The 71,285-nt window shown below is 33.4% G+C and overlaps 7 protein-coding genes and 1 non-coding gene across 13 annotated transcripts; 4 read left to right on the top strand and 4 right to left on the bottom strand.

Moving 5' to 3' along the window:
- Positions 1-3,984: 3,984 nt before the first annotated feature.
- Positions 3,985-10,611, bottom strand: LOC105327496 (homeobox protein SIX6). The gene is made up of 2 exons (XM_011428000.4): positions 9,682-10,611; positions 3,985-4,362 (listed from the first exon to the last, which is right to left on the bottom strand). Exons 1-2 carry the CDS (start codon positions 10,251-10,253, stop codon positions 4,137-4,139), a joined length of 798 nt encoding a protein of 265 aa, XP_011426302.1. The 5' UTR covers positions 10,254-10,611; the 3' UTR covers positions 3,985-4,136.
- Positions 10,612-17,982: 7,371 nt separating this feature from the next.
- On the top strand, positions 17,983-32,934 carry LOC105327492 (poly [ADP-ribose] polymerase 1). The gene is made up of 27 exons (XM_066089229.1): positions 17,983-18,170; positions 18,612-18,632; positions 19,906-20,029; positions 20,337-20,461; positions 20,629-20,768; positions 23,008-23,082; positions 23,381-23,465; positions 23,700-23,816; positions 24,696-24,778; positions 24,941-25,060; positions 25,596-25,685; positions 25,822-25,970; positions 27,660-27,805; positions 27,953-28,022; positions 28,563-28,640; positions 28,737-28,869; positions 29,087-29,285; positions 29,431-29,559; positions 29,653-29,736; positions 29,916-30,038; positions 30,160-30,282; positions 30,446-30,544; positions 30,888-31,040; positions 31,570-31,697; positions 31,790-31,851; positions 31,984-32,101; positions 32,357-32,934. The coding sequence occupies exons 1-27, from the start codon at positions 18,051-18,053 to the stop codon at positions 32,427-32,429; spliced, it is 2,967 nt and encodes a 988-aa protein (XP_065945301.1). The 5' UTR covers positions 17,983-18,050; the 3' UTR covers positions 32,430-32,934.
- Positions 28,048-28,176, top strand: LOC117689549 (small Cajal body-specific RNA 8). Its single transcript, XR_004601827.2, has one exon. It is a non-coding gene; the product is annotated as a small Cajal body-specific RNA 8 (non-coding RNA).
- A 56-nt stretch (positions 32,935-32,990) lies between the features above and the next one.
- Positions 32,991-45,960, bottom strand: LOC105327493 (solute carrier organic anion transporter family member 4A1). 3 transcript variants are annotated; one of them, XM_066089231.1, is made up of 13 exons: positions 45,940-45,960; positions 37,742-37,803; positions 37,179-37,498; positions 36,791-36,988; positions 36,217-36,325; positions 35,950-36,077; positions 35,730-35,854; positions 35,470-35,608; positions 34,634-34,832; positions 34,339-34,498; positions 33,850-34,040; positions 33,699-33,763; positions 32,991-33,560 (listed from the first exon to the last, which is right to left on the bottom strand). In XM_066089231.1, exons 1-13 carry the CDS (start codon positions 45,943-45,945, stop codon positions 33,169-33,171), a joined length of 2,094 nt encoding a protein of 697 aa, XP_065945303.1. In that variant the 5' UTR covers positions 45,946-45,960; the 3' UTR covers positions 32,991-33,168. The 3 variants fall into 3 exon arrangements, with proteins under 3 accessions (XP_065945303.1, XP_065945302.1, XP_019922495.3); XM_066089230.1 differs by lacking the exon at positions 45,940-45,960 and adding an exon at positions 44,565-44,634; XM_020066936.3 differs by lacking the exon at positions 45,940-45,960 and adding an exon at positions 41,429-41,538.
- Positions 45,961-50,391: 4,431 nt separating this feature from the next.
- LOC105327490 (rRNA-processing protein FCF1 homolog) lies at positions 50,392-53,511 on the top strand. The gene is made up of 8 exons (XM_034469170.2): positions 50,392-50,455; positions 50,854-50,927; positions 51,431-51,505; positions 51,999-52,147; positions 52,415-52,487; positions 52,706-52,793; positions 52,916-53,010; positions 53,257-53,511. Exons 1-8 carry the CDS (start codon positions 50,453-50,455, stop codon positions 53,303-53,305), a joined length of 606 nt encoding a protein of 201 aa, XP_034325061.2. The 5' UTR covers positions 50,392-50,452; the 3' UTR covers positions 53,306-53,511.
- A 2,218-nt stretch (positions 53,512-55,729) lies between these two features.
- LOC105327489 (ras-related protein Rab-1A) lies at positions 55,730-60,326 on the bottom strand. The gene is made up of 7 exons (XM_011427993.4): positions 60,168-60,326; positions 59,249-59,321; positions 59,067-59,114; positions 58,858-58,905; positions 58,636-58,731; positions 56,923-57,054; positions 55,730-56,220 (listed from the first exon to the last, which is right to left on the bottom strand). Exons 1-7 carry the CDS (start codon positions 60,188-60,190, stop codon positions 56,023-56,025), a joined length of 618 nt encoding a protein of 205 aa, XP_011426295.1. The 5' UTR covers positions 60,191-60,326; the 3' UTR covers positions 55,730-56,022.
- A 2,142-nt stretch (positions 60,327-62,468) lies between these two features.
- On the top strand, positions 62,469-65,004 carry LOC105329894 (A disintegrin and metalloproteinase with thrombospondin motifs adt-2). The gene is made up of 6 exons (XM_066088368.1): positions 62,469-62,592; positions 62,939-62,962; positions 63,606-63,812; positions 64,039-64,182; positions 64,520-64,663; positions 64,912-65,004. Exons 1-6 carry the CDS (start codon positions 62,529-62,531, stop codon positions 64,935-64,937), a joined length of 609 nt encoding a protein of 202 aa, XP_065944440.1. The 5' UTR covers positions 62,469-62,528; the 3' UTR covers positions 64,938-65,004.
- Positions 65,005-65,079: 75 nt separating this feature from the next.
- Positions 65,080-69,255, bottom strand: LOC105329877 (ras-related protein Rab-1A). Of its 4 annotated transcripts, XM_034469169.2 has the most exons (7): positions 69,096-69,255; positions 68,244-68,316; positions 68,004-68,042; positions 67,832-67,879; positions 66,977-67,072; positions 66,140-66,271; positions 65,151-65,863 (listed from the first exon to the last, which is right to left on the bottom strand). In XM_034469169.2, exons 1-7 carry the CDS (start codon positions 69,107-69,109, stop codon positions 65,666-65,668), a joined length of 600 nt encoding a protein of 199 aa, XP_034325060.2. In that variant the 5' UTR covers positions 69,110-69,255; the 3' UTR covers positions 65,151-65,665. The 4 variants fall into 4 exon arrangements, with proteins under 4 accessions (XP_065944441.1, XP_065944442.1, XP_065944443.1 ...); XM_066088369.1 differs by lacking the exon at positions 68,004-68,042 and having other exon boundaries at positions 65,080-65,863; XM_066088370.1 differs by lacking the exon at positions 67,832-67,879 and having other exon boundaries at positions 65,080-65,863.
- Positions 69,256-71,285: the final 2,030 nt, after the last annotated feature.

A 71,285-nucleotide genomic window follows, 5' to 3' on the forward strand; every position in this document is an offset into this window, starting at 1 on the left:
TGGAATGATACAAATTTTTAGGCTTAATGAATTAATGTTTAAAATTTGAATTTGCTTTGTGCATATTCTGTTGACAAATAATCATAACAGGGTCTGAATCAGGTATCACAACCTTTACTTGTTTTTTGTTGTCGTAAAAAAATGGTGGTTTTTTTTTTATAACAAATATACATTAAATATTGATATCGCATATTACTATTTAAATTTTTCAAGATTCATCAGAAAGCTATGAACAAAAACATTAATATAGTTATTCATCTTAAAACTTCGATAATTTTTTGTTTTCACAAAGTTAAAGTTGTACATCCATGACATCTAAAGGTCCAATTCAGACATTTGAAGGAATTTTCCTGTTCATCATACTAACATTTTAGTATAGACTCCTTGAGCGGGTACAAACCATCAAAAAGGGAGTCAGACATTTGAACCATGTCAACTAAACGCTGAGGCATATGGAGTTAAAATTATCTCCAAATATAATCAAGTACTGCAACCAACTAATTGGCACAAACCAACACAACCATCTGTTGTCCTTGCAAAAATTCATTTTTGTTTGCTCCATATAGTGGTACATATACATTATTAAAAAAACAATTCTAAACTTTAAACGAATTCCGACAATCGCATAAAATGTTCTTCAGTCTGCGATGTCGAGTTCTACATGGTGTTTTTGTTCAGTTCAGTTCACACGGAGACGTGTATTCGGAATGACAGATTATTATAAACTTAGATTGTCACCATTATTTTTATGCAAATTTGTGATGCGCCACTTGTTATATGGGAGAACAAACTTGCTAATTATGATATTTTTTCTCACCGGATATTCCTTTGACTTCAACCATGAAGTGGCCAAAATTAAAGAGGACTAACCAGCATGTAGTATCTGTCTCTTCACAGCCTTGTCGTTTGAAATTTAAGAACCAGGGAAATGGTGGACATATTTTGTAATTTTGAAGTTACTCATGGTCTCAGCCGCTGAGATTCAAAGCACTCTGCACATTTCGCATAGTTGTGCACGATTGAGTAGTATTCGTTGGATAAAAGAATATCAATTTCACATGCTCAGTCTAAAATTTCACGTGATGACTAATGATTGAGTAAAATGTATGAAAAATTGTATAATTTTGAGTCATTTCTTTACAACTCTGATGTTACACTCCAAGCTGAAGAACATATTTAATTCATACCCAAATAGTAAACAGATATATTGCTTGCCTATTATAGCAAATGTTTTCTAAAACACCAAATATTGTTCAGGTTACATGAAAACTAATCAAGAACTCTAATTCGTCAGTTTCGGCAGACGACACGTCGAAATAAACAATACTTCCTCTTGATTTTTATAGATGTTTAAGCATTGAAAAATGTTAGTACAAAGAAAATTAACATATGTGATAATGTCGACCTTCGCCTCCGCTAATATAAGAGGGTCTCGTTCATTCTGACCCCCGAGGCAGACCATCTGACTGCTTATTCTTCAAAGAGCGCGGATGTTCTTTCAAATAATGGTATCGGAGAGAGGAAGTTGTATTAAGGCCGAGCAGGAAATTGTTACTCTCATCAATGGTCATTGTTTATGGTTTGTTTGTGTTGTAATTTAAAGGACATCGAGACAGTCCGATCCATAAATCATCATCTTTTCGCGAAATTTTGCGAGAATTTCTTTTGAAAAAAATATATTCTTTATTCCAACTGAAATGAAAATATTTAAAAAAAACATAAAAATATGAAAAAGAAATCCAACTCCACAACAATTCTCAAGAATAACTACTCCAATCATTAAATCAGTATAAGATTGCCAAATACATTACAAACAAATTCTTGACCTATCTCTAAAGGCTTTGTCATCTTTGCATTATCCAAAACATTTCTGGTGTTTTATTTAGAGACATACGTGTATATGAAATATCTTTTTTGAAATCAAATTAACTTATATATGTATTAACTTTTATAGTAATGGAGTTGAGCTGCCGACTGCTATCAGCGAAGAGGGGTTGTCTATTTGCATTTTAGAAAAATATATACCCATGTTGGTTCATCATGTACATCCATCATTGTACTACTATCCATCGTGACGACAGAGTTAAAATTAAACTTTTTTTTAGAAAATCCTTTTGCAAAAGGTCAATTGAAATCATGGTATGATTTTTTTTTAAAAATACGTAAACTGTATGCATATGCTAGCTTACTGATCACCAGCTATTACGATCAAGTACTAATGAAGTCCACAGGGGTAAATATAAGTCCAGTGCAGCGAGGAAATAAGGGGCTTTGGTCTTTTTTTGTTCTGGTAATTTGTCAAAATCCGGGAGTATTACCATACACAAAAGAATTGTAAAGCACGACTGGGAATTGACAAAGCAATGTTGAAGCTGTCGAACAAGGTAACGGCTCTTCAGAAGCTCGAATCAAGAACTGATAGACAGGGCGGGCAATTGACTGAGGACAAAGGAGATCTGACTGCCCGCAGCGAGGGTGCTCGCTCCGGCCTTAACGCGAATTACAGTTTATTGACGTTTGAATAAAAATTCTAAATTAATTTGCCATCGTATACAATAGAAGAACATTGTCTACAACACCCCGATTAATGGCTGAAGAGAGACGTCTTCACTTAGGCCTATTTACCGAATCCCGCTGTTAGTCGGAATTGGATTGATCGGGCTCGAAATTCGGCTTAATTTTTTACAAGAGTCACAAATGCGCGAAACAATATAACATTTACTACAATGGAATAAAAGATTTATCTAATATAACTATTACGAAAATTGTGTATGAAGTTAATTATTTTAAAGAGTGTTATAAAAAGTTTCATTTTGCATTATTGGGTAAAATATAATTACATGAATGACTTCAAGTGCCTCTTCATGTGCCAAGATGTTCATTACAAGTTGTTAACAGTTTGTAGATTATAATCAATATATTTCTCTTTAAAAATAGCTTTCTAAGTAAGAGAGACATTTTACGTAACAAAAAACGTTTTTCAAAATATATCTATTTTATAAACGTTTCAGAAATCCGCGTTACACTCTATTATGATTTGATATCCCAAAATAAAATTATAATACAACAATGGAGGCGATAAAGAAACTTTGAACAACAATCAAACTAGAATAAGTTAACCAATCAATCTAAAGAACATCTTTCCAGTCTTTGTAAATGCCGGGCTTTGTATTTTAATAGAGACAAAACAACAAACCATTTCCTTGATATTTCGATCACTTTAATCATTAACATAACAATGGGGACATAAATGGAACAATAAATCGGTACTCGCTTACTAATATATTTTTCTCAAACTTCACAAGTTTAATTTTCATATTACTAGTGTACTTTTGACTAATATTATTCTAAAGAAACTTGTGTAGCCATTGTATATTTTTTATGACATCTTTGGTATAAGTTTTAGTGTAAATATAACAATTTACATGACTACAGATGTTTCTTTTTTAACTTTCCCTAAGTTACTTAACCATTTGACTTATTGCGCAGTGATTAACTATAGTGTCCACATGTGCACTTATGTGCAAATGATAAGGATTGATATCGAGTACATTAATTGTTGGAAATGAAAACCAAGATTTCTAGTAAGGGCTCAGGATCATGAATAAAGATGTAGTATATAGACAAAATATTACTCTAATTACATCGAGTTCTGATAATAAACTTAAACAATTTTTTATTGTGGATATTTTGTGAAGTTAATTGTGCTGTAGTTTAAACGAAAAAATTCAACCCGTACTACTGTCATTTAAATTCACCGTTTTAAAGCAAATGTTTTGTTTTACGTACGCTAGTGTACACACAGGTAATTGTACACCACAATAACAAATTCATAAGATTATATATATGCATGTATAAAGTTTTAGCACTTCAAATAAAATGAAAATGCTTCGACAACCACATAATGAGGCAAATCTGTACAATAAACAAGAGTCTATAAAATAACGGGATACACATACATGTATGAAAGCGATGAAACACCAAAACAACATCCACAGATGGCAAGACTCGATCTAAATCGTTTTTCTTACACACTTTCTGAAAATCTTTTTAAACAACTGTTCGAGAAGAAAAAAAATCGTCAGTTTCGATTCCAGATCGCAATAAGCAGTAAGCATATAATTGTGACGTCACAATTATGTGAGTGACAATTTGAGTTGGCTGGGTGGGCTCTGGGCAGATATCTGGGAGTTGGGAGAACTCGTGCTACTGCGAGAGTCGTCCAGATTGTCAAAGTCGTCATCATCGTCCTCGACGTCAACGTCGATTTTCTCGTCATCGTCGAATGACGTCATCGACCTGCCGGTCGGCGATGATGCTCCCAGGCAGTTCAGCTTGTCTCCGTTTTGATGGTTTTGAAGTCTGCAAAAGAATAAAATTTGTTTTAAAAGAATGTTCAGAAAAATATTTCATCGCAATATTTTTTTTTTAAATTAACATTTTCAACACTATTAAAGAATTTTCGTATATCATTTAATTTTTGAATTCGGTTTTCGATTAGATTATTGAATTATTTTCGCTGCTTTTATTTTTCTTAAGGAGTCGGCAAAAGGAATGGGGCTATGCACAGACATGCAGTTGTGTATAATATTTACTGATTGGAGTTTATATTAGTTGTGAGTATTTAACTCTTGTACACGAAACATGCTGTTAGAAATATTTTATATGAATTAATCCTTTAACTTTTGTTTCATAAACGTTCTTGCAAAGTAAACATTATTCTAAACATAATGCTACAGATGATAAAAGGAATTAATAAATATTCCTTAATACACTTATCCTTAGAAATGCAAAAGCAATGGAAATAACTGAATCACTGTAAGTTATTGCAAAAAATTACGTTCAAGCATTAACTTTACCGGCTCCATGTCTTATAATAATTGTTGATAGCGTGACGCTTTGAGGTCTTCACAATTTCAATTTAAAAGTTACATAATGCCGTAACTTATTAAATATTTCCTTGGAATAGATGCTTATTTTGACAAAATAATTTTCAATAATGGTGTTCGCAACAACGCAACTCCACTTTACCGCGAGATTTAATAACTCAATTCAATTCGTTATTCTAATATTTTTCTCAAGATCGCCATATTTACTCTGGAAATTGATCTGAAAAGAAAATTCTGACACTCTAAATAAAGCAATGAGATTTTCTTGAATAGATCTTAACCATGCAGTTAACAATTTCATCCCAATTGATTTGAAAAAGTAAACAAGTTCTCTTTTAGCTGTCAAATGGGGTGTCGACGAATTTCGCTTGTTAAAGCCTGATAAGTATATAATCGTTGAACTGCTTCACCGAATGACACCGCATCGTGGGTGACCTATGACGTTGACAGGGTCACGTGACAATTCTCAGATTCAGACAGTCTAATTGTATGTAACAGTCACGGGTAGATCTGATTCTAAAAGCTCATTTTCAGTTTAATTTTTTTTCCGTGCATATATGAAACCTTTTCAAATTCAATTCAGGAAATCGATTCTCAATAAAATGATCATAATTTCGTATGACATTAATTGTGTAAAGAGATGACTATCCCATATCATCAACATATACATTATGTATAAATACTTTGCAAATGTGGCCGAAATGTTTACCGATATTCATTTTGCGCTTTTTAAACGAATATAAGCACATTCAAAAATGCGTTCATGCACTGTATTTAGCAAAATAGTGTTATGTTTGTTCACGTATTTCTGAGAAACTAACACGCTACTAACATCTATTTTGGTTAAGAATTAATAATGGTACATGTATAATGATATTTTGGTTTTGTAGAATATTGAAGATACTTAGAAACATACTGGAGTGAAAAGGAATGAATATGTATAGTGGTATCAGTTTAGAAATATTTGGGGATCAATTCATTCAGACAATATTGAGGACTTCCCGGGAGGAAAAGATCCAAATTGAAAACCCACTATCTAACGATTATCCTCGGGTTTGTTTTACACGGATTGCCTTATCTTATCTATTGTGCGAGAAGTAAACAAATAACATTACATAAATACGCGAAACAAGACTTGCCATGGTCCATTATCCCATAGTCGTTGATAATTTATGTCTGAAGAGATAGAACTTTATCGAAGAAGATCGATTCGTTTTCAGTTTACTTAGTTAAGAGGATAAACGCGGGATTCGAACTATGAGCTCGTGTCAGCTGATAGAGAAGTTAATATATTTAGGAATATCTTAACACTACAAAATGCGTGCTAATCTCCCGGGTTAGAATCAGACCTCTCACTCTTGCATAAGAACAAGACGAAAAAGTACGAGGTCTTCCTCTCAACATCGGAATCCCCGAAACCGATTACGATTTTCTACTTTAAAATATTGATAGCAGGTGCGAGATGTAAACAAAGGCATAAAGAAGAGGTGAAGTTCTTATCAAATAAATATGAATACAAGCAAAGTATTAGGCATCCCGGACAGGTGTATATAATTTTATACACAATAGTATCTATAATCACAATATCAAATTGAATGTCGATCCTTTCATACCCCGACAAAAATGAAAGGCAAATGTCATATCGAAGAATAAGGAACGTGACCGACACAGAAGAGATTTCTTAACTTTATAAGAATTCCAGTTCATATATTTAGGCTCCTAGTATTAATGACTTAATTCTCCAAAATTGTTCCATTCAAGGCCATTATATCTTCTTCGCAGCGGGGGTAAATATTGACCAAATGAGACATGGACGAACGTGAAAATATTCGCCTATAAAGAATAACGCTTTGCAAAGACATTTGGTCTGGGCTTATGATAAATCCTTCATAAACTGATTCATTTCAGAGGGACTCGATATTGAAGTCTCTACCGATCGTTGTATCCAAGTATATGTAATCCGGGTTATTTGATGGGGGATCAAAGTAACCCCTTTTTATTTCTTTGTCATTTACAAGACGAATTTTACGCCAACTTTCATTTTTGTACGTATACACTTTATTTCAGCTAAAGTTATTATAATGACGTCATTTTAACACGAATACATGAAAATACCGGTAGTGTTAAATGTGCTGGGGATTTTTTTTTTTGGCTGTGGTATAATTTGCAGTGTGTAATTTATTCTGCAATTTAGATTATCATATCAGAAGCAATGGGCTGGTAATAGTCCCCACAAACATAATATTCTCCTCTGAAAAAATTACTAAACAAGCACAATTATTCTTGTATGATATGCAGCTAAAAGCATGGATCTATTTCGGAGCTAAATAAAAGCGAGTTCTACATGTAACAAAGTACATGATCAGAGTATTAAGTGCAATTTTTAACACACGTACATACATTATTTAGGGGCATCAATACCTCATTTCTATCATTCATCTGCGTGAATGTTATTTTGTGTTAAGTGATTTTTCTTCTCCAATTAGATTATTTTTGGGGCGTCCTTTTCATAGCTTCTTTTCAATAATAAATACACAATATTCAATTATATTCAAATTTTATAAGAAATAGGCAAAAGTGAGAGAGAATGAAATCATTGCTTTCTTTAAAAAAAAGAATTCTTTAGTTTGAGAGATTAAATTCAAAAAAACAATATTATATAATATCATATAATGTAACGTGTTTTTTTTCTCTTTTTCTTTTCAATTGAGGGATATGAATCTTGTTAAATTATTTTTCTTTGCAACCAATTTTTTTCCGCAGAAAACAGTACAAGTACACGTATATAAAATAGGGTCAAACATGTTCACCTGCGTCCGTGTCACCTCAATTTTGTTTTGAATTAATACGCTCTTTGGCTTGTTTTGACAATTTAGGATCAAATTCCATTTACATGCGATCACAAAATTGATCTTAGGGGGCTATCATGACATAACGTTCTTAATACAGCGAAAAAACAAATATATAAATAAACGTCGAAAGAAGCCAACGTTTGTGTAGTAGAAACTTCTCACAAAGACACAGCTAATCTCCCTCGTGGAACAAAAATGGACAAATTTGCTCAGCAATTTCGCTGCCTTTGGGTGAAAATATTTTTAGTTTAAATTCGGCTTAAAAAGTTTAAAATATTTGATTGGGTTGGAAACTTTTATACGATTTGTTATACTTCTAAACGGTAGTATATCTAATTGGGTATTAACCCTTTTATTTGTTTAATTTTGATATTTAAATTTCTGGTAAGTAAGAAGAATTATAAATATTGACCATGTCCAAAGATTAACATGTACAAGATTTTACAAGTTTATATATTCACTTATATTTCAGGGGTGTACTGAAATTGTGTATTTTTAAAACAGGTATTTTGTTCACCATCATTTTCTATATAAAAAAAATTCCTATATTCGAATAAAAGAAAACAAAATTGAGCTGTTTATAAGCTAACAATCCACATAATCTCATTAAAATGTGATATAAAATTATAGCAGTATTTTTCATTAGTAAATAATTTTTCTTTTAAAATGCATGGAATTATGGTTGTGTAATTCACGTATATAAAATAACCCTACATGTTATTCATAACAAAACTAACACCATTTCGTAAAACATAAAACAACTTTTGCGTCAATTTACTATTTACATATGTATCAGTTGTCAAAAGAAACGGGAATTTGATAACATCATTGATAATGTTCCTTGTGTTGTAGTTTTGTAAGAAGAAAGATAGAAAGGTTTCGTGAGTGATGACTCTCGGAAATTATCTTCAAACATCAATATCTTCCGGCCCAACAACCCATAGTGTTTTACATTGTCACAGAAAAAAAAATATTTAAAGAATTAAGATACAACTCCTCGATTATCGGAGTGATCTTTTTTCAACACGATGGGGTCGATAAGAAAAGCCTTGCGGTCTATTAGTTTTTGATAATTATCAACATGACGCTAAAGTTCAATAGTTAGTCACACATCTTGTCTTTGAGAAAGTGTTAAGTACTTAGATATATCGGGTATTTAATCTTGTTTGGTTGTAAAAACGTGTTGAAAACATTTAATCATTATGGGTATGGGTCCGTTAAAACAAGGTTTTGTTTTTACGAAATATTATTTATTTTTCTTAAAATATGTTGTGGTATTTTTACTATTCTTCTTCAAAATTACATCTTCCCCCCGAATAAAAATTTTGTCTTTTAAATTGGTTAATTGTGATATTTTAGTTTGATTAAAATCTTACTGGCAAAAATATAATGCAATTTAAGAATTTTAAATTTAGAACAGAAGTTACTGTATACAGAAATAAACCGAGGGTTGTAAATGATTAAAAAATGAGGAACAAGGAAAATCTGAACAATTATTAATCGCTGTCCTAGATTACATTTAGTCTTCGTTAGTTGGTATTTTTATTTTCAATTTTATAATTGATATCAAAATTATTTTTTGCTGCAAGTTTAACATTTTAGTAAATACAAAGTTTGGCTTTAATTTTAATTTTAAAGATGAATGAAAATATAAAAATTTAAATGCAACTTTTATGGCTTTACTTTGTATGATGATATTTTGTTACTACAAGAATAATGCATTGTAAGATAAATGAAATTTTAAATTCACAAAATGAATACCATTCATACAGCTTTATAAAAGTCGAATTACCTAAAAAGAAAATATAATGCCTAATGTAAAAATAAAAACTGATTTACTGTAAAACTCCAAAAGATTCTATATAAAAATCACAGCAAAATTTGTATATTCTGAGTTTTCGATTTATATGCACAAGAAGGGTTATTATTTGGATCATTACCTGTTTTTAGCTGCAGCCGCCCTGTCTCTTTGTCGCCTGTTTTTGAACCAGTTTCCCACTTGGGTAGGCGTCAGTCCTGTAGCCGAAGCCAGTTCTCTCTTTTTGGTCGGGTTCGGGTAAGGGTCCTGTAGGTACCATTCTCTGAGCAGGTTTCTTGTCCTCTCTTTGAAGCAGTGCGTCTTCTGCTCCCCGTCCCATATCGTCCTGGGGAGGGGAAACTTCTTTCGGACTCTGTATTTGTCCACTGGACCTAAGGGTCGTCCTCGGAGTTTCTCTGCCTCCTGGTAATGGGCCTCCAGCCACATTGCCTGAAGTTTGGCATGGGATTCTTTGGTAAATTTGTGATGTTCAAGAATGTGATAAAGGTCTCTGTAATTTCCTGTGTGGAAAGAAACTAGAGCCCGGGCCCTCAGTACCGATTCATGCTTGTTCAGAGCCTCGCACGCGGACGGGTTGACAGGTAAAGACCAGAGAAAACGTCCCAAGCGCTCAATGTCTCCACTTTCCTCCAAAGTTTCACAAACTTGCGCTACTTGTTGAGGTGTAAAATGTAGAGTAGGAAGAGCAAACATTTTGTCTCTTTCAAACAACAAACTCTCACCGCCACAGAAGCTAGGTTTAAAAATCCAGACTACAAAATTTCAAAAGTTTTCCAACGAAAAAAAAAAATACATACGACGGAAAATTAAGAATTCATGATAAAAACTTCATCTAAGAATGTTTCTGTGTTCTCCGGCCGATTCTGGTGAAGTATCCCTCCTTGGTGTGATAGGCCCTATCATACAGGGGTTTTATCCAAGAAGACATAGGATTAATACACATATGTCATACGCTCTCCTAAGGTTTTTAAATTGACAACTCAATGATTCTTGGAGATATGTCAACATCATTAAGCACACACATCGGGGGGAGGGGCCCAGTCTTTTCTTTACAAGGTTTTATCATTTTTATTTCTTGTAACAAAATTTGTTATAAACTTTATCAGGTTGAATCAACTTGCTCTTGGCGTCACGGCGTTTTGATTGGTTGGAGAATTATCTCCCGCTCTGCAGTTGTAAGATCGGCCTGTCAATCATTTTTGGCTGTCGATCAGATGCCCGTAACTAAATGATTGTTCACTGCGGGTGTACAAATCCGATAAGTTATAATAGATAAAATGGGAACGCCTTGCTTGCTAACAAACACAGTAGAGTGAAATCATTTCTAAGAATACATGCTAAAAAATGACTGCTCAACACTATACATGTAGTGTATTTTATAGAGGAAAATATGAAAATGGAAATGAAAATGGATATATTGCAACATTTAAAATTCATAATAAACTTCACTGGTATGGAAATTGTATAAATAAATTTTTGATTATTCTATTTTAGAAAATTAAAATGGAAAAAAGTAAAATAATATTCAACACTAAACTCCAAAGAACGTGTAAATTATTACTATAATTTCAATCGCTGTATGGCATGCATTTTTGGATTTGAAAAAAAGTAAGACTTGCATATTTTTTTCATTAATTATTGATGTTTTTCGTTGGGTTAAGCATACTTAACTATTCGAGGGAATTTACACACATTTATAAAATGATTTTTTGATTCAAAAGTATATATTGTCGGAATTTCAAAAAAATTGGGGGGCATTAATCTTAATTTATTTTCCACTTGTTTGAAATTAATATTTTTTAATGATCCACTTATATTAAAAGTTGATATCTTAATTAATATAAAAATAATTTTAAATTTTAGCTTGACAATTTTTTCGGTGACTCGTAACATCTAAATATTGTTTTTAAAGTCATACTGTAGTACATGAGAGTATATTCTGAATTAAGAATTGAATACCAGTTGAAATTGTGAGCTAAATGTTGTAGTGTTTGATTTCTTGCGTTTGAAATATCATGTTTTCATTTAATACTTTCCGTATGTAATGAAAAATGAAGGTTTATCAGATATTGAGATGGCGTTTGTCATATACACATCCAGATTACTTAAATTACTTATATATTATCTAAAACTGGCATATCCATTAATAAAGTTGAAACCCAGGTTAATGTTTGACATTCACCGTGGCAAAACTGCGAACAATTTCTATTATATTCTTTTTAGCGCCATTTACCCCTTACTGAGTAACTACAATGTTTGACAGATATACATCATCAATTTATAATGGAACGTTAATATGGTGTGAATTGGCCGGGGTATAGCCGTTATTTCGTGTTCGTGGGAATCTGTAGAAACCCGAGAATTTCGGCAGCGTCCAATTGATAAATCCGAGCAGGTAAAACGACCATGTATTCTGTTAACAAAGTAATTTGCACCTGGTAGAAATTAACAAGACTGTTACGTCACCTTTATCAGGCACAAATCCACCCAAAGACTGGTTCTTCGACGCTTAAGAAAGGTCGATATGAAAGATACAGCAGGGCTATTAAGTTCATAAATAATGATTAAGAGAAAATTAAGATGTAATTATGGCTGAGGAGAAAACTATATAAAATATCTGGACGGTTGTGTCACATTGAGACGGAATCTGAAAATGAATACGTCAAGATTAAGTCCAACCGGGACCGCTCTGGAAAATACGTTGTAGCTGACAGCACCGGATATCGCGTGTCTGACGAAGAATCAAAACGCTTACAACTAAATAGCGCCGCGGAAACCGTAGCACCGCTAAATAGTCCACCTACTGCGACAAGACTATTAAGTTTCTTCGACTGCAGAAAAACTTTGTCGCAAATTATGATATATTTACATTTCTTGGCGTATGATTGAAATGAAGATGTTACAGAGTCGCGCAAAAAAGAGGAAGTTGTTTTGCAGGCGCGGTATAAGTATCATGGAAGAAAATAAATTAGAGAGAATCGTTTCGAAATTGCACCTTAAGTTTTACTTTGTTATTATTTCCATTTCTAAATTGGGGATCAGCTGATTAATGGTTTTTGTGTCAATTTTACACTGAAGTACTTGATCCGAAAATTACTAAAAGCGCAACATCAATAAAAGAGCAAGGAATTTCAAAAATAAACCAAAAACATGGTTAATATAGAAATGGAATCGATATTGGTGTACTTTGGTATTACAAAAATAACATCTCTGTTTCTTTTTGTACATACATTTACAGAAATACAAGATTTGCTGACAAATGATATATAAACACTGCAAACAACAAATTAAAGAACATTTTGGCCAAAAAGAAAATTAGTTATTATATTTTCAGCATTTTATTTATAATAGTATTCCATTACATTGAAAAGAAAAAAAACTTACAGCGTCTGAGTCAATGTCGTTACGATACACAGGCATTGCATGTATTATACATGTATCTACAAATTCAACAATTGTTGTGATGGAAATCGTCAAAATAAAGTATCAACGACGGAATCTTTACTTTGGTGTAACTGTTGAATCTCTATATCTTTTCAAATCACGTACAATGACTTTCAATATTTACAGCATTTTAATTTCTGAGTTCGTGATATTTTTTATTCGCTAATCGGTCGTTTGCTGGATCGCAATGATTCCAGTCGTATGTAATAAGCATATCAAGTTGAAGAAGATAAATTCTTTCATTCTGCTATTTACTCGTAGGGTGATACATGTACATTAAACAGGCCAGTTTTTAAGATTTACGGTAAAGCCGTTAGCGAGACTATTTGATTACATCCTGTGGTCAGAGTTTGAAGCCATATACTGAGACTGATACGAGTAAAACTTACAGACTTATAAGATATGTATAATCTGGAGCATGTGGATTTAAACCAAAATGAATTGTATTGCTTTGTTTTGTTTTCATAATAAAATTGGTTTGTTTCACGGTAAAATTAAACTAAATATATAATCGTTTTGGGGATGTAATATTTTTCAAGCGTTTGCATTAAGTTTGAATCCATGTAGATAAAAAAAGTATCATTGATATTGCCTGGGAGAATGCCGAAAGTTACCATTGCTTAAATAGAAACTTTTTTGGTAAATATGATTGGTGTTTTTTTTGCGAAAATAAAGATAACAATTACAAACAACGTATCGTAAATCAGAACACACCAAATATATCACGCAGATTGCATGTATTTATATTTATACATGTACATTGTAATTTAATTGAACTCTGGATGACTGTACCTTAGGCATGCACCTGACGTTAAAAATATTTCTTTTATTAGTAAGATAATTTTCTATACTATAAAATTATAGAGCAGTATTATAAATTATCTAACAATTAAAAGTAACATTTTTGACGCCAGGTGCCTTTGGAATATATGTACATGTGTAAAGGCATAGAAATAATTTTTTTAAAGATGACGTTTTCTGGAAATTCGCTCGATGTCATCTTATTACAGATATATGAACAGATGATAAATATTTCATATACTCATTGCAAAGCCATGCACATCGCAAAATGTTGAATTCTATAGATTCCATTCCACGTACATGTAGTTCTTATATTTTATATCTTGTTCCATTACATTGTATTACACACGTTACATTGTTTTGTAGTATTCATTTCTGTCTATAACTGTATAACAATACTCTGATGAACATGACAGTGTTGCTTTACAGTCTAATATCTTAGCTTGCCCTCTGCTTACAGTCGAGTCCAATTGCCCCTGGTGTTCGAAGTATTAGACTCCATTTTGATGGCGTTTGAAGTGGAACATTCTATTAGTTCTCTCTCTCCAAACGAAATGAAAATTCCTCATAGCCGCTGGTCATTCTTTGTGTCTTATTCCGCAGAAAAGCCAAAGTACTCTTTAAAAAGGATGTTTACATCGTTGCAATTTGATCCGAAGCGGACCATTGAGAACTGCTAACGACATAATAACGTTATTCGCTTCAGCTGTCCGTCGTGGAAACCAATTATTGCCGGTATACCAGTGTTTGTCTTGGAGAAAATGCCTCGTAAAATTTGATTTTAAAAGACATTGCTGATAGCGCATATGGAATTGGATTGCGAAATGATTTCCAATCAGGATCCTTGATATGGAACTACTTTCCTAGATGATCCGTTTTAGGGTGCTTTTAACTTCCTCATCACACCAATCTTCCGCTCCAACACTCGAGGACTTGGAACGTTATAAGAAGGCCTTGATTAAAAGATGATGATACGTGTGTTTTAACAAATAACGGGGACTATTACAGCTCTGGTGGGACAAGATATCAGCTCAAGGCATGTTTGAATTGCCACACAACCAATTAAGATGTCTGAATCTTTGAGTGTGTTATTAGACATTGCATACATTTTTCAAACAGTTTTGTGGTCTAGCTTAATTTTTATTTAATTTGAACCGACACTGCTGAGATACTAATGATGCTTCATTGGAAACGACGAGTAATGACTTAGTTACAATTTAAATTCGGTAAGAGGAGGGATGTTTATTCATTTGTGTATAAATGGATAATAACACACCCTATACATTAGACCCTGTACCAAATTTCTCCTTCCAACGCGTTTTGCTTAACATTTAGATAATCATAAATACGTTCGTGCCCAAACTACGTTTATCCACTAGAATGAAAAAAGTCCAGATTATCTGTTTTGAAACGTCCCCTCTACTGCTTCAGGTTTCAATACACAATCAAAAATAGAAAGTCTACAAGGATTTTGCATTCCATCAGACATGAAAACACCCGGATGATAACGTCGAAAAATTGTACGAGGTGTTCCGAGTAATTCCGAATGGAGAAAAGATGTAAACAATTCCCATTATAAATCTCCATTAGGAATTTGTTTTCGATCGTGTGAATTTCTCTGGGTAAAAATAGATGAAGTGTCAATGAAGTATTCTTGGATTTTCCCATTATATCGATTTCAATTGTACCTCTTTGACAGGAATGTGTATTTTCGTTAAAATTTGTCAAAAAGTGACGGAAGCAGTAACCTGGAACGGACTATAATTGCATAGAATATCATGTAAATGAACGACAAATTAAAAATTTTTCTTTGCAAGTTACTGAAAATCTTCAAGAAAAACATTTTTCCATTAAGATTCGAAGAGGTACATTGTAACTTCGAGGAGGAGAAGGAGAAGGAGGAGGAGAGGAGGAAGAAGAGGAGGAGGAGGAGGAACAGGAGCAGGGGGAACAGGAGCAGGAGGAGCAGGAAACCTGTTTTTAATTTAAATTATAATAAATTCTACATATGGATATACATGGAATCAATGCAATCAATTTATACTTTCATTATGAACAAAAAAGTTATTACTTCGTTGGTCACAGTAATCATAAATTCGTAAACAAATGTTACAAGCCATTTGTATCTTTAACATGCTACATATCTAGTATCTTGATGCATGCCTGGAATTTTGGTTGATACCATTGCTGCATTACAAGTTAAAAATTGGAGTGGTAGAAACTTGAAAATAATGCAGTAGGACCACGAAAAGAAACTCTGTTTACTGTATATGCCGTACAGACATCTCAGACACCTAAAGAAAGACAACTCAACTTGTAGATAATACCTGACTGAGAGCAATAACTGACCGCGATTCCCCCTCCATTCCCCTCCAACAAATTAGGGTTTTGAGAATTTTAAATTGCTTTCCTACCACATCTCTCTCTCTCTCTCTCTCTCTCTCTCTCTCTCTCTCTCTCTCTCTCTCTCTCTCTCTCTCTCTCTCTTTTGCTTGTTATGTCTGCACAACCCCCCCCCCCCCCCCCCGACTTTCAACAACGATGGTGCGTGCCTTTCGCAACAGACTTAATCAATGAAATGATTAGAACCAAATAAACTTTTTAATAGTGGAATATGGGAAAAGGGGTCATTGTATTTGGTTCTTTAAAATGGATATTACACATTGTTACATTATGACCATTGTTCAAAGGAGAAGAAGAAGAAGAAGAAATGGTACAATGAATTGTGTAGTATAAAAATCCCCCAACTTTTTCCTATTTCAGTATGTAAATCTAGATTGAAGTTTTCAAACAGTTCCACATAGCACGTTTTGTGCTACACGATTTAAGCTCAATGTATTTCTTGTTCCTCGAGTGTCTTATTGAATGAGAACTTAAATAATTAGACTGTGCCTTTATAAGACGTCATGGACGTGTGAACTTCCAAAAATAAACATATTAGTGTCTGCTTTATGTTTGATATTGAGCTTGTTAAATAGAACTACTTTAAAAATCAGTTTTGTGGCTTCAGTGTATACCGTTAAACCACAATTGTTTATTTTGCGCGGATACAGAAAGCCGTTTCGGTTCAAATATCGAAAGTCGCACATAACATGTTGGGACATATATCATATATGGACTGTATCGATTGGTTTGTTTAATTCCATGTGCATCAGAAGATAAGCTTAAAAGATGTAGTTTGTTAAATTCAATTTAAATAAAGGCTTACCCCGACTTGATATATTGAAAAGTAAATGATAAACAGTAATAATGAAATAAACAAATTATCTTATCTTTAAATTGGGAAAACGTTTCACTAAATTAATCCATTGGTAGGAGAGGGGGCTCCTGTAATATTGAATGTTATCTTGTTTTGAAAGTGAGAATGATTTTTTTTTCAGCCAGGTCGTACGAATTTTACTTTTCATTATGTTATTTAAAGAGTAAAAAAATATCATGCAGTTTTCCTTCCTTTATTGAGTATTGAATAAAAGTAGGCCTAGTAATTTCCTTGTCAAAATTCATCTTTACGTGTATCACAAGATTTTTAAAAAAACCTTTCTTCAAAGTTAATAAAAAATTGTACAACAACGAAGAAAATAAATATCAGTTGTAACTTTGATCCTTGGGGAGAGGACTAAAATAGGCATAGCCTGATGTCCTATCCTATATATGTACTTATTTGCATAGTAAAATATTTGTTGAAGAAGTAATGAAAATATAACTCTAATATATCAGTCGCGCGCACATAGATCCACGCGCGCGTGTTATGAATCAGTTCTTACTCAGGAAATGGAAACTGATTTCATTCATCCCCCCCCCCTCCCACGGATTAGGATTTTCATGATTTTGGAAATTCTTGACGTCAAGATTTCTGATGATTAGTCTAGTCTCTCTCTCCCCCCCCCCCCCCCCCCCACTTTCAATTTGCTTCGGACGCCACAGCCGAAGCCCATCGGGCTGAGATTTGACCACGTGATCACCCGTAGGCCTTTTTTCTTTAAAAATAAAGTATAAGCATGTACTCATTGTAATGTTGAAGTACCAGCATGTAATGTTAAAGTATCAGCATGTAATGTTTAAGTATCATCATATAATGAAGGTTATCCACATAAGGCAGCTGAACAGGGCGTTCCAGTAATCCCAATATTTCTCAGACGTTACTGATTGCAATCGGGTACGGTATTTCTATTTATTCTATGTGGTGGCGGGAAAGTCACGTGATCAGCTTTGACGCCGACACATGTTTGGATATTGACAACAAAAATGGGTGACCATCATGACCTGCCTTTCAAAGCAGAATATGCAAAAAGTGGTAGATCGTCTTGTAAAGCATGCAAGTCCAACATTGGGCAGGGTTCTCTGAGACTGGCCGTTATGGTTCAGGTAGGCACAAGTCTCCATTTTGTTGCAGAGTGAGACGTTGATTACTGCAGATTAGTGTTAATTCACCTATGATTTTAACATGCAGTTACTGCATCGGGCAGCAGTTTTTTAAAAAGATTTTTTTTTAACATTAAGTTAATGATTTACACGTAAAATAATCTGAACTCGGTTAGAATGTTAATTATTTTCACTTTGCATGTTTGTTTATCTCTAAAAGTAGGCCAAGTAATGTAGGCTTTCAGACTGACGATTTACAGAGTGTGACTAAAGAAAATGGGTAGCGAAACCCGGGCCGGGATTTTCGAAACTGATAACCGGGTTTTTGTTGATTTCTTAAAAAATACTTATTTGTTCTGCACGAAATTTGCAGGAATACTTTATTACAACTTGTTTTTTATAAGCCACATATCTCTTATTTGTTGCAATCTTCGTACATTTCAGTCACCAGTCTTTGATGGGAAGGTAAGTGTATTCTGCCTGTTTTATAAATATGATGAATGTATGTATAAGTAATAGGGCAATTGCTAAATATTTCTGCAAGAAAAATTAACAAATAAATGATTAAAATTTGTTGATTATGCAACATAGTATAGGCAAAACAATTACATGTGTAAATGACGGCATTTCGATAAAATGCTTTAAACATTTACAAATTGAGCAAATGTTTATCAGATGGTAATTATCAATGTCTATCAGAAATAAAGGACTATATATGGTTTGAGCCTAAAATGGCCCCCTTAAATGAACGTTGTCATTTCACTGTAATTCTTTGTTTTATTTGTACAAATATACATTTGAAGTTTTTTCATAATTTTCATTTTTATTTTAGTGCCCACAATTTAAAAATATGACATCATAAAGTTCACCTTTTTCCGCTATTTTCTAATTTTTAGCATAAAATGTCTTGCTTTGAAGCAGTTTTGCTCTTGTTCAAAGAGTCACTCTATATTTCCCATTCGCAAAAAAGATAAGAAAAATATCAATTTTTGACTGATTTTGATTGAATTATAAAAATTGCGTCACTTCTGACTTCATATACTGCCAGTGAGTGCATATAAATCAAATAAATAGGTGAAAAACATATTTTATATCAACTCTTTTATAAAATAACACAACAAATTGATGTACCGAAATCATTTTAAGAATAGCGAATTATGGGGGCCAAATTTGACTAATATCATATATAGTTCTTTTAATATCTGTCTGAACTACTACTTTTTGAGTTTAGGCTAATTTTCTGAATATTTAGTACCCACAAGTTCAGACATTTCACAACTGTTGTTGTTACTTTAGTATTTACCTAACCTGCCTCTGAAATTCTTTACCAGCCCTGTATACATTGTATTTAAAAAGTGTGGTATGTTTGAGGTAAAACTGGCAACTATCTGCATGTGAATTAAACATTCTTCACTTTTGAGGAGTTGATGAGGGTATTTTAGAAAAAGTTTGAGGCATGTAGAGAGACAATTTTAGTACTGAGATTTCAGATTTATTATTTTTGTAAGTGTCATAGTTTCAGTATCCTTATCACGATTATCACATTCGAAAGTACTTATAGTGATAAAAAAAATTAGTTCAAATATCAGTTATCATCCTATTCAGCTAATGATATATCCTATCTTATTTTAATAAATGATAAATGTTACTAGAATACAACAAAAAAAACCCATATTTTATCACGATTTCCTGTGTCGCTTCTACATATGCAATGGAAATTGTTTTTTGCTGTCCATAGATTCCAAACTGGTTCCATCAGGCCTGTTTTTGGAAGAGAGCTAAGGTTGCAACCATCGGAGATATCCATGGCTTTGATGCATTGCGATGGGAAGATCAGGAGAAATTGAAGGAAAAAGTTGGAGGTATACATGTATATTTCTTTTGCCATCTATGTATGCAGAATTTATTTTTTTTTAATAGTCATAACTTTTTTATCTTCAACTTTGTGGGACCAAGGAAAAAGGTTGAGATATTTGAAGGTTTGGAAATATTGAGTTTTAAAATGCATACAAAGAAACCACAGACTTCGAACTCACGTCAACAGATCCATGATATATTAGATGTTGATACTAGTATATAGAAGTTCAAGTGTATTTAATGTTTATTTGAAAATGGAAGAGGAATTGTTAAATAAAATGTTCATGTTCAGATTCTCTGTTTGTGGGTTAGGAGGTGGGGGAGGGGGTACAGGAGGAGATGCTGTAGATGGGGGCTCAGACGCCGGAGACTTCAGCATAGAGTACGCCAAAAGTGGGAAAAGTAAATGCAAGGCCTGCGAAGACTTCATTGGAAAGGTAAAACATGGGACAATCATTCAGTAAACCATTCATGTGATTCATATGTATTGATTGGTATCAACTTCTCTCAACTTTAGCAACAATCAGAAATAATACATTGATTTTGAAAGGATCTTGATGAAATATATACGTTCACATGTATTTGGCAATTTTGATTTGCACAGGATCAAGTCAGGATTGGTAAAAAAGACTATGAGAGTCACCGAGCCAAAATGTATGGGCCTGTGGACCAATGGCACCATGTGGATTGTTTTGTGGAGAAGCGAGATGAGCTAGAGTTTGGCAGTGATTTAGGAGCCAATCAGTAAGTCTGGGGACCACACTGTCTAGGACAGTGGGATTAGAAAAACACCTCTTATGGTTAATGGTAGTTAGGTGAATTAAACATACAGTTAAATATCGATATCTCGAAGTTCGAGGGACCACGGAAAAACTTCGAGATATCCGGGTGTTCGAGATATCCGAAGTCGAAATTCTTCGACTCCATTAGCGTTTTTGTTTTTGTCCTGACATGTTAACACAGGAAGTCCTTATATGCACTATAATTTGAGAACCGGTATAAACGGAAATAAAAAGACGGAATATTGAAACGATGTTTTATTTATAGACATTGCACATAGAATTTATGTCTTTGCTGTGTTGCGACATGTTGTTGAATGATGTACAGAATTCTGTACCATCTTTTATAGCCAAAGACAAATGTGTTAATTGTTTGATTTTTGTTCACATTAGAAATGAAATTTGTTATATTTAAATCAGCGCGTTGGTAATTTATCATGATTTAGTGTGTGTTATTAAATATATTTTTGGTATATTGTTCATTAAGTAGAAGTTCACTTTGATCATGCATCGATATCGATTATACGATAATTTACGCTGCGCTATTTGGTAATTGAGTGACCGTGAACTTGTTTGCTTTATAAGTAGCGTGCATCATTATTCATATTATCGGTAATGTTAGGGGTGCTTACTTTTGGGAGCTGTGAACTTGTTTGTTTTATCAATCACCAGAGTATATACCCAAGCTGTTATAACAATTACCGTGTCATCGATAGCTGCACTGGCTAAGAGTGGAGTTAATAGACTATCAGTCTTGAGAAAAGGTGTGAATTGCCGTGGGCGAGAATAACGAGGACAGGACATGCAGGGTGTGATTAGCAGACCGGAAAATTGACTTCACTTCGAGATAACCAGGGTAAAATTTGTTATTGGGACCGTAAACATACTTCGACATAAGCGGGGTATTCGAGATAACCGTATTCGAGATATCAGTAGTTTTTTAAATCATATATATAGGGAAAACGGCCGGGACCGGCGGCCGACTTCGACATAACCGGGGTATTCGAGATATCCCATGTTCGAGATACCGATATTTACCTGTACATTATTAACATAGGTCAAAAGGATACATCCAAAGCACTGTAAAGTCTTGTGAATATTGTGTGTGATATACCCCCCCCCCCCATTATTGGGTAAAAAATGCTGAAAAAACTGCTGTTCCTATTTTTAGTGTGAACATAAATTTTGTTAAGTCACTGTTATGCATATGTTGATGTTGTATTCCAAGTGCCTATTATTAAGTTTACAAGTATCATCCAAATTACATAACAAATGTAATGTCTTGATAGCTTATTACTTTATTTCTTTGACAATTGTGAAGTAAACATAAGAAACATGTATGTCATTATCGGGTCAAAGAAATGATCAATCTAATTAAACAGCTTCTATGTAGAAACATTAGAACCATTTTAACTAGAGCATGGACTTTGGGTAGTTGTGTCAAACAGCAACGTGACGTAAGCCTGTCCATTTCATTGTTGGCCTCTCAGCCATGGCTCTTTGAAATCAACAAGATTTGTCTGGCTTTTGAGCTAAGACTATGCAATCGGTGCATATTTAGCTTGAAAACGCATCCTTTTAACTTGTTTTGACACAAGAAATAGATAGCTACGCTCTACTGAAAGTCCAAGCTCTTGTTAAAATGGTTCTAAAGCTTGCTTAACAGGACACAAAAAGTACATGTAAATTAAAAAACTTTTTGTGAAATCATTCATATTTCATAAATATTCCTGCACTCGATTAAAATGTGAATTTTGACATGAGACTAGTGCATGCTTAGCTGGAAATTGACAACATGTCAAGACAACACAAGTCTGATAAAAACAAATACACTTGATGAATTTTTTGATGCAAGGAATGATGAATACATATTTTGATACTTGTTAAATAAAAAAGAATAAAGTGTTTTTGATGGTTAAGTTAAATGTATACCAGAACAACTTGCATTATGCTACACATCAGCAATCTTTCTCCCTCAGTACCCATAAACTTGCTCAGATAAAATGATAATAATTTTGTTCTTATGTAAGGCACCCCACATTCGATCAAATTTGCTTGAAAAAGTGCTTACTGTACACAAGACTTTATTGCACTGAAACTTGGATTATTCCTCCCTTTGATACATGCATTGCACAGTAAATAATTAAATATCTTTTTGAACAGTGGAAAACATCGATGAGTTAATCTTTTTATTTCTTTGACAGAATCAAAGGTTTTGATAGATTAAAAGATGATGACAAAGAAATGTTGATAGAAAAATTAGGAAAAGGAACAAAAGGGTAAGAGCCAACCACTGACTGGTATATATGGAGAGACAGATGCATACAATGCCATCAACATGATAAACTATATATTGTATGCTCCTGCAAATTTAGATGTAATGAGTAAATGTTGAAAGCTCGATTGCAAAATTTAGTTTCTAAGTGTTGCTACAAACTAGTTTATCAGTAAGTCTTGTAAATCTCAAAATAAAGTTGTCACAGAATAGAATGTAAATTTGATTAATGGTTTAAATGTGACAATAATATAATGCAATCATATTAATTGTTTTCTTTTATGATGATGATATCATTCTAGAAAGAAGAGAAAAGGGGAATCGGCCAAAGGTGCAGGAGGGAAAAAAGCCAAGAAAGAAGAAACAGAGGAGGAAAAGAAACTCAAGGTAAGTAAGGACATGCATACAAATACAGCACAGTTGTCCTAATGACTCTATTTGCATTGATGTTTAAACACAAATACCAATTTTCTTTCACATAAAGTGTTAACAATACTAAAACTAGAATTGGTTGCATGTGCTGAGTTTGTTAGGCCCCTTGAATGTTGTACTTTCTTCCCCTATATAAAAATTATAGAGGTAAGAAAGATTTTGATAGTATGTATTTTGTTATTTTAACAGGAACAAAGTAAATTGCTGTGGCAGATTCGAGATGATTTGGAGAAATCTGTATCCAAGCCAGCCTTTAAAAACCTTCTTGTATTGAACAATCAAACAGTCCCAGCTGGAGATTCCAAAGTATGTAGGAAGAGTATTCAATTGTCATACATATGTACATGTATATGAATGTGTGTGTATACTGTAGGTCTGTAGACTGGCACTGTGTTTTATAACTCAAGTGTTACTTTGTTAAAAAAGAGGTAAAGACTTATCAGTTTGCAATTTTTATGGGGAAAAAAATATGGCGGGCTATCAATTTTCAAGCCTATATCTGTATATCCGTGTTTTTTTCCGTGTCACAAAATTTGCAAAAATGGGGAAAATGTGTAGCATTTTTAATTTGCATAAGTCATTTTTTGCGATTTTAAAAGATTCTTTTAGAGGATATAATTTCTTCATATTGAAATATTTTGCGATTTGAAAGAGATCGCGAAAATAGCGAAAATTATATCATATCGCAAAAATTACCGGATATAAGGTATATGTATTTCCACATACAATGTTATTGGACATAATGATGTTTATCCTTGTAGAAAAAAAATTACATGACTTGTGTATATAAGTCTTCTACTGTTCATGTTATAAAACAACAAAGAAAGCAGAAAGAATTGTTTATGCTGCTTGTCTCTATACTTGTACCTGTATAATGTCAATAATTGGGAGCACTCCATATAAATGTCATTATGGAATGATGCATATGGACTTTGAAAGTACATGTATGTCGTCATTGGCAGTTGTTCCAAATTTTGTTGACATATTGTAAATCTGTATCCTTTTTTTGCTGAATTTAATTATGAGATTTCAAAAGAAAATAATATTCAGCAACTGACATAACTACGGAATGTTTTATATTTTGTGATGTAAAAAGAATTGCAAACGATAGATTTTTGTCAGAGAAAGATCCAGATATACAAGTATTTGGTATTTTGGTTCACTCCACTTTGTTTTTTATTCCAGTTGTTAGATGCTGTGTCAGATTGTATGGCGTTTGGAGCTTTGGAGAAGTGCCCTGAGTGTAAAGAGGGCCAGCTGGTTTATAGGTCAGTTAGTATATTCAGATATATTATCTGTAAACATACATATGGAAAATGTCCACACTGCAAGTAAATTACTTGGCATAGAATGTGACAGTGTAAAAAATCGAGAATTCAGGCAGTATTTACATGTAGCTGGAATCTTAATTTTGTATTCCTACATTGCAGCGGACATGGTTACAATTGTACTGGCAGTGTAACAGAATGGACAAAATGTATGTATATCACCAAAATACCCAAAAGGAAGGCATTTAAAGTACCAAAGGAATACCATGATGTTGATTTTTTGTAAGTACATTGACAAGTATTACTTTTATTCAGGTCAATATATGCCAATCTGAACCATTTTAAAATTTCTGGTCACCATCAAGTGATTGTTTACTCTCAGATATATTTACTCTTTATGAAATTAAAGACTATTTATTACAGTCTCTGGTTTTTACTCTGGGAGATCAGAAAAGTGTTGTGAAATATGTAACAGATCCATAAATACTCATTATGTTATTACATGTATTATCATAACAAAAGTGGTACATATTGACAACCAAAAGGCCAACGTGCACAATTTACAGGTCACTTCTGAAGACAGTGTTATATACTTGAATTTGTTGTAATGTCGGTTTTGACACTTTGAAGTAACTTGATTCATAATTATCAGTGTGCGAAATACTACAAATACACTACGGCAAGAAGGCATGCCTATCTCTATTTCTGTGAATTGTGACTCTCTGATTAGCATGGATATTCTGAAAATGAATCGGGTACTTGATTTCATATATTCAAGATAATTGATATTTAAATTTGAAATACTTCTTTATTCCAGGAAAAAGTACAAGTATACAAAGAGAGAGCGTCTATTTCCAGCCAACGCACCATCATCTAGTGCCTCTTTGGACACTGTTGATTCTGGAGGGTAATTCTTAAAATTAGTTTTGAAATTTTTAATCATGAAACTGGAAAGCTCTCTGATATTTTATTAATATTGTTTTGAATAGGTAGTCTGTAAATGGACCATTTAAAACATGCATGATCATTGGTTGTTATATCAGGTCGAACAAACCCTTGGAAGGCATGAAATTTGTGATTGTGGGAAAAACCAGCAAGTCCAAAGGAAACATAACAAAGGAGATAATGGAGCTTGGGGGACATATTGCATCCAAAATAGGGGCAGACACTGCGGCCTGCATCAGTACTAAAGGTAAGTAGTATATGCATGTAAGTTAGTGTAGGCTTTATATAAGGCAGCACTAAAGGTAGGCCCTGAGAATATACATGTACACGTAATTGTTGATAACATGAAATAAACTTATACCTATGGAATAGCATTAAAATTATTGTAGTGAAACTATAAATAGGTATAAAATTGCAGATAACATAATTTAAAAGTTTTCTTGAATAAAAAGTACCGTATTTTCCCGACGACTCATCGAATTGCTCAGTTTTAGCCAAAATTTTAACAAAATCCTACGATTCGTCGATTCAGACCATACGTCGATCTTATCACTTCAAAATGGCATATAAAACTGCAGTAACATTATCAGTGTATGATGCCACGATGTCCCCGATATTGCTACCAATTATTATTAATGATTAACATTTAAACAATTACGCTTTATACTTATGCATCATATTTTCAAATACCGGCAACATCTACAAAGTCGCTTGCATTTTAAACAATTCCCGATATCGCGTGTTATGCAAAACTAAACTTACTTTGTCAGAAATATTTTATTCCCAAGCATTAAAATAATTATCCACTCTGACTATCGCCAGTGTATTCGCCATTACGTAACCAGCCACCTGTTGACTCGGCGTGTGGTCAATGTTTGTTTAACAATTTCCGGTGTCATAGGCATGCACCTGTCTCGTGTCGAACTTCAAAGGGGGATCTCAAGTGCAGAAAGCTTAGCAATTACTATGATTTGATGAAACTTGTTTACTTTGTATCCAGTAATGCAGTTACACGCTATTGTTTTACATAGACACTGTTAGAAATAGATCGATCATTTGTACGACTTGATAATGATGATATACGACATACATACGTTTCCTAAAAAAATTATTTAACAATAATCAAAGAATTGGACAATAATTTATCAATGAACTATAATCACTCTTATGACGGTACTCCTTATATACACAGGGAGTGAAATTGCCGTAAAGAAATCAGCCTTAGGGCAAGATTATTAACACAACCGGTGTCAGCCTATTGTATAAACAGTAGTATTGATAATTGCCGATTACGTATTTTATGATTGAATTTGACCATAAAATATTTCTGATTTATACTTTCCACTAACAACTCTTTACTAATAAAATAATTAAATTTAAAAAACATCTCCCGGACCTACTGCAATATTTTCTTCCATTCAAATTTGGTTTCAATTTTACTGCGCAATGTTATCTTCCTACTAGTGATACATAGAACCATGTGACGATGTGTTTATAAAAACTGAACGGTAAAACTTTTAATTGATTAAAGACAATGTAACATTTTTTAATAACTGTTGTTATTATTATGTATTTAAGTGTTAACAGATGAGTGAAAATGTTAATTATTAAAGACGAACAGTGAATTCAACAACGTAATTTTCAATCACACAGCCAACTCAAGATGATTGAAACCAAGATTTTTAATGCTATTTTTAATAATTTTCTGACCTCGAGCCTACGACAAGTCGAACAAGACGATAAGTCGAGGGCTCTGCTTCAGAGAAAAAAAATACCGACTTACCGTCGGAAAAATACGGTACATGTACTTTATGGGACTAGATTGACATGTTATTGAATAATCATACCCATAACCTGAACTAAGTCTAGATGTTAGAAATGCCTAAAGAATGAATAAGAAAGAATAAACTATTGCACTTTTTTGTTGTTTTTCCAGAGGAAGTGGCTAAGAAGTCCAAAGGAATTAAGGATGCAGAGAAAGCAAACATACAGGTTGTCGATGAAGGCTTTTTGGATGCTGTGAAAAAGGGTGGAGCAGTTCTACTTATACAGAGTCACAATATGGTGTCCTGGGGCGCTGATGTAAGAATGGCAGTAATTCTGTTTACACATCCATTGAGATAGAGATGTACATTGAATTTCAAGACTGAACTTGAAATTTTTTAACTTGTCCATATAATGCAAAACTGTCATGTAGAATTTAATTTTTTTTTTTCACAAACTTTGCAGCCATCAAGCAGAATTACCCTCTCAGGAACAAAGAGTGTAGGAAAAAGCATGGCAAAGAGCCTCAAAGATGGTAGGTACAGTGTTAATTTGGACCATGGAAGTGAGATACTCAACAGCTTAAAGATTTGAGGCTATTGACACTATGCATTTCCTATAGCAACCTTGCCTTCTGATGACCACGAAATACTGAGCTCGTTTTGTGGACAGATACGAGGCATACATGTGCACACATGTACCATGAGATTGTATCCATGTGACTTCGCAATTGTAATTGTGTAGCATGTACAGTTATATTTGCTACACATAGAGGTTGAACATATCACCATTCAAATGGCTGGCTAACTGGTGAAAACTCAACTTTAAATTCTGAATGCTTGCAAGATGTAATTTTGTTAACATGATATGTTTTGCCCTCGGACATGTTCAGTCAAAATGATGTTTATTGATGATTTCATGTGCAGTATTAAAAATAATGTGTTTTATAGCCAGCTGAATTTGTTTATGTAGCAATTAAAAGAAATCTTGGTATTGATTTTCAAAATCTTATGTAATTATCTTAAATTCTGGTATATTCACATTCCTAGGTAAATGATTTACATGTATATTGCAGAGCAATTGTTCACAAAGAGTGTGCCTTCCACAATGAAGATGAAGGTAAAAGGTGGAGCAGCAGTAGATCCAGATTCAGGTAATAAACCTAATATTGATGTTTACTGCTTTGTTAAAGTATCTTGAATTTACACAGTATTTTCGAATTTACAATTTTCTGGGGTTCTTTTTCAAGGAATGGAGGACACTGCCCATATTGTTCAGAAGAATGGAGAAATTTTCAATGTTGTTCTTGGTTTGGTGGATGTTGTCAGGGGAACAAACTCTTTTTACAAACTGCAAGCCCTGGAAAAAGATAGTGGCTCAGGGTAAGGAATAATGAGGAAAATGCTTGCATGTATTGTTTTGTAATGATGATTGAACAAATCAATAAGATTCATTAATTTGTTTTCTGTTGAATAAGTTTACCTTATGTTTAGTGCCGCATTACTCTTTATTATACAGAGATTTTAATTTTTATGATTTTGATATTAACAGAGATTTTAAAGTTGTGAAGCAAAAATAAGATGTTTGAATTGATTACAGATGGTGGCTGTTCCGTGCATGGGGAAGAGTTGGTACCACCATTGGTGGAAACAAGGTGGAGCGGTATGGTAGTGTAGACACATTACTGGAAGGATTTAAACAGCTCTATGCTGAAAAGACAGGGAATGAATGGCACAACAGGAAAAACTTCAAAAAATATCCCAACAAGTTCTATCCATTGGATATAGATTACGGCCAGGTTAGTTAAAGAATTGGTTTAGTACATGAACATCATTGTTTGTGGAGTCATTTACTGTTACCTTAAAGAACTACATCAACACGTATATTAATTTAAATTTAATTCCCTTTTCTTTGTGGTTACACTTCAAATTGTGCTTTTACAGGAAGATGATGAAGCTATCAAGAAGCTGGACAAGAAAAGCTCTAGTTCAAAGTTGCCAAAAGCAGTGCAGGATCTAGTGTGCTTAATATTTGATGTGGAGAGTATGAAAAAGGCCATGATGGAATTTGAGGTCTGTTATTGTTTTGCATTGTAGATTGTTTAGACTGATCAATAGATTCAAACAAATTCTGTACTTTAATTCACCCATATTTTTTTGGTACAGATTGATTTGAAAAAGATGCCACTGGGTAAACTTTCAAAGAAGCAGATCACCTCTGCTTATGGTGTATTGACAGAGCTAACAAAGGTAAGTGATATGGAAAAAATTCTTGTACCATGAAAAGCAGTTTGTGTAATTTTGCGGCATTTAAAGCTTCAATTTTTAAGAAGGGTTTGTGGTGTGAATTTTAAACATTTTTTCTAACTTGAAGATTAACATGCAGTAGTTGAATGTACTATTTACTATTGATATTTGTAATGTTTTAGTTATTAGAGAAGGGTGGTACAGAGACACAGTTTTTGGACTGCACAAATCGATTCTACACACTCGTTCCTCATGACTTTGGATTGAAGAAACCTCCTCTTCTGAAATCTGCAGATGTAATTAAGGTAAAATTTGTGTTGTAGTATAATCAAGAGTGCAGATGGGGAGTGCGTCTTATTGCTTCATGTTGAAAACAAAAACAATTTTGAAAATTGATACAAATTTTTAAGCTCTTTTTAATATTAGGCAAAAACAGAGATGTTGGATAACCTCCTGGAGATAGAAGTAGCGTACAGTATGCTGAAGGGAGGTGATGAAGGCGAAGACCCAATTGATGCTCACTACAAGAAGCTTAAAACGGAGATGGAGGTATGTAAAAATCATTCAAAAATCACAAAGTTACTGAAGAATGTGTTAAAATTTCACCACCTGTATAAAATTTGCAATTACATCAGAGAAGGACCACAAAAAAAATGTGTCATCATTATTAACTCTCTGGTTTGTTTTACTTCAATTTCTTATTCATTTTTAGCCTTTGGATAAATCTTCAGAAGAATTTCAGAAGCTCTGTGATTATGTCAAAAATACTCATGCCTCTACTCATCAACAGTACGACCTGGTTGTGGAAGAGGTAATAAATGGAGACGTACAATTTATAATGATGCTGTGGGAATATTTTTTAAACTCTGGACTGCATTTTACAAAAGAACTGACGACAATTTTGTAAATCTTTCTTGTCTCGTACAGTGATCCCTAGGGCACAAAATGTATAAGAAACAATATGTATCAAGAATTTTTAATTATTGTAAGAATGTTTTACTAGTATCAAGTTAAAACAATTTGAAGCTTATTAAAAATGAGCTTTTATATTTGCTTGCAAGCTTAAGGCGGATGTTCTTTTGTAAGACACAGCCCTGGTTTGTGTACCTATATCATCCAATTTCATCACCGATTAATGTTTGTGATGATTTCAGGTATTTAAGATTGAGAGAGAGGATGAGGCAGATCGCTATGCTCCATTTAAGGACTTGCACAACAGACAACTTCTTTGGCATGGCTCTCGAACAACCAACTTTGCAGGAATTCTCTCGCAGGGTCTGAGAATAGCCCCACCAGAGGCCCCAGTGGTAAAAACTCAGTTCATGTACAATTTTCTATTCATTTAAATATGGAAAGAATTAGCTTAGTAACCTGTTAGAATTTGGAAAATATTGGGTAAATCAAGTACAATGTATATCATTTTTAATCAGGTTTCGAAAGGAAAAATCCTGTTATTGAAATGGTGAAAATGGTGGGCGGCTCCCAAAAGGGTACCCTTATTGTACAGATAACTACAGTTTACAAGATAGGAAGTTGTTCTTTTGCAGATCAATTTTACATATATATCAGAGTTGTGCATATTACTAGGGTTTTGATTTCTGATAATTTTTGAAAAAATACCAGTTGTTGAACTTGAGTCATTTTTGGGCAAAATATTGCATATGGGTAGCCTATATGTCGGGATGGGTTGTGTTAATCCATTTATCAACCCTGAATTGATAAATACTGTTTGCACAAACCGTGTTTGCTGTCACATTGACAGCTTTTTTCTTGTTTTTTTTTTTTATTATAAAAATGCAAGCATTATTTATGAAAATTTTCTTGAACTTTTGACAGACTGGATACATGTTTGGAAAAGGCATATACTTTGCAGACATGGTATCCAAGAGTGCAAACTACTGTCGGACTTCAAAGATGGATCCCACCGGTCTGATGCTTCTGTGTGAGGTAGCTCTAGGTAACATGTAAGTATTCTACAGATGTCAATACTTAAATGTGTTCTTTTTGAGTGTGTTCAATTTATGGGCATGTAAATAAATTTAATGATCTTGCATAGGTATGAGAGACCACATTCAGATTACATAGAGAAATTACCCAAAGGAAAGCATAGCTGTAAAGGTATGATTTCACTCTTAGAAGTAAATGTATATCATCTCTCTAATTTCAAGTTTGCACTGTTGGGTTGTATTGTATGCCCTCAAATATATGAAGCATTACCCAAATATATGAAGCATTATTGATTGTGTTCAGGTGTGGGAATGACCTGTCCAGATCCTAAAGGAGCATACACAACACCAGATGGTCTTGTTATACCGATGGGAAAAAGCACCAATTCCACCAGTGGCCACACAAGTCTTCTGTACAATGAATATCCTTTACCTCGAAAGTTTAATATATCTTATAGTTAGTAAAATTCTCACTTTGATAAGAATGTATGTGCAAAATCATTTCATGTTGGAGCATTCTCAGTGTTTTGCAAGCTAGGGGTTACAGATCTATGTGGACAGCAGAATAGGATTGTTTTTCAGGTTATTAAGCATACAAATTCTTTTTGGTTAAATGTATGATCATGATTTGTAATTTGTACATATTTGTTTGAATGGGTTCCTTAGCATTCCTTCAGATTTATTGTGTATGATGTGGCACAGGTCAACATGAAGTATCTTCTCCGAATGGACTTCCAGCACAAATGGTGATATTGCAGGCTTGGATGATGCAGAAGTAACAAATGTTTAGTCACGCTTTGTGAAATACCAGTACATGTGTGTTTACTGTGTATGTGAATCAACAGATGATTCCTGTTGGGTCTAGCACCTGCTTCATTGTGTTGTAGGAACTGTGTAGATACATGTATAGGGTTCAAGGTTGTAGAAACTTAATTTACTCTGCAGCACAAGAAAAAATGTTCTGTAAGAGGACAGTGTGTGTAGGTCACTTCAAATCACTGCTGGTTCATGTACTTCTCTGCATGGTGTGAGGACTAGGACTAGAACTCTGTGATGAACTGTACTTTATTTCCTTACATGTACTAAGAACGTTTACCTTTGACAATATTTCTACCAAATCTTTTTGAATACAAATGTACAATAACATGCATTTGTATCAAAAGCACTCGTTGTATTAAGTTTTGTTTTTGGTTAGAGCGTGCTTGTGTATAGCCTTTTTCCTCTGTTACTGGATAAATGAATTCCTTATAATGACTTTATTGAGCTTATTTATTTTTTACTTTCAAAACTTATTCAGAGCAAACTACCTGGTATCCTTCAATATTTATTCTGTAGACCTGTTAGTATATCATACACTTCATTAGATACCATTAAGATGTGCTACTTCTATATACACAATATGTATGTAACATTTATAAAATGAACAGAATATATGTTTATGCATTGCCATATTTATGTGCACTCGGAAATAATCTCCAGTTTATACACCTCACATGTATGTAGACTCTGCTACTCCATCTCTGTCCTTTCTCCCATTAGCAACAATTGAATTGTTTGGAGACTGAAGTCTACCATTTCCATTCTCCTGCGAATGGAATCCATTATTGACGACCCCAACATCGGTCGGAGACCTTCCTTTGATGTCCGAGGCGTCTGACACGACCTTCTCGTTAGACTTGGCTGGCTCCTTCCAGAAGATCATGGCCAGGATGTACATGGATCCACTGAACACTTTGACACAGCACCACCAGGTGAACAGCCGCCAGCTCATTTCGTACCGGTCATACACCTCACAGGATCCGCGCGCCCCACACAGGTCCTGCCACAGTCCACACGCCGTGTCTATGACGTAACCAGTCAACACTGGTCCAGGGATAGTGCCTGTCATTGAATCATACATCCATTTTACATACATGCATGTAGAAACATACGCATACATCGAGATTTTTAATTGTGTTAGTGTTGCTAGTACATAATTGTTTTCAATCTTAAATGATTTTCATGAACGTATTACATTACCCAAAAGCCGCAAGATCACCCATTGCATCCCCAAAGCAAGTGCCCTGTGTTCATCTGGTACACAACTACAATAGGAATTATGCTTACTATATAAATTACAATGTTGAAAAGAGATGGGGGATCCATGTACATGTAATGTAATGATACATACCGTAATATTGCCATAGAAACGGGTGTCACAGTCGTCAGAGTACACAGCATCCCGAGGAATAAGAGAACGATGAAGAGGAAGACGAGATTACACGAACTGGCGCATGCTCCGGAAGTGGCCACAGTTTTATTGGCCGCGGATGATGTGGCATTGAACAGATTGGCATTGGCGCAAGAACAGTCGTGAAATGTCTACAGATGTAAATTTTAATAGACAAGGTAATGGGTGTATCATCCCTTTGCACGCACTTGCATTGGTATGAAAAAATGCTTTGATGCAATTTTTAAAATGTGTTAGTTTGGGTTAAGATACCATTTTTGGACTAAAAGAAGAATTCGCTAGAAACTTGACAGATCTGTAATTAAATGGCGTACTTTGATTTATGCCAGGTTGAGTTAACTCTCATTTGAAAAATATTGTCCGCTTAATAACTATACATGTTCAGAAAGTTGTGGTACAGACGGATATTGCTGTTTCATCATTACCGACCTTTACCGTCCCGTCAGAGGTGTAGTTGTCGCTGCAGCCCGCGTGACAGGGAGAGAAGTAGGTCACGCCGTCACTCCCACACACCGGGTCGTACTGCTTCATGTTACAGCGGCAGTCCGAGATACACACGCCCGCCAGGTTACCGCTGCTGCCCTGCGACCTGTCGAAAGGAAATAGATATTTTATGACGGCACTCGTCTATAAACGAATATTAAAAGTGTTAAGTAAAATGATTCATTCGAAAAACAAATGAGACAGAGAATGTCATTTTATTTCAATTGCAAAGTACACTTACCCAGTTTTGGTATATGATAAGTTTATCCCGGCGAAATTGGTTTCTTCGCAGTTGATGAAGAACCCGGCCCCGACCAGCAGTCCCACGAACGACATCAATAGACACAACCTCATCATCCCACGGATTCCCAGCTTGAGACATTTGATGAGTACTCCCCCAAGAACCATTCCCCCAGCTCCCCCCGCCAAAGTCACCCCGCCTGTAAAGATTCAGTTATTTTAAGGCGGAGCATCTCTTTAGCACTCAAATGTTGTCCATGATACCGGTATCTAGCCAAGCGGGGTATTTCAAAGACGGAAAGCGCCTTTTGACATTACTCATATTAAGTATTGTATCAGTAACATTCTTTCTTAAGTAACTTATCTCTCTTGATGGATCAGGGTACCTTTATATAAATAGTGCCTGTTTTTTAGGGTAATATTCGAAATTCATACCCCCGAGAACGTTAACACCATTGTCAACCGACGAGAAGCGGAGGTTAACAATGGTTTTCGAGGGGTGTCAATTTCAACTGTTACCCTCCCAAACTGGTACTGTTTATTTTTTTTAAACTGAATGTCTAAATTTTAGGGAAAGTATAGAAATGACGTGAATTTTACTGCGAAGCTTACGCGCATAACTTGCGCGCATATAACAATTCGTTGTGTTGCCCGTTGCCAAGTGTGTTGGTAACGCTGAGGGTAAAAGAACGGATTATCAATTGCGTCTAAACCAATCAGATTTCAGTATATAACATGAAAGTTTAATAAAAATCGATATGAATACTTGTCGGTGAAAAAAGTTCCAAGTAATAGTTTGTCTGCCTGGCAACATTTAGTTGTTTATTACAAACCTACCCATTATAAGCCCGGATTCGGAAGGCAGCATATTGAATTTTTCCTCCAAAACCTTTGGAGCAAATGCAGCAAGCCCTGCAATGATGATGGTTTCTGCAGCACCACCGAAGTTCAACACTACGTACATAGGATTTTTAACCTATATAAGCAATCATAAAACAGTACTTAAATCATTCATTCAAATAACATATGAAAGTTTTTTTTCAATATGATTAAATTCGTGTGTTAAGGTTAACTTTACATTATTTTTTTTTACTTACAAGAACTAGCAGAGCTTTTGGGAAATCCAACAATTTTTCTTTCAATGGCCGCTTATCATTGTTTTTTCTTTCTTCTCGTTCTCTATCAGCTTCTGTTTTTCTTTCTTCACGAATATGTTTTGTTCCTGAGAATAGAATAGAATAAATAAAATCAATGACATGTTTACTATTCGGCATTCTAAATAAGTCGGACAATTCAGTAGATATTCGGGATGCAAACCGGGTAGATTGGTAGGGTAACCAAACAGGGGAAACGTGACCAGCAGGAACCCTATTGCAGTGACCACGAACCCCATCCACCACGCCCCCACCCAAGCCGGGTCCATGGGGGTCAGTTCCTGTGTGATTCTGTAAATAAATAATAATTCATTGAAGAGACCTATATGTTTCAATTGAATGTACTATTCGAATTAATATTGCGTTCTGTTCTCTAACCGCATCACACTTTGGTTTGCAGAATTTATATCATATTGCAACGGCCACTTACTTAGCAACGTCGACTTCCGATTTATCAACGTCCACCCACAGATTGAGGAAGAGACCACCTCCCATGTATCCAGCCGCCACCCCAAGTGCTGTTATCGCATAAATCAGTCCTGAAAACGGGAAATCATATTTAACTGCTTTTCATCCCATTAAAAAAAAATGAATGCTCAATTTAAAGCAATATGAGCTGTATTTTTTTTTAGAAGTTTATTCTAAATTTGCAAAAACTTGCTAGTATGCTAAGTCTATATGTACATGTAACTTAAACCTTTTTGATAAATAAGATTTTAAAAAATTCTTAATTTATCAGAAGACTGATTTCTCTTCTAAGGAATATCAGATAGCAGTTCAATTTTTGTACAGGACGACAATAATTCAATTTCGCTTCAATTAAGACTTCTTCACGGCTTTCCCTCAAAAATAAGGCTAAAAGAAATTGAAAAAGCATGATTTTTTTTTTTCATTTTAGTAGAAAATAACATTTTAGTAAAAAAAAATTCAGCATGAAAATTGCAACTCATTTTGCTTTAAGAATTTCAAAAATTCATTATTTTATAATTTTTTGAACGGTATACCAAGATAGAGTGCTGTAGATGTACTAGGGGCGTTGTCGTCTACGTACGCTGTTCCAAGCGTGAACATCGGAGTGAACCCGATACCGTGAACAAATTGTGCCAACATGAACACGTACAGATAACTTGATCCGGACTGTGTCAGACACTCGGGGTCGGAGTTACTTGAGCTACATACGTGGGACGTGTTTCCACTGGTTGCTGAAAGTAACAAAGTTCCGTTAATGAGAGAACAAATTAATCTAAAATATTTAAAACTTAGAAAGGCAATGTTGTCGAAATTGTTCCAAAAGAGCATCTTGCATGTTTTAAGTAATGTATATCTTTTTTTTTTCTTTTTTTTTTTTTTTGGGGGGGGGGGGGGTTGGGGGGTTGGGGTTAAATCTCTTACAAACGTATTCGTATGGGTCAGATGCCACATGTGGAATGGTGAATATGAACGACCCGACTGCCATCAGGAAACTTCCGGTAGCGATCCATTTTGGTCGATTGCCTTTGGCTCCCAGGTAACTGACTACTAAAACGAACAATACGGCGCCGATGTCGGTGGAGCTGACGATGAGAGCTGACTGGGAGCTAGGCAGCTTGTACTGTCTCTCCAGGGTGGTCAGGGCGATGTTAACCACGCCATTCACAGCGGCACCCTCCACAAAACCGAAGATACAGAGCCACAGGACGAACCACTTCACGTTCAGGAAGAACCGGCCCCATCTGTAAAGTCAAAGGGAAGTGTACTACTTGTAGTACTAAGGCGAAAAATGGTCGATGTGATGAAGAATTCCATATTGTCCACCATGTTACTGAATTAGTGGTATGATCATATCTTCATTTTGTTTCCACAAAAGATTCCTGTTGCACCTTTACATATATTAACAATTTACTGTTGTTACCAGCATTTGGTCATATCTTCACATGAATAAAATGAGGGTACAGGTGGATGGAGGCAATACTCACTTTCCGTACGTACAAACAAGTTTGCTGTCCTCCTCTTCTTCTGGTATTGATTTCTTGTTTTCCTACAATTACACATTTAATAAATGTTTCTTGGTTTTTCATGTTATTAGTTGTTAGATATAATTCCTGAATTTTGGTAAAGCTATCATATTCATACCTCCCATGGAAAATAAAAAAAATCGACATGTCAAACAACAATCGATCAAATGAATGTTTGCATTCTCTCTTGGATTTTCTTCAGGGTTATACGCACTGTACATATATAGTACATATAGACATGCAATGAGTGCATGTCATGTTCTCAATGACCAAAGGAATGACGCGATATATAGGTAACTGGGTATGACGTGCATTCAATTTTAAAAAAGGAGAAATTATCAGAAACAATTATAAATGTAATACATATAATACATGTGAACATTACTTGATTTATTGCTACTTTCAAGAAAAGATGCCACAAATTAAGACGGTCTTATGTAATGAGAGCTTAGTTTTTCCTTCACTTAAGCTTAAAAAAAATATAATTTGATTACATAAATCTTCATAATATAACGCAAATGATCCAAGATCCAACAATGAGTGTTTATATTATAGCATTGAATCATGATTTTTTGAAGTATACACTCTCATAACTGCAGCGGTGTGTGCATACAAATTGAGTAACGCGCGTTAGCGCGTTATGAAAATTTGTATGCACACACCGCTGCAGTTATGAGAGTGTATACTTCAAAAAATCATGATTTAATGCTTATATTTACATTTTTTTAACTTCTTGCCTTGTATGCAAATGCGATTCATACCTTAAAATTCCTATCTTATCCTAAGGGTAAGTTAATATTAATGGAAGAGCCACAGTAACAGCCACAAGCGTGAACTTTGATTTTCGCTTGTGACGTTGCAGTTTACAGCGTTTAACGTTTGTGACGTCATAACAAAAACTCGTCATTTTGACCTTTGACTACTTGTTGCATTTAGAGGCATTTGAAGATCACAGAATTTAATGGAAAAACACAGTAGAATGTAAATATACAACAATGCATGACCCACCCTGGTTTAATAAATGTTTGTTTAGTTGTGTAACAATTTAAACGCACTTGAGACGTACGTTGAAGGAACAATGCACGGTTCTACATGAAAAACAAACAACTGGAAGTTTGATCAAGCAAAACTGTTTAACTATTCGTTAAACCAATATTTTGATTACTTATAGTATTAAAAGTACCCCTGTTCGTTGATACTTGTATAGTAATGCGTTTTACAAATGAAAATTAAACTTTACGCAGCAATGTTAAGGCGTCCCGATGCTAAAATACGGCTGGAAAACGATATTATTTGAATCATCGCAAAAATACTTTGACCGGAAGTATTTCTTAAAATATATGTTACATTTATTGAAACCGATGTTAAACATTATATTTGATGCATTTTGTGACGTCACATGTTCTTTGTAATCACGTGACGGGCGAATCCTAATATTGCAAATGATCTTTTTAAATCGCATCGGCGCAGGTGATTAATGACATTAAATCATACATATTTTTACGAAAAAGTCTTTGTTAAGTCATATACTTTGAAGTTCTTGCTCGGGAAAGAAATAGATATATCGTTTATGGAAGATATTGTTGAAACATTCCAGAAAATCATCAAAATAATGCACATTTTTACTAATCAAAAGCGATTTACAAAAAATTGGGGTTAATCCGTATTTTTCCGTAGCACGATTCACATTGTTACTTATATTCTCTACCAATTTTACGTAAAATATTCTAAAATTGTGTTGATCTTTCACCTGCGCCAAGCTGGTTTTACATGCATTAAAATGTCTTCATTCAGTTGTTTACACGTAGCAGGGAGAGTCTCCAAACCATTAGTTTATAAATAGTCTTTGACCTATAACGAAGCTTTACAACTGCCGATTATTTGATACTGGTTTTTAATATGAATGAATTTTGTACGTCTAGCATTAACGGCAGCATCTATGTAAAGGAAACATGCGGTTTTATACTGGTTTGATGTAATTCACCTTTAACGTTGAGATACATTCCCTGAGAACTATCGACAGGAATGCAGATCGTGACGTCAAAGTTAATTATGACGTCATATCGTATGAAGTAAAGACAAGTGACTTTCTACACTATAGCATTGAATCATGATTTTTTTAAGTATACACTCTCATAACTGCCGCGGTGTGTGCATACAAATTGAGTAACGCGCGTTAGCGCGTTATGAAAATTTGTATGCACACACCGCGGCAGTTATGAGAGTGTATACTTCAAAAAATCATGATTTAATGCTTATATTTACATTTTTTAACTTCTTGCCTTGTCTGCAAATGTGAATTATACATTAAAATTCCTATCTTATCCTAAGGGTAAGTTAACATTAATGGAAGAGCCACAGTAACAGCCACAAGCGTGAACTTTGATTTTCGCTTGTGACGTTGCAGTTTACAGCGTTCAACGTTTGTGACGTCATAATAAAACTCGTCAATTTGACCTTTGACTACTTGTTGCATTTAGAGGCATTTAAACATCACGGAATTTAATGGAAAAACACAGTAGAATGTAAATATATCGCTGTAAAATCCATCGGGAAGCCTTAACATGCCCGCGTAATGTGGTTATGTAATTCATTAGAAACTACATATAAGGTTTCCTAGGTAGATTATCCTCTCCCTACTTTTGTTTCCCGTCAATTATTTCCACCGTTTTATTGTTATACTACTGAATTATTTCAATTTTATTAGTTTATTATGTTGTTAGATCGCATAAAATTTGCACTACTTGTTAAGTTTAAAATTTACCACAGGTTGAATTTCTAATCAAGTCCCCTGAGAACGCATAAACGATACGCAATGTTTTAAACTAAATGAAATAACCAGATTTGTTCTACTGATATTTTTTTTAATCATATTTATCTTTTTTCAATGAAGAAAGGTTTAGTTTGAATATGCACATGGTTGGAATGAAAACGGTATGAATAAAGACTTTTTTTTTACAAGTACAAGCAGAAGCAAACCGGTATAATAATACAAAACATTATCTACACACTTTTAAAACAGATTCGTGATTTATTTTTCCTGTAAGAATTCTAGGTTTTGTATTTCAAATTCATAAAATTTTGCAAACTTGTTTCTCACCTGTAAGACCAGGCACGTAGCATCGTTTTTGAAAGTGGGGGGGGGGGGGGGGGCCAGACCCATCCAAAAAATCTTCACAAGCAAAAAAAAAAAGAAAAAAAAAAAAAGGAAATTTAAAGTTTCCAAAAATCTTCAAAATCCTAATCCGTGGGGGGGACTCAACTATACTTCAAAAAAAAATTCTTCCCTACCAAAATTTTTTTTCCTCCAAATCATGAAATTCCTAATCCGTGGGGGGGAAGGGGGGGGGTAACTTCAATTTGACTAGTCATTTCCTTATTTTCATATCAATTTTTTACTTACTTCCAAAAAAGTGGGGGGGGGGCCAACTCCATTATGATTCATTTTTTTATAGGTAAATTTTAAAAAATTTGTTGCTGCGAGAAAAAGTGGGGGGGGCCAGGCCCCCCCCCTGGCCCCCCCTGATGCTACGTGCCTGAAGACTATTTACCAGAAAAGAATTGTTGAGGCCAACGAATCCACACTAACTATACAACTCGGAGAACATCTGGGATTTTTTTTTTTAAATCAAAAAGTGAATAACTTACCATATTGTTCAGACGGCCCAAGAATGGTGCTGGGTTTCAATGAATGGGTTACCTTGAGTAAACTGGTGTCCTGTTTGCCAGAGTTCTCAAGTACTTGATTAACATAGGAAAATATTTATATTTGTCCAGCATGGGATAGACCGTATAAGAAATGTGAGGCTACAGACGATCAGTTTCACAGTTCTTGATTAGGACATTGGGATAGGTATTAATCTGTTTGGGTTTTTTTCAAAATTGATTTTTTTTGATAGAGGTATTTTTTTCTACCGTTTATGATTTTTTTTTTAACTAATATATTAGCATGATGTATTTTGATTGCTTTGACAAAATTGATAAATATTTGTTATTATTTAAAACAAGGCGTGTAGATATTTATGTAATATATAGGGACCATATTTGTTACAACTTTAGTAAAAGTAACTAAAATTACATGTAGATACCATAAGAATTCTAGCGTGTAGTATATATTAAGTGTTATATGCTGTACTTTGAGTAATTTGATGAAAATGATAGCTGTCATGGCTTATTTAAAACACAGCAAGCTTACCTTAATGAAATATTTAACACAAGGGTCACTTTAGTAACAAGCTAAGTAAATCTAGAATAGATTTATAACATTTTCTCTTTTAAAGGAAGGGGGCAATGTGAATTCAAACTTTTTCATCCTAAATCAATTTTAATTTAAACCAAACATCACAATCTGAAAAAAGACTTCATTTACAAGAGTGATTAATTTTATATGGTAACTCTTGCTTAATATCTATTACCATTCAAATCCACGGCAAACATGTTTAAAAACTGATTTAAAAAGGTGATTAAAAAGTTATGTGTGAAAAATGTGACTGGAGTATATTCTCAATTTATTGGCTTTACGCCCGGTGTTGCAACGGCGATACATTTTGGCCGCGAGTTCGAATAGATTTCGGATATGTCGCGACTGACCCTTTAGAAAAAACTTAAAAATCAAGGATATAATACATAAATCGGAGGTTCAACTAAGGTCCACTATGGTCCACTATCTGTACCGAATCTAACGTTGTCCAGCTTGTGTTACAAGGGCCTTAAAAGCGTGTTTTTACTTGATGGCAGTATTTGAACAATTGGTCTAGTATATGTCAAATGTCAACCCAAGTCCTCCATTATATATAGATGCTGATCCGTTAGATAGTGTATACTTTTGTAAAACGATGACAGCTTTAAGGAGTGGCCCTTAAAGTGTCGCAAAACATCAAAATTTATTGGATCTATGGGACATCTCTTAAAATATTTTTTTCAGAGTTTGAATTTTTACGCTTACTAATGGGGAGAGGACATCCCAAGGGTGAAAAAAACCCCACAGTTGATAATTACTAAATCATGGATTTTTAAACAAGAAAAATTGCAAGTTCGAATTTATTGTTAATTACGATATAACTTGTCAAAACAATATCTGAATGTTTTTTGGGTTAAATGAATTAAAACATCGCGAGGATTTTTGTACATATATCAAAAGTTCAAAACTTCGATCACGTGGTGATTCAGCAGGCTTGGTTTGTGACAGACAACAATACGTCTTTTAAAGTACTAAATTACATGTGCCTTTTGTGAAATAATAAGAATTTGGAGTACTATTTAAGTCAAATAAAAATCATTCATAACAGCTTCTAATAATAGATATCGACCTTGTATATGTGTAACACCCTGACTCAGTATTTGACATCTTAACCTGTCTTTGTCGCATAATTTAATCCGACGAACTTTTCGTCAATACAGGTCATGGTACTTTAACACTTTATGGTATTTTGTTGGTGTTGACAGATATAATTCACAGAGGTAACAAACCGATAAAGTCAATGATAAACCATAGAAGTCAGAGTATTTATTCACATTTACCTTAGTCTTTAAAAAGGCCTAGTAAATTGTCTGCGCACATTTTTGCGCAGTTGCATTTTTAGGGAACTGAATCAAAAGTACGTGTCAAAAGAATTTTTATTTTTTTCTTCATTTAATTCAACAGTTATTTGTGGTAACAAGATTAGACGATTAGCATTTTTATTGAAAAATATATATTTTACCAAAACATCAGAAACAACCTCAGAAAAAGGTGTCTCGTATGACGTATTTGAAAATTACTAATTCAGAAAAGAACAGAGTTGGAATTTTCAATTCGAAAAAAAGTTAATGATCAAGATCTAACAATTCATCGACTGACTACTATAACTGGTGAAATGCTGAAGGATTCTATGCATTCTATTTATTAAAATGATTAATTTCATATAACATCAGAGATACGATTTTGATTTCGTATTATGAATGAGATCTACGAATGTTTCTATACGGAAGATGAAAAATCATAACATTTTCAATGCATTGAATATAAATTGTATCAAACTAAAATCATGCATAATTCCCCTCCATGTTTTTTTTCAGTATTAGATTGAAATGACATGGTTATTCCTTTAGCCTCTTTTTATATACATTAATTATATTTGTCATTGTTTGCATGGTTAATTTTGATTTTAAAAATATATGTTTGATTGAAAAATGCATTTACATTTACATGTATCAGCTATCAACTCTATGTCAGCTGAACGCACGTTTTATTGTGTACATACAGTACATGCTGTTTTGAGAAAAAAAATTATTTGAAATACATGTATTACGTACATTGTATATATAAAGTATAATGCATTGCATTATATAATATATATTATATATATATTATATAATATATATTATATCTAAAAGAAATAACGTAATTCTGTTTACTGATAAGAATGTACGAGTGAATTATAAAAATCTGTAAAGTAAAATGTAAATGTGACCCGATTTGCACATTTACGATTTTACCGATATTATGTTTAGCCACTATTTGCTGCATGGTATACTAGTAATCAATTTTAAAAAATCCTTAATAAAACAAACTTTTACATAAAAATAAAATAATTTTTTAAAAGTATTCCGCGAAAAAATCAATTTGGAAAAGTGTCGTTTTAATATATATATATATATATATATATATATATATATATATATATATATATATATATATATATATATATATATATATATATATATATATATATAATCAAAGTCTTACAAAGCCTAATAATGAAAAAAAAAATCAAAATATTTTGGTCAAAAGTTAAACAATTACCTCGGGGTATCCCGGGTGTATCCTAGAGGTGGACATTTTAGAATCATCACCGTGAGAGTAATGCAGCATTATTATATACAATTAAGATAAGGTCAGTTTATTAGTCCTTACATAGCTATACTCTTGTAATACATAGTGACCTCTAACATTGGTTATGACCACAAACTCTATATGCGGCAGTTCTACCATTAATGTTTATGTTGTTGAATTTTTACTATATAAAACTTCGAAGAGGAATTAAATGAGTTTGAGAATAATTTCTGTTGATACCGGTTTTAATTTAGCAGAAAAATACAATAAATTTTAATTTTTTTATCCATTGGTACAATGGATAAAAAAATTAAAATTAATTGTATTTTTCTTTACTACATATAAATCGACATTTTTTCTAGCTTTTCGTGTTTCGTTCGCTGAATTTCTTTTGTATTGATCTACCATTTCTAAAAGTCTTTTGTTTCTACTCGTACGCCCGATCGCGAATTCTACTAATTTAGAATATAAAAAAAAGATAACAGGACAATTCTCTTAAACAGTGTCAGTTCATGCGTTTACCACCAACAAAAACATTATTGCAATTCTCTTCCTATGTTTTGCTAGAGTTGGTGGCGTAATATTTTATGACAAACGGGTAAACTAATTGCTACATTTGAACATCTGATAAAAGTTCTTTAAACATCTTAATATACTGTGAACCAACTTCTATTCGCGACTACTTGATTTCGCGATTTACCAGAGATAAACTGCTGGTTCGCAGCGACTATTTTTATAAACCTTTTATACTCTTATCTCGATAAAATACTTAAATGCAATCATTTATCGGTTTAAAAATTACAACATATTGTAGCGAAATATTTTAGAGATATTACTGACAACTTCCAAAAAAACATATATGTAGATTTCGCTACATAACCCGTTACGTATAGAAAGTCTCAAAGTTAAGCATAAAATATTTTTTAAAATCAAATCGCAAATGATACTCCCTAAAGCAAGTTTGCAAAATCAGCATGCGAGTATTCAGAAAGTTTTTTCCATAGTATTATTTATAATTTGCGCAGTAAATTAATAATGTTAACTCCCCAAACTTTATACGTGGAAAGAAAAATAATTTGAACACAGGATATGTTATGTTAATTAAAAAGAAGTTTCATACATAAAAACTGTATATTGATAAACAATTCATACTTTTCAATGAAGTAAACTGTAGAATAAAGACAACTTTACGAGAGTGTCTCTTGGTTATTTTAGATAGAAAAATGACTTAAAATTTGAATTTGCGTACAATGCATAAAAAATGCCCCAGTAGAATATTTTGATTTTAAACAAAAGTGTAAATACATTGTACATAAAAAGAAGAACAGTTTTCGAAATTGCTTACCTTCATTTTAAAAGTTGAGGCGTTTTATGATATTAATTTCTATGTTAGACGGTAAAGCCAAGTCATTATAGGAAAACACGTGTTTAGTCTACCTTGATTTTAACATAAGACACAATATTAAAAGCTGGACATTCTGCACATGACAGCATGCGCGGAACCAGAAAATTTTTCCCGGGGGGGGGGGGGGGGTCTACACTACTAATCATCAGAAATCTTGACAAGCAAAGTAAAAGGCCCAAAATCATAAGATTCCTAATCCGTTGGGGGGGGGGGGGGGGAGGGGGAGAGACGTAGTTAACATAAAACTCCCCAAAAAATTCATACCTAGGAAAAATAAAATTCCCTAAACCGTGAATTTCCTAATCCGTGGGGGAGGGGCACGTAGTATACCTATAGCTAGGAAAAAAAAATATTTCCCGCACATGAAATTCCTAATCCAATGGGGGGGGGGGCGTTTGCCAGGAGGGGTCAGAGACATATTTGCGATAATTTCACTATGTAAATTTAATAAAATTTCATTTTTATTTTGCGCATGGACAGCATTTTGTTCATACTCTTACAACAGTATGCAACATAACACATATGCTAGGTTCTAATCGACAATTATTAAAATTAACATTTATTAATTGAATTCTCAATGAATGCTTGTACAGAAGAGAGATTCAAAGCGAAATATAAACAGTATTTAGTACCCTCTTTTTGATGTTTTATACGGACTATAAAGTAGCGGTCGATCCTTTGTTATGTATACTGAAGGATCGAATGACCTACATGGTTTTAATCGTTTAAGAAAGGTTCCACCATAATGTCTTTCATGTGATGTGATTGTCGCATTTACATCGTATGTGTGAAACGTGTAAAGAACAAAGAAAGTAAATGTATATACATGTATTCAATATATGTATATCTATAACTTTTTCACACATGATGCATGAAAGTGCATAAAAATATATTGGTATCGATCAAAGATATTTACACTAGTACTTAGTCTAGTATTTAATGCAGTCCGCAAAAATAATTCAAAAACCTATTACAAGTACCTCAAATAAACATGTATTACTTTATGTAACTCTGTTGAATGTTATATTTGATATATACCTGTTTGTTTTTACATGTTGGGGAGAAGGGGCTGCTGGTGGGGTAGGTAGGGTTGGTGGTAAAGAACTTTTTTTAATATTATTAAAATTATAATAATGCATTACACTTTCTCGAATACCTGTTGTTAGCAGATTCTAGTCTACGTGTTTAAATGTGTACTTATTAATATATACCAGTTTTGTATTGCATTAATCAGACACCAGAAAGTAAAATCCGTGGTTAACTTTAGAGCTTTCGATATTGTTTGGTTTTGAACCCAAGTTTTTAGAATACATATCTGATCTACTAATCTAGCTATACTTGAAATATATTACATTGTATATATATTCGATGCGTAATTTAGAGAATGGGACAATTCATTTTAATATATATTGTACAAAAAGTACTCACTTTGCCAAGAGGCTGTAATAATGGTCAAATTCTGTGGCGCACTGACGCCATAATTCATTCCACAAAGTCGAGCTGAATACATCTCAATACGATGCTGAGAATAGCTTCCTCCAAAATTCTACCTTCCAGTTTATGTCTATGAATAACCAAAAAGTCATTTTAAGATTCAAAAGCACCAGACCGCTGTAACAGAAAGGTTAATTTTGAAGCAATGACACATTTCTGAAGCCAAAGAATGATAAAGCTACCAAAAAATATTGAAACGAAAAAATGTACGTACATATTCTTTAACCTCAAATCATATGTCAGACAGATATATACATTCCGCCATTTTTTGCTGTACATGTACATGCAGACCAAGTGAGGAAACGTCACGCTTACCTTTCGATCATTGGGCACATCTGTAACGGTACAAAACTTGCAGAATATTGGTCTATCTCAGTAAGAATTTGCGAAGCTGTCTGTACGTAACTTTCTTTGATTTTTTTTTCAGATGCACGCAGGTCGGTGGTTGTATTGAATCCAGAATGAGTGTAAACCATTCTAAGTTGTAATGTAAGCAATGATCGGAGTGGAACTCGCGTAAATACATTTTGGTCGTGTCATGGTAACATTGCCTGTGGTCACAATTGTCAAACTATGGGTTAATTGAATTCATTAATCTTGATTGAAAACTCGAAAAAGCATACTCAGTACGGTAGCTCGCTTTGCTAGTAAGCTGTAAAAATGGTCAAATTCTGTGACGTTATAGTTTTTACACAGCAGAGTGAATGCATCTCAGTACGATGAGGAGAAACAATAATTGTACCTTGATAATGACAAATTCCTGTGTACGGCAAAAATCTATAGAATATTTCGTCAACTTGTCCCTTATTGCTTTGTGAAATGAATTTAAAAAGAATAAATGTTTGTCAGAATAGTTATTTAACGTAATTCTTCCAATTTGTGCTTACCTGGGTTGAAGGTGTATAATACATTATCATCATTGTCATTATCGTTTTGTCGTCATTTTGTAAACGCTCGACAACTCAGTTTATGTACATGCAAACTGATGTGCGTGTTTTCCTTTTTCACTTTCAGTACTGCAATATATAATGGCTAGCTTGACACATTAATCTTTTTTTTCTAAGTTTGTTTTAAATTTGCATAGTGATAGTGAGTAAAAAAACCCAATAAATTATATGGTGTAGAAAACATCACATGCGCATATGCAAAAAGGGGGAAAGTTAAAAACATTATTTTAAGCTCACAATTTTACTGATGACACTAATTTATGAAACAAACAAATTGATATATTAAATGAGAACTTTATAAGTGACAGGCAATATTCTCATAAATAACAACGAGATATTTTGGCGGTATGGACTTCTGTGAGGAGAGTCGACCATAAACGTGTCGTCTGCGCTGATCGAGTCTTTTCTTGAAACGCTTATCCATGTCACTTTTTATGTATCTAGCTGTTTAAAAGATAAGAAGGCGATGAAATTTTGTTTATCTTCATTCTGGTCGTTGTGGTAAAAGACAACAGGATACATGGACACTACAGATACACTTCAATACTTCAGAATATAAGAGACATCAATGTCTGGATCAAGTTGACAAGGTCAAATCAAGTATTTTATGATCGTTGATTTTTTTATACTATTTTCTTCATAAGATAGGTCTCAATGCATAGGTTTTTTTTTTTGGCAAAAACTAACAAAATCTACCTAATAGTCACATTACATGCAATACAGGCGAATTCGATTGGGGGGGGGGGGGGGGGGGGTAAAGAATGGGAGAGGGGCGAGTGTATGTAAATAAAATCGTCGCACATGATCATGTATAGGTTAGTGTTAAGTTGCAGGCAATTTGGGGTATACGTGCTTCCATTCATATTTTCTTTCCCAATATGATCTGACAAAAAATATACTATTTCAGATTTTTAAAGTATGAACGCAGTTTTTATTTCTTTCAATCATTAATTACAATCAGTAAAGATTCTCAGATCCTCAACTCGTCATACATAACTTTCAAGATATTATTGATTTAAAATTATGCGAATCTTAGCCCCCCCCCCCAAAAAAAAAAATCCACGAGGGGGGGGGGGAGGGGGAGTCAAGGGGCGGACCCCTCCCTCCTTATTGATCCATCTTGGAGATATTTAAGCGGACTGTGGGCCGTAGCTTAATTAAGACAATGGGTAAACCTAAGTGGAGCGCTGGTGTATTATCAAACGATTTTACTCATCGACACATATATGATTACAGTTAGTTACATAAACTGTTAAATATATCACGTATGTTGCGTTATGCAGCAAAGGTACGCCAAAGTTTGGTGTCTCACTCTTGTCCCATCCTCTCTCCTTTTTGCGATTTTAAAGGAGTGGTTGTAACCCCCATAACCCCCCACCCCTTTTCTAGATCCGCAACTGAAAGTCGAAAGTATGGTGGTTTTTTCTCTGCCAAATTTTATATAATTATAAAATTGCTGCTTTTAAATGGTCCTTAATTAAGTACATTGTTTTAAACTATAGTATAATGTATTTCACACGTTAAAAATATAAAATGTATTAAACATGAACATTCGCGTGATTTTACCATAGTTTGTCTATTACATTCTTTTTATTTAAAGTTAAGCTAAAGTCGTCTTTTAAGTTTGTTATTTTTTTTTTGCATGAAAAATTTCATTTAAAAAAAAAGTTTACCTAATAGCTTTTTTTTTCAATCATTATTATGAAAAAAGGTTTGAGAAATGGTCCCCGTCAATTAATGCTATCGGGATCGGTGTTATAACAATTGTTCGAGAGAGTGCTTATAAAATTAAAAAATAAATTCTGAACGTTTCATTTTGTTTTGAATTTTATTTTGTCGATAAATTTCGAACATTTTTGCATATCGGCAACAAAATTTTTATTGTTTGATAGAGTTTAGATGAAATATTGCTTTTTTCCCTGCAATTTAGTGACATTAGCTTTACCTCGTTATCCATACTTCCGGTTGTTGCACGTTGAGAAGTCTGTTGACAATCGAACCTGTAATCAAAAATGGCAAGTATATAAATTTATGAGAATAAATCCTAAGTTAATCAAGGCAAACTATATTTTAATAAATGTTCTTGGTTAATTGAACTGTACAGACGAACTTAACTGAATGAAATATCCGTGTTTGACAGAAAAAGGGATGTGGACACGGGCGCTTGTTTCACACAATATTGAGGCCCATTTACTATAAATACAGTAGCATAAAGTAAATAGACCTCCTGTATGATGCACGCGCCTGTTTCTTGTATCTGACATTTAATAGTTTCTTCAGAATGTAACAATAAATAACAAATTAATCTATAACCTTCTGAAATTGATAAAGTAAAAATGAGAAATGTTAATACTTAATACTTAGAAATTTACTGAGATTTCATGCCTTTATATCTTTATTTTGATTTATATAGGGTAAAGGAAAAACCAAAGCAGCTAAGACTTATGCTGCGATGAAACGCATGATAAATCTGAAAGATTCGCGCATGTAAGTACTCTATGTAATGAGCATATATAAGATTCTTATGCATATGATTAGTAACTTAATATGCCCGTAGACACAAGATGTTTAAATTAACTGCTAGTGCCTGTGACAGAATATATCATATTTTGACGTCAGAGCAATCTTAGTAGTATATGATAATGATTCAAGGTTTTGTTTTCCAAACCATGACCTGCAGTGGTCTTAATATACATGTTTGCAAATGGAAGGGGTGAGGGTTTCAATATTAATTATAAGAAAGGAAAAAGTTTGAACTTTTGATTTTAAAAAACATTTACTTTCAAGGAAGAGCAATATTCTAATAGAAAGAGTGGGTTTGGTCAATAGTAAATTACATGTATAAAGGGATTTAAATGAACCCCAAGTACCTTAAACATAAAAAGAGATATAACAATCTAAGAAATGCCATTATGTAATAGAGTATATGTTCATGCAATATTACATCAGTTGCTGGACAATGATTATCATGTTCTGAATTTTCTTTAAAGTAAATATGAAGAGCGACAGAAAAAGAAAAGAAAGTCAAAAAAGCCAAATCCAGAGAATATAACAGAAAGAAATCTGTAAGTACTTTTGTAAATACATGATACATTAGTTCATGTACTGTTACAATAGTAGTATTAGCTCATGCACTGCTGAAAACATCATATCTGAGTAGCCCTACATCTTTTTTTTTTTTGAAATGGTGTTAAGAAGTTCAGATCTTGTTATAGTATTAAAATGAAGCTGATTTTGAAAAGATGAAAGTAATCAATAGTAGGCATCATCTAATCTTTATTTTATTTACTGTGATTTTATTTTATCTTTGTGGGCATCTTTTTTGTGGATTTTGTGAAAATGATAGTGTAAAGAATATTTTTCATTCATAGCCAATGATAGGATCTTTCAGTGCAATATGTTATGAGATACTGGGTTTCGATGGACATTGAAGATTATGGATAAACTCAACAACGAAATACCAAAAAAATTGTATGGATATTGATGAAACCACAAAATATTGAAGAAGAAATCCGATCTGATTAATGTAATTACACAATACTTTAAATTGTTTTGCAGACCTCAGGCATCCTCGGCCATGTTCTTCAAATACAACACCCAGTTAGGTCCTCCATACCATATAATTGTGGACACAAACTTCATTAATTTTTCGATCAAAAACAAACTGGAAATCATCCAGTCAATGATGGATTGCCTGTATGCCAAATGTAAGTCTTCCTATTCTTCAGCACACTGCTAAGCACCCAAAGACAAGCTAAAACATTACACATACTTAGTAATACATGTACTTGGGTATATACATTTAAAGGGCATTTTATTTTGACACATTAAAAAAAAGAATGACTATGTACAACTTCATAAAGATTTTTATAGATTTATTCCAGATTATTCATTCAGATAATTATCATTCTATGATATACAGCTTAATAAAGATGTAGATTTAAGGCTGATTCATCTTAACTTTTTAATTTTAGGTATTCCATATATAACCGATTGTGTCATGGGGGAGTTGGAAAAGTTGGGCTCCAAATACAGAGTAGCATTGAGGTATAATATACAAGTACATTAACAACGTTCAGTTTGCTGTTTCTTTGTATTTAATGTGTAATAACAGATAAGTCATTTGAAGTGACATGATGATTTCTGAATAAAATTGCTTTTACCTTTTCATGTACATGTTAATCATCATCTATCGCAAAACGATCTGAACGTAATGCCTTCATTTGGATACATGATTGCTTTAATGTTGTTAAAATTATATACAGAATTGCAAGAGATCCCAGATTCAAAAGGTTGCCATGTTTACACAAAGGAACTTATGCTGATGATTGTATTGTGCAAAGGATAACCCAGGTAAACAAACACAATCATATCGTATCAGAATTTTGAATTACACTTTGAATTAATTTTGAATTATTTGAATATCTAGTAGGTATAAATTGATATGATTTTACATGTACATTATTTTATTATAGCACAAATGTTACATTGTTGCCACTTGTGATAAAGATTTGAGGAGAAGAATCCGAAAGATCCCAGGGGTACCCATCATGTACTTGCAACAACACAGGTAAGTTTAATATATTGTATTTTCTTATTTAAAGTAACAGACAATATTATTGGTACTGTAAATAATAAATAATGTATTTCAATTTCCATGTGTTTCTCGAAAAATTCTCCTGAGTTTAGTATTTTCTTATTTTAATATAACAAATTGATACTGTACGCAATACATAATATTTATTAAATAATGTATGTCTATTTTCATGCATCCATTTGTTTCTCAAAAAATTCATGTAACTGAATTTTTCTACAGGTATTCAATAGAAAGAATGCCAGATGCATTTGGTGCCCCCAAAACGTGATGATCCAAGGGAAGTAAGGGAATTGCCAAGTGGAAAAGATCTGTGATTTGTGACTAAAGTTTGTGCATAAAAGCATACCGAGTACAATGATGTGCATATACATGCACTTTATTTAACTAATTGGAAGTGTTATCCATGTTTGTAAATGATTTTGGTCTGTGCATATTTTTGTGCACTAGAAAGCTCAAATAAAGGACAAAACCTTATGTGATATTGATATTAAATAATAATTGTATATACACGTAACAAGAATTAGCCATAACTTGTGCATTTAAAGAATTGAATTCCTTGTCATATTGGGTATATAAACCAATAAGAGGCAGTCCTAAGCCTCTTTTAATATACATCCGAGGTCCGAGAAGCTCTGTATATAGACAAACATAATCACACCATTTTGACAATGGTTGGATTTATTGAATGAAGAAGAGAAAACAGAATGTTTATGTAATACAAATCACCTGCTTAGTTCAGTTAAAGATGAAAATTTAGTATGGAAGAAATTCCAAATATTTTACTGAAAATTCTTGTTTTCCAGTATCATTACACAGAACTCTTTTATCTCAAGATTACTATAGTCTAAAAATGGCTATGACTGTCCAGCCCTCTTAACACTCAAGAGTTTGGATCCAAATGCACTCTGCATTACAGGCTAAACACAGGAAGAAGGAATTGGGCCAATTTATGTCCATTAATGATTTAAAAGTACATGTATATACCATTATATGCGGTACTGCATTAACCTGCCAACCATCATATTGCACATTTCCTTTTTAGCTCACATGAGCCAAAGGCTGAAACTTGTGTGAAGGCACGACTTGTGCAGATTGAAGCTCGATCAGACCACGATTCCCTTGGAAAAAGTGGGGACCACAAAGGGGGGGGGGGCGGGGGGGTATTTAGGAATAAAAAATCTCTTTAATAATATAGGAATAGAGAAAACTTCTCACAAATACTGAGACAAATAAAGGGGCTTGGTATTTGCCAAGAAAATATGTGGATGAAAATTGGCAGATTTTTTTTACTTTTTTACAAGATCTAACCATACCTAATTGTCAAGATATTTTGATTTTGATATCATAATGCTGATTTGATCAGTTATGGCTATTGTTGCTTAGATGAGTGATGTGGCCCCTGGGCCTCTTGTTGTAAATGTGGATCCTGTCCAAGACTTGTGGTCCATTGATTTCTATTTAAACAACCTTTACTGTACACAACACAGAAATCATATTTAGAAAAAAAACATGATAAAAGATTTATTATTGTTTATTTGTTGACTGATGAGTAGAGGATTTAGCACAAATCATCAAGTAACAAGCCTGCCTGCTCCCGAGAGGCAAGAAGTTCAATTGCTCCCATGTAACACTCCTTCACAAAACATGGTATCACACATAAACAACTATTTTGGTTCATTCCTTCATACCTAAAACCATACACCTTTTCCCCTCATAAGATGTCACAACCATGAATGGTGATGTTACCCACTTTCCTTGAAAACAAACTATAACTGCTTATTAAAAATATTTACTTCTAAATTCTTTTTTTTTTAATTACATTTTCAAATTATGCACTTTTACATCTGTTAAATTCAGGTGACAATTTGACATAATTCAACCTTCCAATAAATACGGCTCCACTAAAGCAATTAGAAGTGACCAGGTACATTCACTGTAACAAAAGTAATATCCTTCTGAATGAAAAACATAAACACCTTGTACACAATCATATCATTCAATCAAACCAGGGAAAAAAATTAGACGCACATGGAAGGCTACAGTTCTTGATATGACAGTTAATATTATCTGGTCTAAGCTGTATTTACATCGAAGTATACTATATGGCTCTTTCTGCTTTTGTTTTGTTGAAAAATCTTTCCCTTGAATAGAACATAAATTAGGTATCAGTTATTCAGTTATTTTTTGGCTATTTAGCAAGGCATGTTAGAGAGGAAATGACCCAAATGAGCGTAATGTCTATACTACTTCAATAAAACATACAGAGATCCATTCTCACAGCAAAAAGATGTTCACAAGTAGTCACTTGTCATTCTGATAAATAGATCAATATGATAAAATGTGATAAATACACCAATGCTTTCACAGTGAAGACCGTTCTCATGTCAGTATAAACTACATTTGTATGTGTACCATCCCAATCTACTTTAAACACACACTTCCTTCCAATGCAGGTGTAATGAAGGTAACTGTAAAACTGATAGGAAGGAAATGCTGATGGAATGCTATTGATATCTGACATGAGAAACACCAAGTGATAGCATTTTACAAATACAAAGACTAATGAAAAACTGTACAGGAACATAAATATATTTGAGTTTACATAAATACACATTTATTTATCACTGAACAAAGTAGTAGGAATAGAAAGCCTCAATTTTTTTTCAATGAATTTTCCTGCAGAGATTTTATATAATATTATTAAGGAAAATCTTCAATTCAATATTAACAAATGATCAAAAACAAGCAAAGAAAAAAAAAATTAGACACATAGATGATAAAAAGAAGGGAAAGTAACAATCAATAGACCAAAGACTCCACTTCCGTGACATTTTATCTGAACTTAAAATATTGTGGCATTAGAGTCTCAAATTCTGATATTGTCCAAATATGGGTATTTCAGTACCCATCATTTTCCATTGGACATGATGATCACGCAAGTTTTACCCCCACATATAAATTGTGTGTCTTACACAATGACAACAATTAACAACATCCCCCTGATTGCTTGACAGGGTTGCTAGCGTTAATTTTAACACTGGGTTTGTTGTCGGGTGAGGCTGAAATGACTGGTCCCATTCTGTTCTTGATTTCCGCGGCCATCGTCATAAATGCTTGTTCCACATTTGTAGCGTTCTTTGCACTGGTCTCCAAAAATGGGATTCCGAGCTGGTCAGCATATTCCTAGGGACAATAAAAGTTAAGACAGTGATATATCTAGTACACAAAACAAAGGTTTAAAATTAAATTCCTATTTTTATTAAAATTCCTATTTGATTGTCTAAAGAATTATTTCAAAATATGCAGAAACCTTTTAGCCTATGCACAATGACTTTCAATAAAAAAAATATAGATTTGCATGATGTTACAATCTTTCTTTATTTAGGACTGGAGCACAATTCATCATAATTTCTGGACTTGTTGATAGTACATGTATATTAAATTACAAGTTGTGTTTTACATCCTAACATACTGAAATGCAAGTCAACTTAATGTAAGTCGTCCACTAAATCATGGAAAAAACTACACATTACATACAAAAATGAACTGCAGATAGTGAGTCAAAAACAGATACATTCTTCAAAATGTTTTTTGACGTACACATCCTGCTTTTCATTTTCAAAAGTCTGACTCTCAAGTGTTGTCTGTTAATAGAAGCTTTAATGGTCACAAGTTTAAAAAAAAAAAAATTACTTTTCAACTTTTAATTATTTACATTACTTTACTCTTGTATTTCTAACGATCAGCCAAAATTATACTGTCAATCGTCTAGTCATAAGTGAGAAACAGAGCTCATGGTTTTTTAATATGAAAACAAAGCTTGTGCCATGATTATGTTACCGTTGACTTCATCATTATACATTCAGATCTTTTGGTTGTACTGACCTTAGCTGTTGTATAATCTACAACTTTCTTTGTCTCCATATCGGATTTGTTGCCCACAAGTAATTTGTTGACATTTTCACTGGCATATCTATCAATTTCCTGTAACCACTGTTTCACATTGCTGAAGGACTCCTGAAAGAAAGAGGTAAAGAAATAATTAACAATCTCCATTTTTTTTTTCCATCTACACTACATGCAAGTTCAATCTAACTAGAATCTAGAGATCTATGCAAGTTCATGTAACTGTAAGCATGTTAAATAGGTGGTATTTCAGATTTTGTTTAAAACCACATTCTTGGAAGAATTGAAATACAAATTCTTTCACTATCATTCTTGTTAAAATGAAAATGATGAATGTAAAAAACAGAAGAGTTTTTTTTAATAACCACATCCTTGGTAAAAATATCATATACAACAATGTACATGTACCAAATGGTCAACGCTAAGATTGATAACAAGGCATTTTAACTCTCTCTCTTCTATAATATGGATCAAATATGTTTATAATCTATCTGGAAATTGTCAGTCCCAATTATCATTTATGCTTTTCAGTTAGTGTCTCAAACATGTTAAAGTAATAGTAAACTATATCCCTTAGTTACAAACAACCAGCCAAATCAGATGACCAGTTGTTTACATTTTAAGTTCAATTATTTAAAATATAATTCAGATGTTTCAACATTCTTCATTAGAAAGGTGTCTCTAATACTAAGGATCTGAACAATCATCTTAAACAACCCAGTCGTTCAATTCTAAATGTCGAACAACCAGATATATCATGTGTATCAACAGAGATTCCAGAGGTTTAGCTTACACTGTGTCACCAAAAAAATCCAGGCATAGTTCAATCAGCATACAGGATTTGACACTAACTTACTATACATTAGTCCAGCCGAACTAGTGCCTGTTTACTTTAACTAGCCCGCAGGCAATTATATTTGTTCATTAAAAAAAAAATTAAAATGCATTACCGTATTTTGCCAAACATAATACACACTTTTTACTAAAATTATTCTTTGTGAGAAAGGGGTGCAAATTTGACATCAAAATGAGTTTTTGACATATTTTTTTGCATGGGCTAACATTATTCTGATTCAGTACTAAACATTCAGCTGTGTATTCACCATCTCAGTGCATGCCACCCTTACAGATACTATCAATAGATCTGTGCAAAAGGTCCAGGCCATGAGCTACTATGTTCTTTTTGTCACCAAAGTTCTTTAAAAATCAGTTATAAATAATGAGCATTTTATGTCAAATAATGTGAACCCAATTAATTCAAATTGAACAACTTGCTGAAGATTCATTGCACCTGTATTGTTTTAAACGCCTAAGCAGCCCCATGGAAGCCATTTTTTATAATATATGCGCTTGTCACTAACATCTCTGTGGGGCAAAGAAATAATCGAATGACCCATAACATCCCGTGTACCCCCCTTGTTTTCGCTAGAGCAGTTCTGAGCACACCACAATGTATCATATCAATTTGCATCATGCTAGATGCTAAAGAGAAAGTCTGGGTTTTCCAATGAAATGTTGACAAACACATTGATAATTGAAAAAATTTTTAAACAGAGCTTTTTATTAGTCCAACTGGAGTTACTGGACTGACTAAGCATAAATTTTGTTAGCCCAACTTTAAATCTATTTGTCTGTGACTATAACTAAAGGTTAATGCTGAACCATTGTATAGCTAAACAAATCTGTACATACCTGGTCTGTGACATCGTACACCACGATAATACCGTGGGCACCCCTGTAGTAACTGGATGTTATAGTTCGGAATCTCTCCTGACCAGCAGTGTCCCACTACAAACACAAGAGTTACCTTAATATGTTCCACTAAAGACATTTAAAATTACTTGATAATTCCTATACAGAACATCCATTATCTTTTCTCCAGATATTATTTATGAAATGTAAAATAGTACTTACTATCTGTAACTTTATAGTTTTCCCATCTAGTTCAATTGTTCGAATTTTCTGTAAAAATTGAAATATTCTTCAATGTTGAGCAGCAAAAATAACATACAAAGATTCAGTTTATAGGTTATGTGAAAAGAAATTTGGTAGAGGTCAAATCGCAAATGTCATTGAACAAAGAAATGAAATGAACATGCATTAAAAATCGTAAATTTACTTACAAAATCTACTCCTATAGTACTTATATAGCTCTCTGTGTATGTGTCATCCTGTAAAAAACAACATTTGTCTCATTAAACAACATCACTGCCAAAACTGCATTAACGTGAAAATGAAATTTAATTCATGTTTCAGTACACATAATTTGATAAAAATTTGTATGAAAACTTCACAACAGACTTACTGCAAACCGCAAAAGTAGGCAAGACTTTCCAACACCTGAGTCACCGATCAGCAAAAGTTTAAACAGGTAGTCACTGAAAATAAATTTCGGTATCATTCATCATTATCATATTATTTTGTTGTACATTTTGATCCCCTCTATAGTAATAAAAATCATTATATACTTTTAAGTTGTGCATCCTCTTTTGCTATTATTTCTAATTATCTAAACATAATCAATAGTACTTTGACTATTCTGAACAAACGTGTATAAGTTATTAAATGTCATTGATATACATGCACAGAAATAAAATTGTAACAGACACTGATGTCATATGAGTCGCACATTGTTGTGTAATAAACCAATCGTGTAGATGAATGCGTCCACAAAAAAGATGATTTACATATCATGGATTTGATGAAATATCTTTTACCTAGTACTTATTAAGGGTAACTATCTGTTCATATTTTGCCAGTTAAACTGTTGCTTGGATACAAATACCAGGTACTGTTTTACTTTTAAACAAAAAGGTCAGTGGTAATGTATCTGTACTATACAACAGCTGTATTAGGTTCCAATACCCATCAGACATTATTGCTAGGTGTTACACTGTAATTCAACAGGATATTGACCATTTCATGTAAGTTACACGTGTTGTCTTAAAAGCTGAACTAAGGTGACATTACAGTTATCAACAGCTGATGTCCAATCAAATATAATTATAGAGCAAGTCTTCTCTACAGAAGATTTACTTGAAAGAATCAATTTAATTAGTTTGAAGATAGACAAATAGAATGATAACTGAAGCTTATATAAAGATAGTTAGTCACGAGACAAAGTACACACAATGAATATGTGACAGGTCGATTTCAACAGAACGATGACGAATGATGACGTAGATCGTTTAAATGCAATTCTAATCGTTGTACGGTATACTTACTATTCTGGGTTCATTGTGGACATAATATGTTAACGAATCTAAGTTATTCTTGTACAGTTCCTCCTCAGAATTCCTGTATTAAAAATGTATAAATACTGTGTTGCTTCGTCGTACACCTTCGTTCAATATGGCTTCCTCCTTCGTGAATGCGCATGCACAGTGAGGGGTGGAATTATTTTGCATATGACGTCATGCTCGAAACGTGGCATCACGAGATCAATGTTTAAGTTCCGGTTTTATTGGGGGCCATGTAAAAACCTATTTTTATGCGATTGGGGGTAAGTTGAGCTATCAGAAGTTAAAATTGACCTGCAACCACACCGGAGAGAACACACGGAGTAGCAGGCAGGCGCGATAATGGCGAAAAGAAATCGTTTGAAAAATATAATCAAGCTTTCTCTACAGTACGGTAAAAAAAAAAAAAAAAAAAAATAAAACATCGAATATCCGAAGATAAAAATCGAAGCTAGAATTTTATCATGAAATTTTATTTTGATAATTTTGAACGATGTTAATACATTCAATAATTGATGTACTTGCATGTATAAAAAGAAAAGAAGAGAACTCGAGATAACTTTTTATTATGGCTTGAGAACACGCACTCAAACGTGGACACTTATTTATATATCTAAATACCATTTCATGAAACTTTAAGACTTTGTAATTATTGTATTAATTAATGACACAATGGTAAAAAATTGAATTCCATTTTTATTCAACTATCCATAATAAAATCACCCCAGCGGATCGAACAACTTCTAAAACTCAAAACGGCTATGCTTTAATTGTTATAATGGTTAAATACAAACACTGAAACAGTGTTGAAATAACTAAACATAATTCAGAAATAATTTATATCGAATGCATGGAATTGTGAATATGTATACCCAAATATAATTCATGCTATAAATAAACTGATAAATATGTGTTTATACCAATTAGGTGGGTGCTGCAATGTAATTAAACGGCCAAATTGCAATTTCAAATTATTATTTTTAAAATGTGTACAGATAATGATTAATATATATATATATATATATATATATATATATATATATATATATATATATATATATATATATATATATATATATATATATATATATATATATATATAAAACAAACATTAGTATTCAATATTATTACATGCTTCTATGGCACCAAGACCCATATACATATACATGTACATGTAATATGATCCTTCTACGCCGAAAAAACTTTTTCTATCAGTTTTTACTCTAACGAATCATGGCAGTAAATGCAAAGTGAAACAACTTTATATGTCAACTGTACATGTAAATGCATTTAAATATGACAACGATTTCTACACATAGTTCATCATTTCTGCTCTCATAAAATACCTTTTCTACAGCATTAAAATTTTAACTCGGATTAAAATGGTTTAAGAGTCATAAGAAACATTTTTTTAATAGCATACTTGATAGAGATATACATCCTGAAATAAAATAAATACAGTGTAGAATTAAAAAACCCCACAAAAACAAACAAAAATGGGTCAGTGATGTAGATTTTCTGATAGGGCATAAAGCAAATTAAAAGCGACTTAAATTGGAAGTTTTATTTTACCTAATTTTTGCAAGATATATGCGACGTGTGAAAAGATATGCTGACATATAATTCTTATCAAAGTTGCAAACATAAGTAAGTCGGACCGAAATGAAAATATCAGAATGAGGTGCAGAATAAAGTAGAAATAAAAAAAAAATTGGCTAAAATTGAAGGAATTTTTAATTAACTTCTGCAAAGTATTTGCTGTGTATGCCCAGATACAAAATTTATGTTATATAAGATTGATATAAATTGCTAAAATTAGGTCCTAAATAAAAATACCTGAGGCACAGAATAACCGGAAATTTAGTTTGAATCGAAAGCTAGGATACCAAACGTACAATACGCTCATCACTGTATTTAGTGTGAGAGAAAATTTTGCGAGCTACATGTAACTGCAGGTGCCAGACACCCTCATATCACCATCAGCATCAAATATCGCACATCTCTACAATATATCCAAGATCCGCGCCTGAAAAAAGAGTTGGAGGATCATGCAGCTGTACTGAAGTTTTCAGCTTTTTGAGAACATGTACACACAATAGAATAAATAAAGGACGAGTATAAACCTTTTAAAGCATTTATAATTTTTCATCGTAAAACAAAATTAATGCATGTCTATATGCACACAAAGATAACAAAATGTAGTATATGTTCATCATTTAAATTGACAAATGTCCTTTAACTGTCTACTTTCTCGGCTTATCATTGAGTTTTTGACCAGAGGGTAACTTTACGTCTTTATCAGCCAGACAATATACTACCGCATTGTTCTGCGTCGTTCATATAAACATGATTAGTTTGAGATTTGCACTTTACATTTTAGTTTGCACATTTCCTTCAGTGAGCTTCGCCGGTAAGTCGTAAAATCTTTATTGCTCCTTGGAAGGTTTTGAAGCGCCAAGATTATGCATTTATTTTGTAAATGTTGATACAACAAAAGTTAATTTATTACAAACTAGACGTTGTGTCTATTCAGAGGAGCAGTCTGATAAATACATGTATTATATCAATAAAAACATGATGAAATTAATCTAAGATATGTAATTTAAATTGCAATGAATTTTAAAGATGATATTGCCATTGAACAATACATAGCTATTTCATCGAAAAGACCGGTCCTCCCACAGTTTAACGTCATCTATTGCATGGACACAACGATGCAAAACACGGTTTCCCTTAAAATTATGAACAATTTTTAGGTACTGCAGAAAAGAGACTTCTTTGTGAGTATGTCTATCAAATACATATACATGCAAAAAAAATATGAAGATCTTTAATTTATTTTCATTGTGGTTTTACCATATTGTGCCTTTAATAAAGCATTTTTTGACACGAAGTGTACGAAACACTTATTTTTTTAAATCTCTTGCAGAATGATGACCATGTTCTTTAGCGTGTGTTATGGTACTGTCAAAAAATAAATATTGTTGAATTCTATATAATGTTAAAAAATTATATATCGCAAAGGATAGTACAAATACAAGGGGTCAATACTGTGGAATCATTTAAATTCGTGGGGACAATTTTCGTGGATTGTGGGTTTTTTGCTTATTCGTAGGGATGTAATTTCGTGGATGCTTCAGTAAGGAAGATAACTCTTTCTTAGTGTGTTTTTGTTGAGGATGTAAATTCATGGGGGATGGCTACCCACGAAAACTGCAAAAATTGAGCCATCACGAATTTTAATGATTCCACAATATATGATATCTTAACTAAATTAAATGACTTTTTTGGGAGTGGTTTATGTTTTACAAAAACTGACCTAAACTTAAATCAGCCTGAATTTAACACATGATTGTACTCGTAATCCTTTGGTATCCTTTTGTGAGCACCACATCCAGTATTCTTCTCTATGTCTCTTTATAGTATCGGTAGTATATAACGAGTGGTCTCTTTGGAACTGGTGCTCAGCGCCCTGTGGAATCACTGGCGTTCGATACAGAACACGCGGATGTCATAGTACTTTATTCGGACTTGTAAATTTTAACGGCAAGTGTGATACTGGGGGTGAAGAGAAGGAGAACTGTGTTGGTGCTTGTCCACATACTACAATTGCAGCGACATTATATCCAGGTATTCACAGCTACATATATACGTATTTAGGAATAGTTATGAAGTTTATAATGTCAACCAAACGTATGTTATACCCCGGCAGTTATCTGCATGTACAAAGGTACCTATTTCTTGAATTTATGATACCCGTGTAATATATGATGCACTTTTTTTTTTACAAAGAAGCTTAATATACACTGCTAAATTACAAGGTGTAAAAAGAAATATGTAAATGTTGATTAAAAAGGAACATGGAGCCAATGGACTGAATTCAGCACATGTGATAAAACTTGTGGGGGAGGGATGCACATAAGACACAGGAGTTGTACTTCGGGAACTTGTGTAGGAGACTCAATAGAGACTGCCTCGTGTAGTGACCACCAATGCCCAGGTACCTACAGAATTTTCTTCAGAATAATGTATACATTATGGGAATCAGTCAGGCTAGAAATCTGATTTATAAAAAAAAATTGAAACATCCTTTTTTCTACAACTTTATCATTTTAAGTAATCAGTTGAAAATATTTCTTAAAAGCCCAAAAGCGGGTTAGAAAAGAATTTAGATAACATAATTATGCGTTTGTTCTGGTCGAGATTACTTTCCTTTCATTCCTTTATCGAGTATCTCTCTTAAAGAAAACTATGCAATTAAACGTTCTGCTGCGGTTTAAAACGATTTAAATCTGCAAAGTTATACTTGTAAATGAAAACGCTTCTTCCCAAAATAGGTACATGGAACTCATGGGGACCATTTTCTCCCTGTGACAAGACCTGTGGGGGCGGTATACAGATCAGACACAGGACATGTGTCTCTGGTCCCTGTATAGGAGACTCTCTAGAGTCAGCCTCTTGTAACGATCACCTCTGTGCGGGTAAGAAATATGTAACATTGAATACTGTAAATGTTTGTTATCGCATTGTATAAGCAAAGTGTTTTTGTTATGAAGTCGGAAGTTTGATAAAACGTATTTGGGGAGATACCGGACCGTAAGACAACTCAATAATTCATACTTCATATCTTTTCTCATAAAAGCGATAAAATTAAAGGCAAAGGCAGTGTATGTTATTTGTTGCTATTGTGTTTTTCATTCTGGTACCTCAACGATGTTAATTTCGTCAGCCTCACCAGTCTCGCAGAAAATGTAAGGCGAGATTCAAACAAATATTTCAGCAACCATGACACACTTAACAACAACCAAAGCAACAACCAACACCACGGCAATGACTCGATGGGCAACAATCACCTCGACGATCAAAGCAACAGCCGCTTGGAAAGACTTCATAATGTCAAGGTCTATTAAAGATGTTACTTGAAACAAATATAATGTTTAAAGTCTCATTTGAAAAGTATAAAGAAAAAAAAAGAAAAGAGATGCGGTGAGTATACCAGGTTTTTAATCTAAAAGTATTAAGAGAGGGAGAGAAAGAACAACTATATATATAATCTACTCAATGAATTGAACTTACACATTGGTTCTGTTTTAATTAACAGAAAAACCTAGACAAAACAAGAGAGAGTGAAACAGATTATCGCATGAATTACTATATTTACAATCACGTGATAAAATTTAACCCAGTCACGGTATAAACTATTTCCCGGTCAAGCAACAAACTGTTATCCCGTCAAATCGAAGTAGATTATGCTATAAATAAACAATAGGACACCAATTAAACTACTGGCCTCAGTAATGAAGAAGATACAGAAAACTGTTTAGTTGTCCTCGGCCAACTGCATCAATCAACAGTTTCCTGGGCCCTCTCATAAGAGACTCTTTCCTAATTTGGCAAGAAATAATTGCATACAATCAGCTGACCTAAACTAAATGCCACTCGCATAACAGGTCATGATGATATTAAATATACACTGACTACAGTCAATGACAACCCCTTGATTGCTTGACAGGGTTGCTAGCGTTAATTTTAACACTCGGCTTGCTATCGGGTGAGTCTGAGGGAGCTGGTCCCATTCTGTTCTTGATTTCTGTGGCCATCGTCATCAAAGCTTGTTCTACATTAGTACCGTCCTTGGCACTGGTCTCCAAAAATGGGACTTCTAACTGTTTAGCATATTCCTAACAATAATTAAATACGTTGATAAATATTACATAGAGAATAAATTAAAATAACAAAGCATGTTACGTGATTAGAAATGTACACATGCATGTTTTGTCGAAACGGTTACATTGACTATCCTTTTCCATCACATGTTTATCAGAAAGACACATTTCATTGTTTTAAAAATTACGTTATAATAAGTGTTGCTTTATAACAAAAAACAACTATAAACATTATATCTTAAAGACAGCTGAATGAAGAAATGTTTAAATAAAACATTTAATTATACTGACCTCTGCTGCGGTATAATCTACAACTTTGTCTGTCTCCATATCCATTTTGTTGCCAATAAGTATCTTTATGACATCTTTACTGACATGTTTATCAATTTCATCAAACCATTCATTCAAATTGTTGAAAGTTAACTGAAACAAAAAATGTCTCATGATAAAATAAAATCTTTCATAATTAAAGTCTGTCTTAAGGTATTTATGCATCACATTCGGACAATCTTTGATAACAACACACAAATCTGTGAAAGAAGTGCTGTTGAAATTGATAATAGGAAAATAGCCAAGATAACTTCATTCACACATTATTATTTTTCACTCGGAAAAATTCACATGAACGAAAACAGATTACTTACGGAGATAGATAATGGATTTATAAAGAATAGAATTGTACTAATTGTTTTTACAGAATTTGCATATAAATAAGGCTGATCAGTCCAAAACAAGCGCCCGTTTTTGTGTGCAATAAATACACAATTTTTTTCATCGGTTGGCACTGTAGCCCTCAGGTTTTTCATTCGAATGTTTAAGACCGGGAACTAAAGACCTGTAGCTAGTATTATATCCATCTTTTGAACTGTTCGCACAATCTTAATAATTTTCAATTTATTAATGTAACATACTCCTTCATAAGCCCATTGTCAGCTACAAAAACTCCTATGCTTCGGTCAGTTTTGAGGTTTCATTAACAAACTCGCAAAAATGAATATTGCTCAGAATAAAACACATTGCTAGTATAACATAATATCTACAAGCAAGGTTTCTTAAAATTCCAAATAATTCTTAACCGTGTTTGTTTAACCCTATTATTAATTTCCAAACACGAAATGTTACGTTTACCTGGTTTGTGACGTCATAAACAACAAACAGGCCGCGGGCACCTCTGTAGTAACTAGATGTAATAGTTCGGAATCTTTCCTGACCGGCAGTGTTCCACTATAAAAAAAAACCAGTTCAACCTTCACTCATGATGCAATGTTCCTCTTAAAAAAAAAAATCATTATCTTCCACTCCAAAGGGATCGGGTATACTATTTTACCTTTGTGTGTCTGTTTTTGAGACTGTCTGTCTTTCTGTAAGTCTGTGTGTCTGTCTCTAACAAATTTCGCATTTTTCTGAGCAACAATTAATGGCAGTTGCTTGAGGTTAATTTTAACACACTCTTTGATTAGGTATACCATATGGTGGGACTCTTTTTGTGTACCAATTTTGCCGTCAAATTCCTGTTACATGACGACTTTGAGTTTTTTTAGCCAAAATTTTCGATCAAACTTTCGTCAAAGATTTCTCAGCAACTTTAAATCGCAGATGCTTGAAATTTTAAGAAACTCTTTGTTTAGGTATACCATATGATAGGATTTATTTTTGTACCAGTCATACAACCTTTTGGTAAATAACGACTTTGTTTCTTTCTAGCCAAATTTAATTTTCGATCAAATTTTCGTCAAAAGATTTCTCAACAACTGTTAATCGCAGATGCTTTAAATTTCAACACACTCTTTGTTTTGGCATGTCATAGGGGGTTATTTTTCATCAAATTCGATGTCAACTTCCTGTTATATGTCTACTTTGCTTACTTTGTATATTCACATCACAACCGGGCTATCACTAGTGAGCATTGGCTCACAAATAATTTTTTAAGAACAGTTTAGCATTCTAACAGGTTGTACATTTGCAAAAACACATATCACTTACTATTTGCAACTTTATAATTTTGCTGTCTTGTTTTATTGTTCGTAGTTTCTGAAAAAAAGTCAGTTGTCAATGAATTTTTTATGCAAACTTACAAAATACTAGTAAGTTGGTTTTTAAACAAAGAAAAGTTGAACTAATTATATAATATGCATCCATAAAACGATCTACTCACAAAATCTATTCCTATATGATTCTCTGAGTATGTGCCATCCTAAAATAAGTTATTCAACTCGATCAACAATACACGAAGATAGAATACATACATAAAAACTATATGATGGATATTATCACACTTTAGGTCAATGTTGTAAGAGTGGAGAGATGCAACATAGTTTTTGGTATATGATTATAGTTACATGTACACATTTTTGATTGTGCTCCCTTTTGAGCAATCTTTTATTTAAGAACTTACTCCAAATTGCAGAAGAAGCGAGGTCTTTCCAACTCCAGGGTCACCAATAAGTAACAGTTTGAATAGGTAGTCACTGCAAAGTATAAATGAGGGCATTTATTACAAGAATGACCTAGGAGCTACATCCCATTGAACAGTCATTGAACTGAGTAGCAGTAAGGTAACTGGCTCCGGGGAGGGAGTTAACATAACAAAACTTAATCATTTTAACAATACATTCCCATTTGTAACTTTTTTATCTTCCATGTGTTTTATTATTGAAGTCTGAGCCTCCGAGGATCATAGTTTCTATACTCTCTTAGTCTGCACAATATCATTGACAAGATACTCACATAAAATTATGAAATAATTCCAATTTTAGCATTCCTAGGTTTTTGATTAAAAGATTTGATAAGCAATTCCTTGATGTACATTTCAATGTAGAATCTTACATAACTGTTATTAATCATATCGAATATGTATATAATGTATTATTACATTGTAGGACGTTTGCTTAGCAATATTAAAAATCGTGTATGTTGGACAAACTGAAATATTATATATATTCTAGAGAAGAATGTGTGGAAAGTTACTAAACAGTAACATACGTCAACTGCAGACGCTGGTCTAGTTGTCAGAAAAGCTCCGTGGAACCTCTTGCTTATGAACTGATAATGAAAACCATCTTATACAAAATGTAATTTTATATGCACGCTATTACATATTCATCCATAAACCACCTTGACATATCATTATAATTATATCTCACGAAAAACCAAACAAAATAAACTTACATGCAACTAAGATGGGAAGGTCAACTTTAATGTATATCTTAGATTAAAGAACAACGACTTTCAACTTTGCTTTACGTACTATCTTGGCTCCATTGTGCGTAGACCTGGATATATTTCAAGGAAAACAATTTCATTTGTAATACTTTATTCCGTTTTTAAATTGTATCAATACAATCCCATGTTTTTCCTCGTTGTACATATCCGTTCATTAAATACCTTCCTCCTTGGTAAATCACGTGCATGGTTAAAGTTATGTGACGTCGTGGTTGAAGGAGAGGTTAAGGTTCAAGTTCCGGCTATTTTGAGCAACATGTAAAAAACAATTAATGTTTGACTGCATTGAACAATATGCAATTAGTTTAAAGTGCAATTCAGATAATCATCCTACAACAGTTACTATATTTCTGAGCCAAATGCAATTCTATTCTATTCTTAAATACTTTATCTGAAATATAATTACTCGGCTCTTTAATGTGAAACGAAACACTTTAAGCTTTAAGGTGGCGGGCATGGTCAACGAATTGCCCTTTGTATGAACAATTATTTAAAAAAAAATTATTTTCCCTTTATCAAGTATTTATTTATTTAGAAATGATTACCAATTGCACAGTTTCTCTTTGCGTTTTTTTTAACCAATAAATTATTTTATTATATTTTACGACTTGTTCGCTGTTGAAGAACATAAGGATAAAAGAGTACTATGATCTTCCGATAATCACAATTTCATTCTGTATAAAAAAAAGACCAACAAAATATAAACAAAATAATAAAGTTCAAAATCATTATGTAATAGAGGAATGAATCCGACTTTTCAGAAATTAGCACTATGATAATATTGAAAAAGTAGAGAGAAAATAGATCAAAAGATTCTTTCATTTCTTATTTCATTTTTAGCTTGTACAAGGTTATAGTTTGATTAAATAGCAAACACTTCGCATATTTTATGATCATGGCAACAGGTAATAATAATACTTTGTTAATGTAAAATCAAATATTATACTTAGTAATAAAATGCCTGCTAATATGTCCTTGTAAGCATACATCGGAAATCCATGAACAAAAACAAGTCCTGTGAGCAATACACATGAACATTGATTCTGTAATTTGCTTCTTGAAATACTTTCTAACCCTTTCTTTGTATTTTGGATCCCAATGTAACTTAATTTATTTTATTAAGTCTTTATATCAGCTTGGTTTACAAAATTATAATAACATTAACTTTTGTGTTGGACTTAGACATAGACGTGATTCTAGTATTCACCTTTGCTTCAATCAGTGAGCTTAATGCTGGTAAAATCTATCTTCTAGTATCTGAATTGTATCCGTTTGTGTTTCCTCTGTCTTACTTACCTATTTTTATGCAAATTACATGGAACTTATAAATGAAATCGCACAAATAAATCAAACGTTTTGTAGATGTACCAGAAAAGTGATTATGTAAGTAAATTTATCAAATCCATGTAAAATTCCATTTCATTGATATGCACAGTTTGGTATTCATTTTATAGGTGTTTCGGATACGAACGTGTAGAACACCTTTTTGCAACAGGAAAATAAATATCATGCTAAAAAGATCGAATTTGGAAAGAGTAATTGTGACAGCTCTGCTGCGAGTTAGATCAGTAGTGACTTGATTAAAATATCTATTTACCGTATTGATTTAAATAGAATCTGGATTATTAATCTTTGTTTACATATTACGATGACTGTCGGTGATACAATGCATAATATCCGTTATAAAGCCCATATATAAATATGAGCACATGGCATTGTCATTACATGCGATCGGGATCGTATTCCATGCGTATTCCGCCATGTTGGTTTATATTTAGAATGCACATGTGACTGCATCGGTTGATCGATTACAGCAGCAATACGTATTATTTATAGACATCACCTACCTACGTATATTATTGGCGTTCTTTAATAACATCTTACCTATTTTTCTAGCACTGGCACCTTTAAACGTATTTCTTTACTTCCCTATATAATCATGTTGGGGCTGCAGCATTTCCGGTTTGTGAATGTTACCAATCGTGACGTCAGTAATAAACAACGTCATCAGTATACATTGGTAACTTGGTGTTTCCGGTAGAAAACCTTTATATATGCACCCCCTTTTTGGGACTGGGGTACCAGAGCATCAGCATCGCTCGCACTAATCAGACCACCTTCATAAACGGTGAGATTCATAGTACGATTAGCAAATTATAGCACGTACAGGGACCTACCATATACTCTGTTCAGGAATTATTTCATTACTAGGATT

This window comes from Magallana gigas, chromosome 6 (assembly GCF_963853765.1).
Source record: "Magallana gigas chromosome 6, xbMagGiga1.1, whole genome shotgun sequence".
NCBI lineage: Eukaryota > Metazoa > Mollusca > Bivalvia > Ostreida > Ostreidae > Magallana > Magallana gigas.

Bases quoted from the DNA above. Each gene is read 5' to 3' on its own strand.
- LOC105327496 (XM_011428000.4), bottom strand. From the start codon at position 10,253: ATGTTTGCTCTTCCTACTCTACATTTTACACCTCAACAAGTAGCGCAA. The intron at 4,363-9,681 runs GTAATGATCCAA...ATTCTTTTGCAG, and splicing joins GCGGCTGCAGCTAAAAACAG to ACTTCAAAACCATCAAAACG.
- LOC105327492 (XM_066089229.1), top strand. From the start codon at position 18,051: ATGGGTGACCATCATGACCTGCCTTTCAAAGCAGAATATGCAAAAAGT. The intron at 25,061-25,595 runs GTAAGTACATTG...TCTTTATTCCAG, and splicing joins TACCATGATGTTGATTTTTT to GAAAAAGTACAAGTATACAA. The intron at 25,686-25,821 runs GTAATTCTTAAA...TTGTTATATCAG, and splicing joins GACACTGTTGATTCTGGAGG to GTCGAACAAACCCTTGGAAG.
- LOC105327493 (XM_066089230.1), bottom strand. From the start codon at position 44,633: ATGCTGCATTACTCTCACGGTGATGATTCTAAAATGTCCACCTCTAGG. The intron at 37,804-44,564 runs GTAATTGTTTAA...GTGTAATTGTAG, and splicing joins TACACCCGGGATACCCCGAG to GAAAACAAGAAATCAATACC. The intron at 33,561-33,698 runs GTAATGTAATAC...ATTCAATGACAG, and splicing joins GGTGATCTTGCGGCTTTTGG to GCACTATCCCTGGACCAGTG.
- LOC105327490 (XM_034469170.2), top strand. The intron at 51,506-51,998 runs GTAAGTACTTTT...ATTGTTTTGCAG, and splicing joins AATATAACAGAAAGAAATCT to ACCTCAGGCATCCTCGGCCA. The intron at 52,148-52,414 runs GTAAGTCTTCCT...TTTTAATTTTAG, and splicing joins GGATTGCCTGTATGCCAAAT to GTATTCCATATATAACCGAT.
- LOC105327489 (XM_011427993.4), bottom strand. From the start codon at position 60,190: ATGTCCACAATGAACCCAGAATA. The intron at 59,322-60,167 runs GTAAGTATACCG...ATTTATTTTCAG, and splicing joins TCCACAATGAACCCAGAATA to TGACTACCTGTTTAAACTTT. The intron at 58,906-59,066 runs GTAAGTAAATTT...CAATTTTTACAG, and splicing joins GTACTATAGGAGTAGATTTT to AAAATTCGAACAATTGAACT.
- LOC105329894 (XM_066088368.1), top strand. From the start codon at position 62,529: ATGATTAGTTTGAGATTTGCACTTTACATTTTAGTTTGCACATTTCCT. The intron at 62,593-62,938 runs GTAAGTCGTAAA...AACAATTTTTAG, and splicing joins TCCTTCAGTGAGCTTCGCCG to GTACTGCAGAAAAGAGACTT. The intron at 63,813-64,038 runs GTATTCACAGCT...TTGATTAAAAAG, and splicing joins TGCAGCGACATTATATCCAG to GAACATGGAGCCAATGGACT.
- LOC105329877 (XM_034469169.2), bottom strand. The intron at 67,880-68,003 runs GTGAGTAGATCG...ACTTTTTTTCAG, and splicing joins ATCATATAGGAATAGATTTT to AAACTACGAACAATAAAACA. The intron at 67,073-67,831 runs GTAAGTGATATG...TTTTTTTTATAG, and splicing joins AAATTATAAAGTTGCAAATA to TGGAACACTGCCGGTCAGGA.